Below are 60,948 nucleotides of genomic sequence, written 5' to 3'. Positions count from 1 at the left end.
CACATTGACTGTCATTGAAGGGTTTTACTTTTATTTAATATTGTCCCAGCTAAATATCAGTTTGATTACTTTTAAAATCCAATGTTAAACGTGCGTCACTACACGTATAGTCTTCCTGACTCTGAGAGAAAAAATCTTTAGTAGCTTTACTACCAATGTTTACAGACGACGATACTTTAACCTTTCGTTCAATTGTTTTAGTTACGAATCGCTAGTTTGTTCTTGGCATAGATCACGTAACCTTAACCTTTATTAATCTAAGTTAAATTAATGTTCAAGACTTGTATTATATTTCAAATTAACAAAGTCAGTTTATTGACAAGAATTATTAATAAATAGGTTCACTCATACGATCTCATTCAAAGAAGTTCTTTAATTAGATGTCTAAGTAGGATCTAGCATCAGAGATGTTAGATAATATCCTGTCATTTTCGGTAAATAAGTTATTTCTATTTAATATCCGCAAACTGTCATTAACTATGATCACTAGTCTAGTCGCGTGAAGTTAAAGTTTCCCACTATCACAATTCAAAGTCCGAATCCGGTTAAAATTCTCAATTCAGTAAAGTGTTTAAATATTCAGACGAATTGACATTAAAGCCAAAGAGATTACTATTCATCTTCCCGTTTATCTAATCTGACAAATGTCCAAATTAAAGTCTTGAACTGACAATCCTTAAAAACAATCTCGTCACGATCTATTCTTGATCCCCGTTTAATAAAGTCCCAGTTGTTGTTCTCTAAAGCTGTACGTCCTAAATAACTTCCGAACTAGAACAGATCAGGGACTGGAGTATCGTAATTACAACTTATGGCTATTTATACTTTAATAAACACTATCTTTGGTGTCCCAGACCTACGTTCTATGACTATAATATTGATTTTCTTACGTATTGGAATAACTAATATTTTAATATTTTCTACTGTTTTTCCCCCTTCCCATGTTTCTAAAATTTATAATTAAATTTTCCTTTTCTTTTCTTTTGCTTTCTATACTAGATATTTCCGTCTATTTGTTTTTTATTTATTTTTCGTAATTACTATTTGTGGAGGGACTTGGGTCATTTTGTGAATTGATATTTTAAGGACATGGGAGCTAATTTGGGAGCTATTTTTGTTTTTTCAACACCGACAGGCGCTGTAGGTGTTACACAAGCCAAAAATCTGTTATTGGTAGGGGCTTGAAAGTCGAGCAATGTAACCGATATTTCTCCGAATTTATTCCTACAAAAATTTACAAATTTCCCAAAAGCTTCGAGACATGAACTCTGGTCGCCTTTGATGTCTAGCTGCCTTCCCCATGTCTATACCAAACCCCAGTTCACATACTTCACTCTTTTCCTGAAGCACCATCTAATACAGTATGTAAAGTGGAAAACCCCGACCCAGCACTCCGTATTTACTCTCTTATCCCCAATTTACGAGGTCGTTCTCTGGCAATTTCGGTTGAAAAATGGGGAATTTCTTGTTGGACGTCATGGAATACTCCCGCTGCAGTCCCTATAGTTTTAAGCAGTTCCGACAGAGGGCGGCGCTATACGTACCTTTCAAAATGGCGCCTGTAACGGAGGCGGAAAATAGGAGCATCGCAGATATTCATCGGTGCTTGCAGAGCGTCTACAGAGACCTGGCATCGAACAGAAGCATGGAGAGTCATTGGGTGAGGCGTCTGTCATCATCGCAACAAAGTCGCGCAAACCTCTCTGATCTCCCGTGTGCCGGCACACTGCAGCTGTAACTCCTGCAGTGTTGGAACGTGCGGACACACTAATTCGAGGTGATCGCAATTAAGCACCTTGCTGTTCAACTGGACGTCTCTGTTATTGCTGGCACACTCGTACACCAGTTGGGGTGTGCTCGCTGGGCTGCTAGCCACCTAACAGGAGACCACAAAGGGGAACAAAGGACCATTTGTGCGGAATTGCTTGCGCATTACGAGGCTGATCGTGACAGTTTTTTGTCGAACATCGTCACAGGTGGTAAACACGGGTTCATAACTTCGAACCGGAAACAGAACGGCAATCCATGAAGGGATGCCACACCATCTCTCCTCCATACAAAAAGTTCAGAGCGGCACCCTCAGCTGGTAAAAGTCATGTCGACCATCTCTGAAGGGATTATTGTGTTTGATGTCTTCCTTCATCGTGCAATGATCAACTCTCAAGTGTACTGTGATACCCTTGCGAGGTGCCGGGGCTAGTAGTGTATTTAAGACTAAATTCTTCGAGAATCTTCATATATAAATGATGCTCTAAGCCCCCCCCCCCCCCATTCTAACTCCGACTTTTGTTGTTGCACAGATTGATTAAAAAGATTGATTAAAAAGAAACGCAAACTGTCTGTAATCGACCCTGCAAGTGGGGTAGAAAAGAGTTTGGCACCTGCAATAATTTAATTTGATAGACATTAATTAAATAAAGGAAAGTTTCAGTAATGTACTGAGAAATGAAAGGGTTGCTCTACCTATTAACAGAATGAAAGTTCTGTCCAAAATAACAATTTGATTTATTATGACTAAACTCAAAATCATAAACAAAACACATGAAACATTTACAATACATCAAAATGGATCAAATTGGATACTGAAATAAATGCTGTGAAGGTGAAGTTGTCCATAAACTAGATTGTGACATTTATGACGAAGTGGTATGTGGAGCCAATCCCTTGAAGCTCAAATCTTAAGAGAAAACACACAACCAACCCAACATTAATTGCTGCTACAGTAGTGAGAACTCAGACAATGAACACCCAAGACAGAACAAAGTTAGAAAAAGACGAACAGGCGCGCTCTGCTGAGCTCTGATTATCACAGTGCAAATTCCCTGATCTGCCAGTGCTGTGGAGATACATTACCAAGCTGTCTTCTTAACTGCAAGGACAGGATCTGGCGAACCGGAAGCGATGGCTGGTTGGTTTGACGTCCCGTCGTGGTTATGATAATGTCGCGAGTATAGCCCAAAACAAATTGTCCTGGTCTGGTTGTTCCAGACTAAAGACTTCCTATCAATACAAATGCGCCTCTGAGGGAGACGAAGAAGGGTCGCCACACAATCACTGACGGTACAGTGATTGATTTTAACAAGCGAAGTCACACAGTAACTCCGATACAGTCAACTTTAGCCAAAACAGCCCAAGACAGACAACATAGGCCGCTTGTACGCAGAACGCTCAATTGCCAACTGTACTCGGAATGTTACGTTGAAGTCGAAGCTTCAGCAACTTCGTTAAACAGTTACAATCAAATAAAAGTATATTAGACAGCGAACGGAAGGCAGGCTGTCCAGAGCAGCGAGAGCTCAGTCTTGTAACCTACTCCGACCGAAAGACGAGAGCTGACTACCACAAGAGAACCCGTACAAACCGAACACAGAACATTCCCGCCCCCACGACAGTGGCCGTGGTCAAACGTTCCAATCAGCAACTCGAAAACCGGCGGAAAATTCCACTCTATTGCCGAAGCACTACCATTCCACCAATGGAGATTCTTGGCGCCAATTTCTGCGCCGATTTTGCTACGTCACGGAGCTATGTCCTGAGCAAGTCAAACACAGTTACGATTTGGCAGAAAACGTGGGAAGTTGCCCGTCAAGACTGCCTGGGGGCATAAGCCATTCCCACGCCTCGCTGGTAGCCCGCCAGAAAGTGTTTTCGCTAAGTTTCTGCGAAGTAATGGAATCTCTAGCCCAGCTGCTCCTTCAGGCCCCTGCAGGCGTGTCTCCGCCGCTCTACTGACAATGTCGGCGTCTGGAAAGCATTCACTCGACTCCCTCACACCCGTCGGCTTAACCCTTTCAAGATCAGCATTGCTCGCCTGTCACCGGACCACCCGGGTGATGAGAGACACTACGTGGGAAGTCCGCGTGTGAAGGAATAGCGACTTTTCACCGCATGGAATTAGAGAGGAAAATCGAATTACTCAGAGTAAGACAGAAATATGAGCGGGGGCTTCTGCCACCTCTCGCCCTCAGAAAACTGAAGAAACGAATTCAGCGCGTTTGTCACCGTAGAAGTGCAAACGAACAACTTCATCGGACTGTTCTTCTTCATCTACTCTACAGCCCATATCCCGCACTTTCCATCTGTTTGGCCCAATGAAGGATGCACTCCATAGGAAGCAGTATGTGGATGATGAAGAGGTTATTGGTGCAGCAAGACGCTGACTCCGATGTCGACCAATAGAGTGGTACAAGCTCTCCCAGTAAAGTAGCGTAACGCCGTCGCATTGAACGGAGATTAAATTGAAAAATAGAGTTTTGTCGCCAAAGTAGTGGGGAATAGGCCTAATATGGTGTTTAGGAATTCTGAGTAAAACCATCCTGATTCCAGAAAAAAATGTGTTGCATTACTTATTGAACGTCCCTCGTACAGACGCTGCCATTACAACCATATTATAACTTTCATATTCCCACTCCCGCCGGGAATTCAACCAACTAACACTCTTCGATAGCGAAATCTGTCCCTTATATATACCTTCCTCCTAACCATAGCCCAGATGTATCCTAACGTATATTGTGAATTCAGGATTAGTTAAGAACGTGACACCACGCCGACAGATCGACGACGCCATTAACATGGTAGAGACACGAGACTTAAGAAAAGATTAATGGTTGATGTAACTAACATCACAAAAAAATTAGCAAAATTACATCCGATAAACTGGGCCTCCACTGGACCAGGAATGTGCTTATTATTAGCAACTTCAAGCAAATTAAGAACATGAAAGTAACAGACCAGAGCGGAAAAGTAGGAACACTGATCACGAACGGAAATGTAACTATACTAATCCGCAAGGTACATAAGAAAGGTAGTCGTGCACATTCTTTGGTTTTACCAACTCAAACCAGTCACAAACCAACTAACAGGGCCACGGGCTACACTACACCTCAGCCTTTCTATGCAACCTCATAAAATATACGCTGAAGAGTTCTGCGACACAAACGAAAGTTGGCATGCGTGTTTCTACATCTGAAATATGATGTCTATTCAAATTTCAAAACAGTCGCATAAGGGTGGCGCAAGTAGCGCCACTATGAGGATACGAATGAGGTTTGCTTTAAATACACGTTGTAACGGTCTTGGGTGTTAGTTACTTCTGTGATGGGACACGGTGAGCTGATGTTAGTCGAGAAAGCCTTTAAGGCTACAAAGTCATTATCAACACCTCATTGAGTTTGAACCAGGTTGTGTTACAGGGCTACGAGAAGCTGGATGTTCCTTCTGCGATACTGCAGAAACACTTGGCAGGAATGAAGGGGCTGAACGTGATGGCTAGCGGCGGTGGTCACGAGAATATGCGGTCGCAAGAAGACCGGGGTCGGGACGGCCACGTGGCACTACCGAGAGGAATGACTATCGTGTTCGGTGCGGGTCTCTGGCGCCTCGTACTGAATCCGCAGCAGCGCTTTGAGGAGCAGTTGGCACGACAGTAACAGAACGAACTGTTACACGTCGATTACCTCAAGGACAATGTGGTGTCACCGCCAGATACCACACTTGCTAGGTGGTAGCCTTTAAATCGGCCGCGGTCCATTAGTATACGTCGGACCCGCGTGTCCCCACTATCAGTGATTGCAGACCGAGCGCCGCCACACGGCAGGTCTAGAGAGACTTCCTAGCACTCGCCCCAGTTGTACAGCCGACTTTGCTAGCGATGGTTCACTAACAAAATACGCTCTCATTTGCCGAGACGATAGTTGGCATAGCCTTCAGCTACGTCATTTGCTTCGACCTAGCAAGGCGCCATTATCAGTTACTATTGATATTGTAAATAATGTACAGACAAGAGCTACGTTCAACATTAATGGATTAAAGTTAAGTATTCTACCAGTTACCTCCTTTTTTCTAAGTTCTAATTTCCTTGTCCTGTTCCAGACCTCACGCCAGCCTGATTGAGCTTAAACGCGTGCCTTTCGGCTTCCTCTCAATTTAGTGGGTTGGTCTCCTGCCAATCCACAACAGACAGCTCCAAGCCAGATGCCCTGTAGCATGCATTCCACTGACCCCAAAACACCGCTAGTTGTGACTTCAGTGGTGTCAAGCGAGAGTTCATTGGAGGGCAGGGTGGAGGTCTGTTTTTTTTTTTATGAAAGCTAGTTCTGCCTCGGTGCCAATGATGGCCGTCTGTTTCCCTTTTTGACCCAGTTCCATGCTGCTTGTTCTCTAATCTTTGTGTCGAGTGGACAAAGCCCCATTAGTACTGTTAGTGCTCCCCCCGGAGTTGTTCTATATACCCCTACTGATCTCAGGAGCATATTTCGCTGCACTCTCCTTACAGCCACGGCAGGCATGACCCTCGTGAGCCTGTGAGCCCAGACTCCTGACACGTATCCTAACAGTTGATGTCAAAATACTGTTGTGATATAGTTTTATTAGTTCTGGTGGCAGGTGGAATCGTTTGTGTCCGATCGCTATTAGATTGTTGAGTGTTTCTAAAGATCTTTGTGTTACGATGTCAATGTGTGCTGTATAATTCCACCTCTCATCGACGACTACTTCCAAGTTTCACGCCTCGTGGCGCCAAAGAACTGGTGAGCCGTCTATTCTCACGGTCGGATTTCTAGCTGGTTGTCCCTTCAGTGGTAAGTATGTGGACTTGCTTCGTAAGATCTTCATTTTGGCCGTGTGGCACCGTGTACTCAAGATTGATATGGCCCTCTCAATTTTTGGTTCTAGGTCTTCGCGGCTACGACCGTCAACCAGCAGGAGGAGGTCGTCTGCGTAGGCTATGCCTTCTAGCATTAGAAGGAGGCCGGTTGAGGGCCTGCAACCAACCAGTCTGCTTTCTAGACACACTTTACCTACTTCTGGATTTATGGTTTGAAGTATGATTTGTATGACAGCGGAAGGACTCTCGTGGTTATACCATGCATCCTGACTGCAAATTTGTACGTCAGTTCAGTGATTCGACCTGCTGTGCTGCCATTGATTAACAGCATTCCAGGGGGTGTTTCCTAACAGGATAACGCTCGTCCACATACCGCTATCGTAACACAGCATGCTCTACAGAGTCGATCAACAGATCTGTCTCCGATCGAGTACATATGAGACAGCATCGGACGACAACTCGAGCGTCATGTACAACCAGCATTAAGCGTCCCTGTATTGACCGACCAAGTGTAACAGGCACGTTACTCCATCTCCGGTACCTGTGCAACACAATGCATGCTCTTTTGCATGCTCGCACTCAACAGTCTGGCAGTGACACCGGTTATTAATGTACCAGCATTTCGCATTTGCAATGTCTTATCTCGTGCTTAACCTGTGATCTTGCAATGGTAATCACTCAAATATGTTACCTACACAAATGTATTCCCGAAATTTCACCACTTTAATGATTTTTTGGTGTTGCGATTTTTTTTTCTGTCGGTGCATTTACGTCCAGCAAATAGCACGAGCTATTGTTGCGCTGAAGACAGTTCTTCTATAATCTTCTATAATCCCGGCCAAAGACATGTCTGGAGACCCCCTGGACAGCAGTGAGCTACCAACATGACTGTCACCCGCCATAGGGCCGGGCAACCGGCAGTGGTGGTCTGGGGTGCCATTCCATTTCATAGCAGGACCCCTTTGGTTGTCATTCGCGGCACCCTTACAGCACAGTGATACGTTGAAGATATTCAACGACCTGTTCTGTTGCCTTCATGGCAAGGCATATTGGGTTTACATTGCAGCAAGATAACGACCGCCCGCACAAGGCGAGAATTTCTACCGCTTGTCTTTCGCGCATGCCAAACCCTACCTTGCCCAGCAAGGTCACCGGATGTCTCCCTAATTGAGAACATTTGGAGCATTATGAGCACGGCCCTCCAACTAGCTCGCGATGTTGACGATCTAACGCACCAATCGGTCAGAGTGTATATAAGGGGAAAGGTTATCAGCAAAACTCTCGAGAAGTTCTTCAACAATTTACTTCAGATTTTTACACGATTCTCTAATAAAGTTTCAGATAGCCATAGGCAATATATTTTTAATGTATGTAATATATATCCATGCACATTATAAAAATGTATGTATGTTCCACATTTCGCCCTAAACGATTGGACCGATTTCAACTAAACTTCATACACATGTCGATTACTGCCTGGAAAGAATCTCTGTTGGGGCAGGAATCCTCTACCTATCGAAGGGGTGGGGATGGGGGTAGAGGATGCGTTTCTTACGACGCATGAATACCAGACTTTATTCGTCCAATATTTCAGAATACTGACTGACGTGAAACAAACTTCACACATAATTTGAAACCTTCAAGAATTTTTTCCTCGCTGACAAACCTCACAAAATGATGAAAAGGAAAAAGTTATCGTTTACCATATTTTCGTTGTTCACGCAGAAAAATTCCGTGTCAGGCATGACGTTTAAATTTATTACTTAATCTCCTCGTAACAATTTCACAAAAGTATTCACACACAGCGCTGAATGTTCCGAGAAAATTATATCATTGTACAACACATAATTCAGGAGATACGACATCATAAACATTGAGCTGTGTGAAAACGAAACTGCAGGGCAAAATTTGTTGGCGATATAGGTGAAATATGTGTACAAATACTTGTGAAAATACGAAATTTATGTGAAATATATGTGACATGTGTGTGTGTGGGCAAAGCCCAAAATGAAATCTCCCTGGATCGTTTTTAGCCAAAATTGGTACACATATTACTTACCATCTGGAAAGCAATATAGCGAGGGTAAGAACCAGCAACCTCTTATTGGGATGGGGGTGATAAAGTGGAGAGAAGGAGGAAGATGAGATGCACAGACAGAGTGGGGGAAGAGAATATGGAGACAGATATGGGGGAGGAGGAAATGGACAGAGGAAGGAAAGAGGAGGAAATGGACAGAGAGAGAGAGGGGGGGAGGAGTGAGGAGGAGTTAGAGGAGGCAGAAAGTGTTGAACTAAGAAGGAAGAAGAGGAGATGGGCAGAGGGGGAAGGAGCAGATGGACAGAGGGAGGAGGAGCAGATGAACATAGAAATGGAAGGAAGAGGAGCAGATGGACAGAGAAATGGGGAGTAGGCAGATGGACAGAGAGTGAGGGGGGGGGGGTGGAGAAGATGGACAGAGTGGAGGTGAATGAGGTGGACAGAGACAGGGGGGAGAATGAGATGGACAGAGGAAGAGAAGTAGGGGACAGAGGGAGTGAGGAGGAGTTAGAGGAGGCAGAAAGTGTTGAACTAAGAAGGAAGAGGAGAAGATGGGTAGAAGGGGAAGGAGCAGATGGACAGAGGGAGGAGGAGCAGATGGAAAGAGTGGAGGGTGAAGGAGGTGGACAGAGACAGGGGAGAGAGGGAGATGGACAGAGGAGGAGAAGAAGGAGACAGAGAGAGTGAGGAGGAGTTAGAGAAGGCGGAAAGTGTTGAACTAAGAAGGGGAAGGAGGACATGGAAAGAGGGAGGAGGAGCAGATGGACAGAGGGAATAGGGGCAGGTGGATAGAGAAAGGGGGAGTAGCAGATGGACAGAGAATTGGGGTATGGAAGAGACAAACAAGTGGGGGTGGAGGAGATGGATAGAGAGAGGGGGAAGAAGGATATGGACAGCGAATAGGGTGGGGAGATGGACAGAGAGAGAGCGAAGGAGATGGACTAATAGAATTGGATGTAGGAAGAAAAGAGGAGGAAATGGACAGAGAGGGGAGGAAGAGATGGACAGAGGAGGAGGAGGAGATAGAGGGAGTGAGGAGGAGTTAGAGAAGGCAGAAAGTGTTGAACTAAGAAGGAAGTGGAACCTGGACAATGCTAGTAACATTTAAAGGGAAATGATAGCAAAAATCTCGAGAAGTTCTTGGCCGACTTACTTCAAATTTTAACACGATGCTCTACCAAACATTATATACTTATGGTAGCTGGACATCTTTATGTGTTGTTATTTACATCATACATTAATTTATTGGTCATCTTTCGCAGGACCTTGGTCGTTTGTAGATTGTCTTTTATTTAATTATAATCTCGTATAATGAATCTAACGATTCTTACACGATGTCATTCTTCTGGTTCTAAGGACTCAGCGTAGTCCAGATGGTCTCTTCAAGCAGCTTCTTGCTTCCCTCTCTAATTTTTTCGTGTATTGTTATCATATTAAGTTCATTGCACATGTCTAAGCTGTGTGTCCAGCGTGGTACCTTCTTTAGAACAATCCGTAAGCAACGGGTTTGAATTGTTTGTAGCATTCTTATATTCGTATTACAACCTGTTCCCTATGTGGTGAATCCGTATAACGTTGGTTGTAGTATTGTCATTTTATAAGGTATGAGTTTTGCATGTGTACTCATTCCCGAAGTTGCAGGAAACGGACAATTTTATGAATTAGATTTATCATTTTGTCTTTTTTGTTGGTAATATGATTTTTGTATTTTGGGCACTGCCGAGTATTATTCCGGGGTATTTTTACTTGGTGTGTTCAGTTAATGTTTATGTTACTAACTTGAAATGTGTCTCTTAGTTCGGCCTTTTTCTCCTGAATAGGATGGCTTGAATTTTTCACTATTTAATCTAACTTGGTTTTCAGTGGCCCATTATTCAATGAGATTTAGCTGACATTGCATTCTGGCAATTACAACATTAAGGCGCCTCCTGCAGGTTACGACCGCCGTGTTGTCTGCGAATTGGGCGAGAATTTTCTGCGATAGGACTAGGACATCATTTATGTAGATTATAGACAGTGTTGGCGATGGGACTGAGCTTTGTGTATGCGTTCTTCAAAAGGTTTTTGTGCTTGAACACAGTCTCTGGAACGAAGTATTTTCTGTTGTTTAGGGAGTTATCAGTAAGTTTTGCATAACAATCTGACATTACCTCTAAGTTATGCCCTTTGGCTATAAGACGTTCCTTCCAAACCCTGTTATACCGTTTCTCTACTTCCAAAAATACGACGGTCGTATAATAAGCTCTACCCATGTTATATACAACGTTTTCTGCTAATAGAAGTAACTACATCTCTGCTGACAGTATTGACTGGAATTAGAGCTGTCCTGACCGAATGCTCGCGCTGTTAGTGGTTGCCTTAATCGTTGAACAGTGTTCGGTCAGATACCTCAGATAGTGTTGGCAACAAACTGTTAGGCTTGCGGTTATTTGTCTACTTTAAATCTTTGCCTGGTTTCGAAATAGGGACTATATGCGATGTCTTTCAATATATGGGAAAATATCCTTGCAATAAACGACGGCTTCCAAGGCAAGTTTTTCGTCTCTTCATTTGAGATTGCATTCTGGGAGTGATTGAATGCCCAGATTACTTTCCTCGCTTGTGATGGTGGTGGTAGTTGCGGCAGACTTAAACAATTATCGTCCTATTTCTTTATTGACATGTTGAAAGGGTCCTGTAGCCACCTTTCATTAGTCCGGTAGCCCATTTTCATTACCATTTCTCTTTCTTTTCCTTGTTTCTCTTTTCTCTTTACTCTCATAATGGCGTGATTGAATGAATGCGGTTGTGTGTCACGTTGCTAGACGGTGGCGTAGTCTGCTGCAGAAAGTCTGCGATAGTCGTACAGATTTAGCAGCAGTGGTACGGAATAGCCAACTCTCGTAGTGGTCAAGTCGGCAAAGAGGTTTTCGCTACTTGTGAGAAATCCACCTGCGTTAGGTTGGTGGCGGAAATGGCATCTTTGGGTTTTCTGGGCCACGCGGAGCGTGGAAGAGGCTGGAGAAGCGGGAGGCAATCGGCCGCCGGTACGGGAAGCGTCCACAGCTGTGCTCCAGTCGAAGAAGGGTGAGTTAGACTGACCGCGTGGCGCGTTGTTACTTGGCGAGGGGAGAGCTGTTCGCTTTTGGTCTCGCTTTTCAAATCTAGAAGATTGCTTTGCCTTGTTGCAGCAAGGAATGCAAAACTTTGGCAGATTTTTCTTTTAACAAATTTCTGTAGCAGACTTGGATCCGCCGGAAGAGCGCCACACAAAGGCGTCGATAAGAAGTGAGCACTCGCTTCTGTATGAATGTCTGTTTGCCTTCAGCTGCGCCTGCATAAGCTTTCACCTTTCTAAATATTTAGAGCTTTGCCTTCTCTTAAATTTTCCTTGCTTTATGTGTCTTTCGTCCGTGGGGAGCCAACCACGTGGTAGAACATTATAGTTGTTGGGCTACCGGCATCACTAACTGTCCGATCGCATGTTTGTTTTAGATAATGTTAACAGGATTGTGTGATGTGATATTGTTGGAATTTGGGCACTATACCTAGAAATTGTGTCTCCACAAACCACGTGTTATCAGGAATCATGTACATGCCTCACTTCCTTATCTTAGGAATAAATGATTTTATCTACAATTTTCTCTTGTGTTCCGAGATTACGTTTTTACACCTAAGCCACTCACCTCGTAGCTTTCACCGTTAGCACATCCAATGCGTTTCCTCATGCACAGGTCCAGTGGTTAGTCTCCCCTTGTATTTTATAACAAATGCTTTAGATTAAGTCTTATTTTCAGGTGTGTTGCTGGGAGCTGATCTTCTGCACAGTGTTCTTGCATGTGCTATTTTATTTTAAATGTTTGATTGTCGTGAACAGTGCACGGGGAACACTATTAATTACATCGTATCCCCTATGAGCGACATCACAACGTATGCATTTTTGTGAGTTTTTGGTCTGTGATCAAATTAATTTATTTTCCGACTCGAGCAAATCTTTGATTAGTTGTATGGTTAGAGTCGGTGGCGACCCTACTCTTCTCACGTTAATTTCATAAGCAATAAGTATTTACATTCCCAATAATAAGGAATAACCCGTAGTAACAGGTTAGTTACAATGTTTTTCCAAAATATTCGAAAAAAATGAGGTACTCGAGAGTAGTTGCACACTTAAGCGGAAACAATTTGCTTAGCCTATCACAGTTTGGATTCCAGAAAGGTTTCTCGGCTGAGAATCCTGTTCATACATTCACTCATCAAATAGCACAAACCATAAATAACAATATATCGCATGTCAATATTTTTAGCGGTCTCTCCAAGGCATTCGACTGTGCAGATCACGATACTCTCTTAGAAAAACACAAGCTTTATGGAATTGTTTGTTTTTCACACAGGTGGTCTGAATCATATTTGACAAGAGAAATGCAAAAGATTGTGCTGAATGATTTAGACAAAGTTGGAAAGGTAGAAAGTTTTAGTGAATGGGGTTAAATCACAAAGGGAGTCCCATAGGATTCAATTTTGGATCCACTCCTATACCTTATACGTACAATGGCCTTCCACTTAACATTCAACGAGCAAAATTGCTACTTCTTGCAAACGATGCTAGTGTTAGAATACCTCTCATTAGAGAGAAAGCAACAGAAGAGTCAGTAAATGATATCTTCCAACGAATTGTTAAGTGGTTCCCTGACAATGGACTCTCCCTAAATTTTGAAAAAAAAAAGCGCACTACACAGAGATCTGTACAACAAATAGCGTCATACCAACAATTGATATAACACATAAGTAGGAGTCAGTAAGTAGAATAGAATGCTCCAATTTTTTGGGTTTATGTACTGATGAAAACTTGAACTGGGAGAAGCATATTACTGCGCTTCTCAGACAATTAAGTTCAGTTGCTTTTGGTCATGTAATTGGTAATCTTGGACACAAACATATGAACTTTCTGGCATATTTTGGATACTTCCACTCAAAATTGTCGTACGGAATAATTTTGTGGGGTACCTCATCACTAAAAAAAAGTATTGATTGCACAAAAGCGAGCACTAAGACTGATATGTGGTATTCACCGACGGACGTCATGTAGACACCTCTTCAAGGAGCTAGGCATTTCAACTACGCTGTCACAATACCTGTTTTCGCTAGCAAAAACAATAAAAATAAATGTCGTGTGGCACCACGGCCTGGGGCAAGCAAGTCTTTGAATTGGACGCCACTTCGGCGACTTGCGTGTCCTGAAAACCAGCGACACCTGGTTTCCCACGAACAGTCATCTATTCAGGTACCAGTCGGGCCCAACGTTGCTTAACTTCGGTGACCGTGCGGGAACCGGTGGAACCAACGTGGGAAGGCCGTTGGCAACACTACTGAAATTCGTCATAAGTAATCCATCACAATTTGAGAACAGTGATGTACATACCCCACAACTCCAGAGGAAATAAAATGACCATTATTACCCACTGTTAAAGTTGTCAGCGCCTCAGAAAGGAATTCAATATGTAGCAATAAAAATTTTTGATCATTTCCTCAACAACATAAGAGATCTGACAGGCAGCGAAGCCAGATTTAAGTCTAATTTAAAATCACTTCTCCTGCACAATTCCTCTTACGTTTGATGAATTTCTGCTTCAAAATTGGTAGCCAATAAAAAAAGACATGAGCTACTTTTTAAGTATAGTTGCATGGTTAGGAATAAAAAGAATGAATCGTTGAAATGATCTACGAAACTTGTAACTGACTAGCACATTTAAGCTTATCGTCTCCGTACCTACACGCGTTTTATTGTCTTCGGCTGGTACATCATGTACCATATCTTGAGTCTCGTACGTGTCCGTGACAATCCCTGTCTTGAACAGGGGGTCGTAAGTTAAGCCTTTAGGTCCTCGTCGTTTTCTGCGGTTTGGTTTCTCTAAAATTTCTAACGAGACTCCAGTCTTTCTTTGTTCTTCGTAACAGTTGTTCCACTCTCTCCTCCCATCTTTCGATTCGCCATTTAATTGCTCTGCGGTGTAGTTCACTGGTTAGATGACCCATCTCTCGTTAGTCAGCAGGATTTCTGAAACTTTGCCTTCGTTATCGTGCCCTGTTCTTTAATGTTTTTAAATCCTGTAATAGCGACGATAATTAGCCACAGTAGTAGTTGTTGCTCTCAATGATAACGGAAACACGTTTGAATCCCTTTCTGATTTTAATTGCCAGAGTATTTACAGTTTGACCGTGTTGTACAGAGGCATGGTTGGCCTGATGTTATTATTTAAGTAGCTGCTGTGTTGTCCACAGTTCGTCTGAGTCTTTGTTTGTGGGTTTGGTGGTTCCAGAGCCCTAGATATGACCAGTTTGACCAGGTAATGGTCAGATGTCAAGTCATTTATCGTTTTTAATCTGGGGTCTACTCGGCTGTGTTTAACATGACGTTGCCTAAGCCATTTGGTTGGTGATTTTCGTTGCGTGGCATGCGCGTGGGTTCTAGTGGATCCAACGTTAGTGCTTACAGTCTTCCTTCGAGTTCGTGGCGTCTGAGGTTATTTCGCCTTGAATTGCAGCAGTAATGTTTCGTGGTTATCATACCTAACGGAATATTCTCCAGAGCGTGCGAAAAGCTATGGAACAGTGGTTTTTGTCTTATTGTACATTGGCACTCTGACACACTACAATATACGTGATTTATCCGTGGAGCCGGCCGGAGTGGCCGAGCGGTTCAAGGCGCTACAGTCTGGAACCGCGCGACCTCTACGGTCGCAGGTTCGAACCCTGCCTCGGGCTTGGATGTGTGTGATGTCCTTAGGTTAGTTAGGTTTAAGTAGTTCTACGTTCTAGGGGACTGATGACCTCGGAAGTTAAGTCCCATAGTGCTCAGAGCCATTTGAACCATTTATCCGTGGACCGTACTCGCACATTCCACCACTGCCTCAACACGAGTGTAAGCCGTTCATCTTAAACAACGAATTATAGGTTTTTCTACTAAAACTGACTGCGAATAAGAAAACGCTTGCTGTGCTGTGAAAATTTGCAGTTTCGTTTTCTTGCTCGCAGTCATTTTTAACCACGATAGCAGGACATTTAAATCATGAGATAAATTACATGAAACTTATTCACAGTTCCGAATATTGACAACCATCAACTATGTAATAAAATTACGGTAATGAAAATTTGTGCCAGACCGGGACTCGAACCCTGAACGGTGTACAAGTTCAGGTCGACACATGATTGACAATATATGGAAGTTTGGGTCTGGTCGTGAGGCGTGTGGATGGTAAGACGACCGCTCGCGATAAGAAGGAAATTCGGGTTTGAGGCCCGGTCCAGCACAAAGTTTCATTGACATCATTCAGTTATACAATACAGCTGATGGTTGTCAATGGTTCAAATGGCTCTGAGCACTATGGGACTTAACTTCTGAGGTCATCAGTCCCCTAGAATTTAGAACTACTTAAACCTAACTAACCTAAGGACATCACGCACATCCATACCCGAGGCAGGATTCGAACCTGCGATCGTAGCGGTCGCGCAGTTCCAGACTGTAGCGCCTAGAACCGCTCGGCCACGCCGCCCGGCGATGGTTGTCAATACTCGCAACTGCAAACACGTTTCATATGCTTCATAACGGTGTTGTTTTGCATGCATTTCCGAAGGAACATCACATCCTACCTTTGGAGAACACAGGCACTGCATTATTGTATAGTATTAGATAAATAGTTTCTCCCATATACAGGGTGAAGAAAGAATGCCGCTGGTGGCAGCCGGCAGCTGTCCAGTTCTAGACAAAAGTGTTTCTAACAAAACCTAATCCCGCCATTACTGTAGTAGAAATGCAGTTTAAGAAACGTGCCCCTGGCAATGCTGTAACTGCATGCAGCGTGCCCAAGAATGGTAGCATGAACTCTGCACTGTGCAACATCTGTACAGTTAGTTCAGTAAGACGCGGTAATGCCGCAGAGAACGGATATGCACACTCGCCGAGGTTCGAGTCGCGTATGAGTCATACTTTTTTTTCAGTTAAAGCATAAAATCGTATCCAATTTACACCGTCACAATGCGGTATCTTGTGTATTTCTTTCTGTTACTGTTACCTTTATTGCCGGCCTGGGTGGCCGAGCGGTTCTAGGCACTACAGTCTGGAACCGCGCGACCGCTACGGTCGCAGGTTCGAATCCTGCCTCGGGCATGGGTGTGTCTGACGTCCTTAGGTTAGTTAGGTTTAAGTAGTTCTAAGTTCTAGCGGTCTGATGACCTCAGAAGTTAAGTCCCATAGTGCTCAGAGCCATTTGAACCATTTTTTTGTTACCTTTATTAAAACATTAAGACATACCCGCCAGGTTAGCCGAGAGCGCTAATGCGCTGCTTCCTGGACTCGGGTATGCGCGCCGGCCCCGGATCGAATCCGCCCGCCGGATTAACGACAAAGGCTGGTGTGCTGGCCAGCCTGGATGTGGTTTTTAGGCAGTTTTCCACATCCCTATAGGTGAATACTGGGCTGGTCCCCACGTCCCGCCTCTGTTACACGACTCATAGACATTCGAAACACATCCATGATTACACTAGACGCATACAGATGGGGTACTCTGATTCCATCCCAGGGGGTACGGGGTGGCGGCAGGAAGGGCATCCGGCCACCCCTTCAAATTAACATGCCAAATCCGATTTAACCACGCCAACCCCGCGCACAATGCGGGACAAAGGCGCAAGCGATAGATAGGTAGATTAAAACATTAAGACATAACATGAACTTCTTAAACCGTAAACGAACACTTTGTTTCGTCCATGACACAAATAAAGACAACAGAAAATAATAGTGGATACAGTAACATCGTCTGTATCCAGTGAGGTACAAAAAAACACAGTGGCTAAGCTGCACTAGACTGCGCATTATGCTACGCACAATAATTCCATTTTGTATGTTTGACGTCAGACTTACCTTCACAGAGCCGGTACATACACGTATGAGCAACGTTCACTCCGGAGAAGATGTTCACACCGACCCCTTGAATTTGCAAACATGTCGCTCCTCGCTGGATCATACTTCGCTGAATCCTACGCACCACACCTGCATCCACCATTGCCGAAGCGACATGTACGCGAGCTGTTAGGTCGTGTACATCCATGGCTGCCGTATTATAAATTTGTTCCTCTAAGTGTCCCCAAAAACAAAAATCTAGTGGATTACGGTCCGGAGAATGTGGAGGCCAGAACGTTGGACCTCCTCGACCAATCCTTTTCCCTGGAAATGCTGAATTTGAACAGTTACGCATATTCAATCACCAAGTGTGGTGGTCACCTTCATGCTGAACCCATAGCTGTCGCCGAACACCTAGTGGATCGTTTTCTAATGAGTCAGGCAAAGTAAAGACACGTACGATACATGGACGCATTAAACTTATCTGGCAACAGGTAAGGGCCCAAAAGCACTCCTCCAACAATTGCAGCCCACAGGTTTATGCCAAAGCGTGACTGAAAGCCACTTTCACGGGTCACAGGTTGGTTGTGATCCAACCAATAATGGCTGTTGTGGTGGTTGAAAATACCTTCGCCAGTGAAGCTAGCTTCGTCAGTCCATACCATGTTATATATAAAATGTTCGTTATCTTCCACTTGGTGCAAAAGCCATTCACAAAACCGTACTCGTCGAAAGCGGTCTTCTGACTGTTGGTGTTCAGTTAACATGTAATTATATGGATACAGTTCTTCATCGTGCAATTCTACAACAACCAGTCTTTGAGATTATGTGTAACTGCCTGGCAATATCACTGCTACTTCGTCGAGGTGATGGGTGAAAGGTTTCAAGAATCTCGTCCTCTGTTTATGGAGTGTGTCTAGCCCTTGAACTATCTCTGTGCACCGTTACTTGTGGGCGATGATTAACGGTTTCCCGATGGTGTTGCTCCAGACGACGAAAAACATTCTTATCGGGATAGCGTTTTTGAGGGTATCGTGCAACATACTCACCTTGGTTATCGGGTGCATCCAGCACCAAAAGCATATCGACATACAAATCGTCTGTGTATTCCATCGGGAAGCTACCCTAAATGAACTTGACAGGACCAATTATAGTCGTGCACTGCGTGGTTATAGGCACATGCATACAGTTTAATGGGTCTCACTGTCATATGATAGGCTATTGTCATGCGATAAAATGATGCCCTGCTTCTAAACAACGAGAGTTAGGGAACAGGCGTGTAAATAATAAAAAAACTGAGGAGTATTCGAGCTATAACTTCATGATGAATGAGGGTTTAATGTCACAGCAGTCTACTCAGATAGCTACGAGTGATACACATTCGTCTGCACATGTCGATGCGCTGCACGATGTGTCATTGTTGCCACGTTTCATACGTGTGGTTTCAAAAGGCATACACCTGATTTTCCTAGATAAACTTTTGTTTTGAATCTGTATGACGAATCGCATGCCTATCTCCAAGTGCGGCATTTTTTCTTCGTCCTGTATATTCCTATCTCATTGTACATAATTTTAAACGTAAATTGTATATACAACAATACTATGTTTTGTTTTCTTCCTCGCAGTCGGTTTTACGAGAAAACAGTGAAGCTGAATTTATGGCTTATCGACTTACGATTAGAATACTATTACATAATCTGAATCGTCCGAAACTTAGTATTCCTACCCGTTCGCAGATTAAAACTATACGAAATAATGTCATTGAAGCTACTGTCCTCATAGATTTAGCAGCTGGAAAGGTCTCTCTAATACCCCATTCAAAAATCGTCCCAACCGTTTTACCCATTCGTTTTAAGCGACTTCAATTCCCAATCAACATTTCGTTTGCAGTAACAAGATCAGAGAGAGAGGAGAAGAGGTGATGGGCAGAAAGAAGTAGCAGGAAGAAGAGATGAACAGAGAGAGAGTGAGGACAAGAATATGATTAGGACATATAACCAATGCCCACAAATATTTAGTAATTTCGAAGCATTATCGGGTTCTCTATTTCGACTTAAAAACATAGTTTTCACTTCACTGGAAAACTTGAAAAGCTGTATGAAGTATGGATCGAGGAAATATCATCATCGCTCTGTATGCTATTGAACCCCGGTAAGAAACAGCGTCTGTTATTTCTTAGAAAACAATAACGAAACAGATGAACTGTCCTCCCGCTTTCCAAATACAGAGAAAAATGGTCAAAAATTAGATGACAGATTTCAGCAACAATGCTTAGATCATGCAGACTTAGAAGTAGTTTTAAGGAAGTGAATAAATAAATATTTCTAATACATAACAACGTTACTATGGATGGAACTAATCTGAGTTGTCGTTCCATGTTACTACTTGGACTACCCAAGTGGTGTAGGAACCATTGGTTCCTGGTCTCATAGCTCCTACACCGTTTCAGATTATTGTACACCCTATCTTCATCGATGTGTACTGGAGATTTAGCCATTGACGAAGATACAATTTCAGCACGCCTTTAAAAATGATGATGCCGAATAAATTTTATGTGTTTGATAATTTAAAAGATAAATAATGAACGGCTGAGGAATGTAGGGATATGGATATCGTCCTTTGCTGGAGGAACTAGACTGAAAATATCAAACAGTAGAGTTTATTAAATACGATATATCGTGAATATATTACAGAATTTGAGATATAAAATACATTACGATCCTTATTTACATTTTCATCCAGCAGAAAACACATAATTACTGTCGATGAGGAGATCATAGGAATTAACTGTTTCTTTCTCTCACAGTTGTGCTGTTGCAACATTTCTCTTTTAATATGGTTACTGCTTAAGGTACGTCAAATAATAGTTTCGACTTTGAACCAAGTGTATGTCAACAAGGAAAGCTCGCCTTAATGCAGTTATCTTTGTTCAGGTTTGTTTTTTCTATAAAGGACGGAATTTAAGCTGGTGGATGCAACAACATATGCGTCAGGTGGAAGTAGCTAGAAATTTAACCTAATTTTCTTATGTGAAGACATACAGGCACTGGAGGCTAGAGATATGAAATCCGCCTTCCGTAGCATCTTCAAAACTTAGCTTAACGTAATCCGTTTGATATCACTTGCCTGGGCCTAAACGAAGCTCCACGTTCTGTTGCACGGTTCTGTTTGAATTAAGAGATGCAAATTGTGAGAACAAATTGATTTGCTACCACCACACAAGGATTACTAACTGGTTGCGTTAGAATTTATAAACTCATAAATTCACAAGCAAAAGATAATCTACTTTCTCGAGAGAACGGCTGTGAAATATTTTTAAAAAATCTGCAAAAATTGTTCATCCTTGCTGCAGACTACTTGTACTTCCGCGGGAAATCAGTCTGCTATTGGGCATTTGTAGGAACAAGAACTGTTTAATGTCATGGCGATGATGCCACCACATACTGTCTCATTTTGAGTCACTGAAAATAGTCTCCAGTGCCAAATATCATGGAACCTTCGCTACTAGATACTGACTGAAGTACGTTGTCTGGCACACAAACACAAACCACAGCACCTTGGAAACAAGAGATTTCTTGCAGCGGATAAACATTATGGAACCGCTACGTGGTGCTAAGCACTTGTTGCGTTGCCACGCGCAAGAGAGCTGACAGGTGGTGGCAAAGCACCCGTTGCAGTGTCGGGTGGAGTCGGAAGGTGGCAGTAGCATGACCGCTGGAGGAACCATGAAATTCTCAGACTGTCTTGGTAGTTTTACATAATCTCTCTATTGGTAACAGTTTTCGACGGTTGAAGTATGAAGAAATGTTTGGGTTCTTTCCTTTAAAAGGCAAAATTTTAAGACAAAGGACCAAACAGACCCAAACAGCAAATGTTTTTCGCATGAAAATTTTTTCACTTAGGGCTATGGTATCGGAATACCATATGATACGCACTGAGTTTTTATTTATTTTCGTTGCATTTAGCACCTGAAGAATAGAAATAGAGGAAACCAATAGTTTAGAAAAATACGCAAGGAATCTCAACTGCACCTGAAAATGAGCTGTAATATGGATCTGTTTGTATTTTTATCATTGTGACATGATAGATAAAATCCGGTGTCATTTCTTGGAACAGCATAAAAAAATATTTCACACATATTTTTGAGAAACTGCTTGAAAACTACATGTTTCCAGTCGAACTGATGCTCTGTCTTCCAATCTTGTGGCAGCAGTAACCCAGATGACACAAGTTATTGCAAAACAGGCGAATTCTCTGAAGAAAACGTAATTCTGAAGCTTGTACAAAAATTGCAGGTATGAATGTTTCACATTTCGTTACGCCTTCACCTGGCGGAAACATCACAAAAATATTGGAAACACCGCAGTTATTACTTTAATTGTAGTGTTTCACATATAATACTGATTCAGTAGGTCACTTAGTTGTAAAAATCAATGTTTGGTTTTAGCTAACACGCAGAAAAATAATTGTAACAGTCACCTCCACTTGGCATAGCGCGTAATAACAGTGAGTAGGCTTTAGTTCACCCGTCTCGTGACTTAGATGTTGGTTCCAAACCACAACACAGCACAAAGCGTTCTATATGTGTCTACGATCTAAGGTGACAGTTGTGTGCTCGGTACCCTCTTCTGTGTAACAGTCTTCCTTCTTTGCCACAGGGTGTCGAACTGACAAGGGACAGCGTGAGTCTCCCAGTCTCGGCGTGTCGTTACAGCCCGTACAAGAAGGGCAGCGGGTAGGGCAGCGGGAACTGCAGCGGCACGGCCAGCGGCGGTGCGTGCGTGCGCGCGTGCTTCTTAAGATGGTCCTTGCGACCGAAACGCTTCTCGCAGACGGAGCAGGCGTACGGCCGCACCCCGGAGTGGATGCGCTTGTGGCGAGTCAGCTCCTCGTTGCGCGTGAAGCTCTTGCCGCAGCTGCACCGGAATGGACGCTCGCCTGCAACACAACAGCACTCTCGCAGCAACTGTACATTTACAGCATGTGCTTCGATTCAGCCAGAAACTTCGGATGCACAGGTAATCGATACAGAAGAAATTGTCTACTTACGAGGTGTGATCAAAAAGTAAAGGGAATTTTTAAAATTTCGCCTGCTCTATACACGCGATTTTCAAATATTTTTATCTTCTGATGTATGTTCGCTTTTTCAGCTGTTTTGAATACTTAGTTTATTGCTGACAGTGTACAAGGTTATATGTGTCTTCGAGTGTTCAGCGAATTATTGCTTCCGAAAAAGATCGATCAAAGAATTTGCATTACATTTTGCTTGAAAAACGGAATAAAGTGCAGCACCGCACTCGGAATGTTGACTAGGCGTTCAAGACGACGGCCACCCTGGAAGCCCAAGGACGTCAATTACTGATGACAACGGGGAAGAAGTAATGAAAATGGTTCTGTAAATCACCACCAGAGACGTTGTTGATGATGTTGGCATATCCTTTGGCTCAGGCCAAGCAATTTTTCGAATGTTTTGGGCGTGAAACGCGTAACAGCAAAGTTTGTTCAAAATGGTTCAAATGGCTCTGAGCACTGTGGGACTTAACATCGGAGGTCATCAGTCCCCTAGAACTTAGAACTACTTAAACATAACTAACCTAAGGACATCACACACATCTATGCCCGAGGCAGGATTCGAACCTGCGACCGTAGCAGTCGCGCGGTTCCGGATTGAAACGCCTAGAACCGAAAGTTTGTTCCGAAACTCTTTAATTTCGACCTAAAAGGACGCCGCCTAGACATCCCTCAGGAATTGCTGAGTGAAGTCGACAACGATCCAGAACTTGTAAAGAAGATTGTAATATGGGTATGCGGATATGATGTCGAAACCAAGGCCCAATCGTCCCAATATAGACTACCTGAAGAGACAAGACCGAAAAGTATTCGACAAGTTACATCACATGTGAGGGTTCTCCTCACTATTTTCTTTGATTGCACTTGGATAGTGCATCATAAGCTCCTGCCTTATCGTCGTGGGGCCAATAAGGAGTTTCCGTCAAGCAATCCCAAGAAAACGACAAGAACTGTTACAGAGGAAGACCGCACTGCAGTTCCTTCTCTAAATCCTCGCACAAACGAAAAAATGGCTGACATCGAAATAAGTGTCCAAGGAATAGAAAAGCAACTGGAATCACTCAATAGAGGAAAGTCCACTGGACCTGACGGGATACCAATTCGATTCTACACAGAGTACGCGAAAGAATTTGCCCCCCTTCTAACAGCCGTGTACCGCAAGTCTCTAGAGGAACGGAGGGTTCCAAATGATTGGAAAAGAGCACAGGTAGTCCCAGTCTTCAAGAAGGGTCGTCGAGCAGACGCGCAAAACTATAGACCTATATCTCTTACGTCGATCTCTTGTAGAATTTTAGAACATGTTTTTTGCTCGCGTATCATGTCATTTCTGGAAACCCAGAATCTACTATGTAGGAATCAACATGGATTCCGGAAACAGCGATCGTGTGAGACCCAACTCGCCTTATTTGTTCATGAGACCCAGAAAATATTAGATACAGGCTCCCAGGTAGATGCTATTTTTCTTGACTTCCGGAAGGCGTTCGATACAGTTCCGCACTGTCGCCTGATAAACAAAGTAAGAGCCTACGGAATATCAGACCAGCTGTGTGGCTGGATTGAAGAGTTTTTAGCAAACAGAACACAGCATGTTGTTATCAATGGAGAGACGTCTACAGACGTTAAAGTAACCTCTGGCGTGCCACAGGGGAGTGTTATGGGACCATTGCTTTTCACAATATATATATAAATGACTTAGTAGATAGTGTCGGAAGTTCCATGCGGCTTTTCGCGGATGATGCTGTAGTATACAGAGAAGTTGCAGCATTAGAAAATTGTAGCGAAATGCAGGAAGATCTGCAGCGGATAGGCACTTGGTGCAGGGAGTGGCAACTGACCCTTAACATAGACAAATGTAATGTACTGCGAATACATAGAAAGAAGGATCCTTTATTGTATGATTATATGATAGCGGAACAAACACTGGTAGCAGTTACTTCTGTAAAATATCTGGGAGTATGCGTGCGGAACGATTTGAAGTGGAATGATCATATAAAATTAATTGTTGGTAAGGCGGGTACCAGGTTGAGATTCATTGGGAGAGTGCTTAGAAAATGTAGTCCATCAACAAAGGAGGTGGCTTACAAAACACTCGTTCGACCTATACTTGAGTATTGCTCATCAGTGTGGGATCCGTACCAGATCGGTCTGACGGAGGAGATAGAGAAGATCCAAAGAAGAGCGACGCGTTTCGTCACAGGGTTATTTGGTAACCGTGATAGCGTTACGGAGATGTTTAATAAACTCAAGTGGCAGACTTTGCAAGAGAGGCGCTCTGCATCGCGGTGTAGCTTGCTCGCCAGGTTTAGAGAGGGTGCGTTTCTGGATGAGGTATCGAATATATTGCTTCCTCCTACTTATACCTCCCGAGGAGATCACGAATGTAAAATTAGAGAGATTAGAGCGCGCACGGAGGCTTTCAGACAGTCGTTCTTCCCGCGAACCATACGCGACTGGAACAGGAAAGGGAGGTAATGACAGTGGCACGTAAAGTGCCCTCCGCCACACACCGTTGGGTGGCTTGCGGAGTATCAATGTAGATGTAGATGTAGATGTAAAACCACTGCTGGAAATTGTATCATAATAATGCTCCCGCTCACATCGCAACTCTTGTTCGTGATTTTTTAGCAAAAACAAAACTGTTATGTAGCCTCACTTACCGAACATGGCCCCTGCAACTTCTTTCTTTTCCGAGGCTGAAGAAAACCATGAAAGCACGTCGTTTTACCACTATTAATGAGAGAAAAACAGAACCACTGAAGGAGATGAACACTGTAACGTAAAGTGAGTTCCAGAAGAGCTTCCAAGATTGGAAAAAGCGCTGTCACAAGTGTATTGTATCTGAGGGAGATTACTTTGAAGGGAATAAAGTTGTTTTTGTTGGTAAATAAATAAAGATTCTTTAAGAAAAACAAAAATTCATATCAGCGCACACTCCGCTAAAGAGTGAAAATATCATTCTGGAAACATCGCTCAGGCTGTGGCTAAGTCACGTCTCCACAATATCCTTTCTTCCAGGAGTGCTAGGTCTGCAAGGTATGCAGGAGAGCTTCTGCGAAGTTTGGAAGGTAAGAGACGAGGTACTGGCGGAATTAAAGCTGTGAGGACGGGGCGTGACTCGTGCTTGGGTAGCTCAGTTGGTAGAGCACTTGCCCGCCAAAGGCAAAGGTCCCGAGTTCCAGTCTCGTTCCGGCACACAGTTTTAATCTGCCATGAAGTTTCATATCCGCGCACACTCGGCTGCAGAGTGAAAATCTCATTCTAAAAATTCCCCTTACTTTTTGACCACACCTCGTATACGCTGTATACAAACTTCACAGAAGCCAAATAACTACCGGTCGGTGCCTCTCAAGCCAGCTTGAAAATAGGTGATGCCGTTGTCAAGGCTTGTATACAGTAGAATAGACTACACTTACTTTAAAGTAAAGCTAAACGAGTGGAGGTTGATGTAAAGCAGAACTGACAACCTGAAAAAAAAATCCAAGCCAGATTCACTTTTCTCGTAAAAGAAGATACACAAACAGGAAAAGAAAAATAAGGCTCATGCAGCAAAAGTTCTACTAAGGGTGATAAATAACAAACGACTTCACGGGAGACTGGAAAAAGTATTGCAGAGGAACAGTATGGATTTAGAAGAGGGGAAGGTATAAGAGATGCAATTGGACTGCTGAGACTTATAGGTCAGACATACACTGAAAGAGGAAGAGAAGTTTATACTGTTTTCATTGACTTCAGTGCAGGGGAATAAAGTAATGGACATTCTAAGGAAGAATGGTATCAATTGGAGGGATAGGAGTGGCCGAGCGGCTCTAGGCGCTTCAGTCTGGAACCGCGCGACCGCTACGGTCGCAGGTTCGAATCCTGCCGCGGGCATGGATGTGTGTGTGATGTCCTGAGGGTTAGTTAGGTTTAAGTAGTTCTAAGTTCTAGGGGACTGATGACCTCAGATGTTAAGTCCCATAGTGCTCAGAGCCATTTGAAATGAAAGTGTGTTTATATCTCTTAATTTACGCCTTTTAGAACTCTGTGTTTACTTGGATTTTTTTATCCATAATATCACGTCTAAAAATTATGAGAAAACGAAGAAAGTAGCGGATGACAGGACTGCAAGGTGAGCTACTTTTGAAGATCTGCCCTACGACAGAACACAGCTCATGATAAGAGTTCAACATTCTGCGGACTAAGACGCCATCTGAGACAAAGCCCAAGGAGGGAGAACGGAATCAGCCGAGTCTTTCTCAAAGGAACCATCTCCGAATTTACCTTAATCGATTAGAGGAAGCTGCGAAAACTTAAATGTAGATTTCCGGAAGAATATTTGAACCACCGTCCCTCTGAGTAAGAGTCCTGTGCGCCAGTCGTTAGACCACCTCATCCGGCTGAGAAAGATAAATATCTAACAAATAACTGTTGTCGGTAGCCATCTAAATTTAAACCAATAAAGGTAAGGACAAACTTAACCCAGTACTCAGAATAGAAAAAACAGACAGAAAAAGAAAGACAACATCATGAAAATTCACAAACATTTAGTTCTATACTTAACGGTCCATCGTCATCATCAAGAAAGTCTATCATGACAAATAATAATAATAAAAACAAATGTCAATAAGTATATGCTATACCCCATCAGTCCAAAAAGTTTCGAGAATGGATTAATAAGAAACAGAGAAGACTTGTGATGGTGGTAATTCTTCAGGTGTCATACATAATTTCCTCCCCATCTCCTATTTGAGTGCAACGCACAGAGCGTTCATACAACATTGTGCAATTTTCAGAAAAATCCTGGTTCAGCTCGCGCGTCACATTGGCTTGAATGTTGATTATGTCGTCAGAGCGTGGAACCTTCATGTCAGTTTCCGCACTTGTTGTTTTTGTGGTAAGTACGTATTGATAACGCCAAATCTCCTCACTTGTGATGATTTTTTACAGGTAAGAATTGTCCATGTTTTACATTTCAGTCAGTCAGTGGCAGGTGCACACGCGTCGTCGCGTTTGTTCTGAGGTCAAGGTGTTCGGGAGAAACTTGGCACAAACTTTTCTCTTCTTCAAAACATACTGGGGAAGCTCTTGAACAGTTGATTTAGGGATGTTGCTCCATTGTGATTGTCGCGCGGAGTGGCTGCGCGGTTTGAGGCGACATGTCACGGATTGCGCGGCACCTCCCGCCGCAGGTTCGAGTCCTCCCTCGGGCATGGGTGTGCGTGTTGTTCTTAACATAAGCTGGTTTAAGTAGTGTGTAAGTCTAGGGACCGATGACCTCAGCAATTTGGTCCTTTAGGAATTCACACACATTTGAACATTTCCCGTTATGATTCGTGACACAGCAACCTTGACACATTACGACCACACATCCGCTACTTAACATTGCCTGCTCGTACCTGGCTGATCGGAAATTCATTTAAAAAATTAGAATGAAATGGGCTAATTCCTATTAACACACACGTTATTTTTACTTTCACGTGGACACACAAACTATGCATTATTGTCACACAAATTTTAAACAGATATAAAAAAACAATAAATAATCAGTAACTTTCTTTTGAGCCAGGTTCGATATCATTAACATGCAGGATTGTCACGCATGCGTTTCGCCGGCATTATTTCGGTCGAAATGGCATTCCAAACGCACCATTATTTTGTTCAGTGGTGTCGTTGCCCTTGTATCATAGTATAGTCAGCTAACCAATCACTACTATCGTCACTGTCTGCAAACGAACAAATGGCGATAATTTCGTTAGCAGAAATCATCATTTTGAAATAAAAAAAAATAACCCTTCAATTACTTTCCAGTTATTCTTCCAATCCGACAACTTTGAAGTTCGAACTCTAAATTCAGTAGTAATGTTTTTGAACTATTCCCCTTAATCAAAAAAAATGTTATAACATTTTTGTCCATGGACATTGCAATATTCTTTCTCTTTGATGTCGTTTTACGCTCGCAGCAAATGGGGGTAGTGCAGTACTCTTCGACGGAATGTCAATTTGTCAATTAACACTGTGTCACTACAGACTAGCTCACGGATCATATTCACAATTTGTCTTGAAAGCATCGCTTCCCTCTGTCTGTACGCGATGAAAGATGCATTCTCAATGTCGCACTGCAACTCGTTAGCCTCGTATAGCGTAATCAACGTTTCTCAGGCGTCTCGGTCAGTACGAAGTACAGCTCCTGCCTCACACTGAACGCGTCAAAGATAGTGTAGACTGGTTTCACATTTGATACGTATTTTTCATAAGAATTATTGTTTATGCTGTAGCTCTTCTATAAAGTAATTACAGGGAATTTGCATATGGCGAATGTCTGCTATCATTGCAAATGAGCGAACTACCAAGGCGGCGCATAAAATTTTCAAACAAAGCGAATGACTGTGTGCATTTCCAGATGGCCATTCTTTATAATCTGGGGATACTAAACGGCGTCGTTGATTCAGAATAAACCCACGCGAAAATGAGGTAATCCGTCTTCATTACTATGAGGCAACTACGGAGCACAGCGCGACTTAACTGCAGACAACATATTTAACTTATTCCTCGTTCAAAATATAATAAGATATAGAACAACGAAAGTGGAATACAAGCATGAAAACATTTGTGACACGTGTGCGTCAGACTGAAAAGGGGAGCATCAGGTAGAGCTGTATTATACTCTTTAACAAATATGCTAAACTATCATTGTTGCAACAAATTATTCTCTTCATTGGACAAGAATCATTTGAGTATGTTTACTACATGTTATACAATATTCTGTTTCAGCACTTGTTATGGCTGCTTGGTTTAGTAACACTTTCTTGAAAATCTTGATCACCGTACACGATGTCACTTGATATTTTTTTCTGCTTTGGATAGATGAGGTAACTGATCCTTTCCACTTTCTATCCACTCTCTTTCTTTCTCTCTCTCTCTCTCTCTCTCTCTCTCTCTCTCTCTCTCTCTCTCTTTCTCCAGTTCAGGAAGTGCTTTGTTTCCCATACCCGCGACGTCTAAGAGACGATAAACTGTTATAGGTTTTTTCGTTTTTTTCCTTTCTTTTACGAAAATGTAATCGACATATTGAACATTATTTTGGAAATGTTGCAGGTGTGGAAAACGTATGGCGAGCTTCTGAGGTACCAGAGCGTATATAGTCGTCTATGGTCGCGTCACGTTAGCGTATGTGAGTCAACAACGTGCGAAATCTGTATTAAAACAATTCGTACTTAAGTGTAGTGAAGAAGAAAGGGTAAAGTTAATCTCCTGTCGGAACAGAGCTTTAGTTCGTATTATTAAGGATGCGTAAAAAAAAGTATCCATCTCGACTTTCGTCGGAATTAATTTTCAGAAATTACTGGAAAGCTCAAATATGGATGGTTGAAGGTCACTTAACTATGCGGCAACAGCCACGGTGACAATGTATTGTACGGTTCAATATATTCGTGATGCTCGATGGGTATTTGTGCACTTTTTTTCATCGGCCAGTTCTTGCCTTGTATTGTTTCATTCTTGCTTGTATAAAAACAGATACGTGAAAATTTGATTAATGGTGCAGTTGATATATTTTCCTTGTTATCCTTGAGTAACAATCAAGGTATAATACACTACTGGCCATTAAAATTGCTACACCAAGAAGAAATGCAGATGATAAACGGGTGCCGGCCGGAGTGGCCGTGCGGTTCTGGGCGCTGCAGTCTGGAGCCGAGCGACCGCTACGGTCGCAGGTTCGAATCCTGCCTCGGGCGTGGATGTGTGTGATGTCCTTAGGTTAGTTGGGTTTGATTAGTTCTAAGTTCTAGGCAACTGATGACCCCAGAAGTTAAGTCGCATAGTGCTCAGAGCCATTTGAACCATTTGATAAACGGATATTCATTGGACAAATATGTTATCCTAGAACAGACATGTGATTACATTTTCACGCAATTTGGGTGCATAGATCCTGAGAAATCAGTACCCAGAACAACCACCTCTGGCCGTAATAACGGCCTTAACACTTTCGCTGCGGCTGACGCTTATAAGCGTCACAAGAAGCCACGAGCCAGTGCGGCTGACGCTTATAAGCGTCCGCGCTCACTGTCGGATTACGCAGTCTAGTTGCAGCTTCTAAGCTAGCATAAAAGCGTGTACACCTTCGTGTGGTCAGTTATCGAACAAATATTGTTCGTAATGGAAACTAATGAACAGACACCTGGACCTTTAATGTGACAAGGAGCAGGAAATGTATTAAATTGACAGAGGAACAGTTACTTAGTGAACTAGACGACAGTTATTTTCTGTGTAGTGAGGACGAGGCATACCACGGAGATTATCATTTAGAGGCTGCAGAAGAATTGCACAGCTTTCGAATCTGTTTTATGACAGTTTCAGAGTGTTACCGGCCCGCACTCGTACATTGCGGAGAGTAGCGCCTGCACCGATGCCGCAGCCAAAGTGTTAATACGCCTGGGCATTGAGTCAAACTGAGCTTGGATGGCGTGTACAGGTACAGCTGCCCATGCAGCATCAACACGATACCACAGTTCATCAAGAGTAGTGACTGGCGTATTGTGACGAGCGAGTTGCTCGGCCACCATTGTGCAGACGTTTTCAGTTTGTGAGAGATCTGGAGAATGTGCTGGCCAGGGCAGCAGTCGAACATTTTCGGTATCCAGAAAGGCCCGTACACGACCTGCAACATGCGGGCGTGCATTATCCTGCTGAAATGTAGGATTTCGCAGGGACCGATTGGAGGGTAAGGCCACGGGTTGTAACACATCTGAAATGTAACGTCCACAGTTCAAAATGCCGTCAATGCGAACAAGCGGTGACCGAGACGTGTAACCAATGACACCCCATACCATCACGCAGGGTGATACGCCAGTATGGCGATGACGAATACACGCTTCCGATGTGCGTTCACCGTGATGTCGCCAAACACGGATGCGTCCATCATGATGCTGTAAACAGAACCTGGATTCATCCGAAAAAATGGCGTTTTGCTATTCGTGCACCCAGGTTCGTCGTTGAGTACACCATCGCAGGCGCTCCTGTCTGTGATGCAGCGTCAAGGGTAATCGCAGCCATGGTCTCCGAGCTGATAGTCCATGCTGCTGCAAACGTCGTCGAACTGTTCGAGAAGATGGTTGTTATCTTGCAAACGTCCCCATCTGCTGACTCAGGGATCGAGACGTGGCTGCACGATCCGTTACAGCTATGCGGATAAGATGCCTGACATATCGATCGCTAGTGATTCGAGGCAGTTGGGATCCAGCACGGCGTTCCGTATTACTCTCCTGAACCCACCGATTCCACATTCTGCTAACAGTCATTGGGTCTCGACCAATGTGAGCAGCAATGTCGCGATACGATAAACCGCAATCGCGATAGGCTACAATCCGACCTTTATCAAAGTCGTAAACGTGATGGTACGCATTTCTCCTCCTTACACAAGGCATCACAACAACGTTTCACGAAGCAACGCCGGTCAACTGCTGTTTGTGCATGAGAAATCGGTTGGAAACTTTTGTCATGTCAGCACGTTGTAGGTGTCGCCGCCGGCGCCAGCCTTGTGTGAATGCTCTGAAAAGCCAATCATTTGCATATCACAGCATCTTCTTCCTGTCGGATGAATTTCGCGTCTGTAGCACGTCATCTTCGTGGTGTAGCAAATTTAATGGCCAGTAGTGTACATAACTTAGCATTAAAGCAACCGACGTTAGTTTAATTGTTTTCCTGACTTTTCGAAGCACGCATAGCTGGCCTTTTCAAAAATTCACTCTCCATTACTGGCGACGGCGCCTCTAACGTTTGAGGGGGCGGTCCCCTAGTCATTATCGTTACTGATCCTTCCTTGTTACCTGCGATGATCGCTCGCTGCCTCAAGTGAGTCGAGGATCCATTTACGTTGAGGCTTACTTCTTTCTTGTTAAAATTATTGTCATGTTTATGAATTTCAATGGCTTCCCTGAACAAACGGGTGGGATATCTCTTCTCTGCAGCGAGAACCTGTGTGTCGGCTGATTTTATGTCGTGCAGGTAGAAGAAGAACAACTACCACCTTGGGCGATAGTGTGTATCCGAAACTTAACACAAGGACCAATACTTGCACAAATTTTCAAATCATCATCTCAGCCCGAAAAACGATATGATTAATACCCTCGTATCGCGCGCGAGATAAATGTGTTAGTTTCTGCATTTCATGGGCGAGATGCAACACATGAGATGCATTCTGGTGTACAGTGGGTAGTCCACCAGTGATACAGAGTGGGGCAAATAAAAGTAACCCGGGCAAGTGGGTACCATTTGTGGCAGCATTAACGGAGGAGGAAAAGACCTACAGTTACTTCCAACAGGGTGGAGCAACTGCTCATACAGCCGGCCGAAACTTGGAGGACTATTACAAAATCTTCACATCTGATAGAGTTGTTAGCAGAGATCAGGCTGGATGCATAGTCTTCAAGGCCCGCAGCAGAATATTTCGGATGAGATCGCAGCAATGCTAGCAGTCCAGCCTCGATCTGCCTTCAGCAACTTGCTGACCAGGGGCTAAGAGTGCCAAAAGATGAATAGTGGTCACGTTCAACATCTGCTATAGTCAGGTTAGTATTGTCTTCCCTGTCCTCTGCTGTGTTTCTTTGTACCCTGGAACTCTGTTGTGCGGGCCTCTTTTATTTGCACCACCCTGTATAAGAAGCGTCACGAAACTTACGTCTACCATATATCCCCAGTCTGTCGGACAGAATCGGTCGTAAAGACTGTATATAAACAGGCGAAGAAGTGCAGAAAGTATCTCAGACCGACAAAGGACAAAAGGGACCCACTCGAAATGTCTGAGGTATAAGCATGCCGTATACACGCGGAGATAGTCTTTGTTGTAATAACAGGTCGATCCTCAGTACTAGGATCATCGAACATAAATTGTGTCGTAGGTCGGGACAGATGGAGAAATCGGCCATGGTGGAGCACGGCCTGTGTTAGACCAAGTAGAAAAATTCACCAAGCTGCAGGTTCTCACTGCAGAGAAGAGTTACCACGCCCATTTGTTCAGCGGAGTCATTGAAATTAGTAAACGTGAACGTCATTAAATAAATATCGACTGAAAATTGCGAGACTAGAGTCAATAGGCAGTACATAAACAAGTGGCCACGAATGCCTCAACAAGTTTATAGTTAACTAACCACCTACATTACAGGCACAGTCTTTTACGAACTTTCTCTAAAATTATGTCTGCAGAGTTTACTTAACATTGCGTTCCATACTCAAAAAGTTGCCGCATGGCAATCAGATTTTTTTTAATTTTTGTAATTTTTCATTTATATGGTACGTGAATTTCAGAACTCTCTCAAATATCAATCTACCGAAGCTGTTCGATGCAACGCTCGAAAACTCTCCAGAAAACCGACTTTGAACGCTTCCTTTATGCACTAAAGCAGGGTTGTCTTTCGACAGGCTGCGTGGCTCTGTGGTAGAGTGCTCGTCTGCCCTGTGGGGGACCAGAGTTCGTTTTTCGGCGTATTCAAATTTTTAAACAAAGAAATGTGTTATACGAGCATTTCAGAGAAGCGGAAGATACATAAAGATGGAGACTGGCAATCGTAGTATCAAGTCTCATTTCGGTCATTTTTTTATCGTTATTTCCGTTCAGTGCGAATATCTACGTGTTTTAAATATAACATTCATAAAATATAAGCTAATTAAGGCATATCTGTCATTTTTAATGGAAAACGCATGTTTTCTACCTTCTAATTTCATATTGCACACAGAAGTCCAGTTTTCAAAGCAAGAATAAATTCTTGATAGCAATGTGTTTTAAATGCTCGTACAATATACACCTCTGTCGAACAATTCGATTCCACCAGGTATCAACCCCGCCAGGAATCAAACCCCCACACCAAATGACAGGCGAACACTTTGCCACAGAACCAAGTTGCTTGTCGGATGTCGGATGGAAGTCATTACTCTAGCGTAACGAAATGTGGTGCTACAGAAGAATGCTGAAGATTAGATGGGTAGATCACATAACTAATGAGGAGGTATTGAATACAATTGGGGAGAAGAGGAGCTTGTGGCACAACTTGACTAGAAGAAGGGATCGGTTGGTAGGACATGTTCTGAGACATCGAGGGATCACCAATTTAGTATTGGAGGGCAGCGCGGAGGGTAAAAATCGTAGAGGGAGACCAAGAGATGAATACACTAAGCAGGTTCAGAAGGATGTAGGCTGCAGTAGGTACTGGGAGATGAAGAAACTTGCACAGCATAGAGTAGCATGGAGAGCTGCATCAAATCAGTCTAAGGACAGAAGACCACAACAACAACAACATTAAGGATTGTCGGAAATTTTCAAAGTCGATTTTCTCGTGAATTCTAGATAGTTGCTTCTTACAGTTTTGGATGATTGATATTATTGATATTTGAGTTGAGAACTTCACATACCATAAATACAAAAAAAAAAAAAAAAATACAAAAATCGACTGCCATGCGATCTCCTTGTTAGTTTCCGGACGCGAGTGAATGTTGAGCTTCGCCGCGCGTATAGCCTAATCAACAGGACTACGTGTGTCAGGAAGCCTGCGCGTATCCTGATCTGCTTAGGTTCCCCAGCTTCCGTTTTCATCTCTGTGGTATCTTCCACACCCTTGCGTCATTTCGATTGCCGGCGGCTGCTGGTCCAGTTTCCGCTGGCCAGTGGCTGGCAGAGGGTGGTAAGCCCCTCCCCGTTTCATGCAGCCATCTCGTGACTCACCCCTGCTCTCCCCTCCTGCACTCCACCATGTAGGGTTGACCATCACGTCGGACCCACGAGAACAACGCAGCTATCCGCAAAGAACCATGCTTTGGGATGTCAGCTTTTAGCTTGTCCGACACGAATACAAACATTATTCTTCTTCTTTGTACTTTTTGCGGCACATTTTATTCTTCCTCGCACAGATCTTTCGCAGTAGATTTTGTTTTACATTTAAGGAACGTTTTGTTTTACATTTAAGGGTGTTTGACCTCATTGATACCAACACCCTAAATGAGTTCTTCCGAAATTTCTCGCTTCGTTCACCCATCTACAGACACGTGGAAAATTACATCTCTGATTCCTTTTGTCGCAAATTGCTAAGATTCTGATCGTTTAAAGGAATTACCTCTCTGCCTTCTGACTTGCTAATTTGGTGTTAAGAATCCAAGTTTATTTCATTGGATTTTGATTTTCAGATATAGCGAAATATTTGATTTGCGGTTTCTTCTCATAATTAGCCTGTTTACATTCAACATGAGTGTTCCAAATGTAACGAAGGGATGAATAAATGGCAGCTTGTGACAAAAGTGCCATTTTTTTTAAAGGCGTTAAGGAAATTTCACTGGAACCTCACTGGAGATTAACATTTTCTTTTTTCCCTCTTCTGTAAGTTATTCTTTACTAATCTTTTACATAAATTCAGAAAATGTCACAATTTTGAATTGCTATCCCAGTGTACCGTGAAAAGTAAATCCGTAAAAGAAGTTAAAAACTTTAGTCTATTAAACTAACACGGTGTGGTGTTGAAAGATTTTATAAATAAAATTGTTAAATTAGGAGACATCATTGAATAAAAGATGTAGACAGAGACAGCTCTACCCCGAACACAAAACTTGTTTCCACTTGAGATAAGCTATTCTCTAATAGAGTTTGGAAACGTAGCTCCATTCTCATCAGCATCGTGGTGTACCATACAGCCCGTTTCCTTCGAGCAGAAATTCATAGTCTTCGTCTGAGCTCTTCTACGGGCATGCAACAGCTCTTTGATACGTCGTTTTGTGCAACAATGCCTGTCTCGCAGGCCTTTTGTTTTAAATTCGTGAGAGGTGCTCGTAAGAGCTGCATTTTTGTTCTTTCATATTTTCATTTATATGAAAAAGTTTCATTCCAGAATTTTTCATTCTAGACTGATGTTTCCCTTTCTAAAAAATATGCATCTTTTATGGATGTGGAACACTGCGAATGTGATGAACAAAGGTTTCCAGAAATAACTGTAACCAGTCATCAGCTGTGATTCTTCAATTTTTATTTATCAAGACCGGTTTCGGATCGCTCAGCGATTCGTCATCAAATTGTGCACACTAGTAAATGTTCTGAGCATTGTAGGGGTCGAGTAGACTTATTAGCATCCGTTGGTTTATTTCTGGAGGATGCATTACTCTGACAAACATAACATATGTTTTCCAGCAGCCGGCCGTTGTGGCCGAGCGGTTCTAGGCGCTACAGTCTGGAACCGCGCGACCGCTACGGTCGCAGGTTCGAATCCTGCCTCGGGTATGGATGTGTGTGATGTCCTTAGGTTAGTTAGGTTTAAGTAGTTCTAAGTTCTAGGAAACTCATACCCTCAGAAGTTGAGTCCCATAGTGCTCAGAGCCATTTGAACCATTTTTGTTTTCCTGCAAACTTAAATGGTTCAAATGGCTCTGAACATTATGGGACGTAACATCTATGGTCATCAGTCCCCTAGAACTTAGAACTACTTAAACCTAACTAACCTAAGGACAGCACACAACACCCAGCCATCACGAGGCAGAGAAAATCCCTGACCCCGCCGGGAATCGAACCCGGGAACCCGGGCGTGCAAACTTAAATCTATAGCACTACAAAAACTTTGCTTCAGGCAGCGACTGGGAGTTTAACGTTTGTAATAAGTCTTCGTGCGCCTGGAGAAATAAAAGTCAAGTAAATCTTTTGTTTACTGTGTTAACTTGTTCGCTTATCATTCATGCATCTGTCTAGCTTTCCCACGGTGACAGTTGCCGCACCACACTGTAGCCCACATCTCCTTATCGGTGTGCACACAATAAATTTTGTCACTGCAACCGTTCATAACTGTCCCCTTTTGCTCAGTTTGAACAAAACGTTTCCAAATGTTAAAAGTCTTTAACTTAAAATGATCATCCCAGAGGCATCCCATATTCTTAGCTTGAACGAAAATCGCAGCACTATATGGGAAGGAATATTGACAAAACTGTAACGCAGGGACGAAAAAAAGCAAAAAATAAATAAATAAATAAATAAATAAATAAAACACCGCGAGGAATAGTCACAATTACGTCGAATGAATGATCCATTTAGTTGTAATTACGACGGTGCTTACACCAACTTGTAGGCGGGTGAGGTACATCTCTCGTGCAAACTATGAAACGTTTGTGACACGGAGGTAGCTTAGTTTCTTGTAAATAATACAGATTGGCTACTGCTCACCATGTTACCCTAGATGGAGGACTCAGTGAGGTGGCGCAATGGTTAGCACATTGGACTCGCAATCGGGAGGACGACGGTTCAAACCAGCGTCCTGCCGTCCTGATCTAGGTTTTCCGTGATTCCCTTAAAGCGCTCCAGGCAAATGCCAGTATGGTTCCTTTGAAAGGGCACGGCCGATTTCCTTCCCCATCCTTCCCTAACCGAGCTCGTGCTCCGTCTCTAATGACCTCATTGTCAACAGGACGCTTAACGCTAATCTTCCCCTCCGCCTCCTAGATGAAGGACTGACTTTATTTTCTTCGCAATTTTAATATTAAACAGTCATTATCCATTAATTATAGACAGAAGAGGCATATTTATAGATTACAGTGTGTCAATCAGTCAGTAGTTGCTAGCAGACAGTGTAAAGTAGCGGACGTGCGGCCGTAGCGTGTCAGCGTTACTGTGTCACAGGTCGCGATGGAGCAACATCTCAAAATCAAACGTCAAGACGTTTGAAGTGGAAAAAAGTGTATGCAGACTTCATTCCGCACACTTTGACTCTCAATGTGTGGACGCTTACCGCAACTTGATTGAAATGCAAAGCGTAAAAAATCTTCACAGTGACAGGGAATGGAGTTATCAGTACCAACGTAACACAAAACGACACAATGCAGACATTCCCATAAAGGGTCAACGCTTTAGCGACATAACCGACATTCAAGCCAACATGAGGCACGAGTTGAACAACACAAGGACATTTCAGACAGCTCACACGATTGTAACGAACGTACTGTATGTTGTACTCAAATGGGAGCAGAGTATGTAGAGCATCTGAAGCATTAAAACTATCGTCTTAACTTTTCTCTTTTTTTTATAATTCATTCTACAACCTTTTTGGAGTGACGGAGTAAAAGGTATTTCCCTTATTTCATGCTAAATTGTCATTTTTTGAAATGAAACATAATTAATATTTATTGTTCTGCGTTTTGAAAATCAGTGACCCAAGTTCATACCTCAATATCCGAATAGTCTTAAAATGTGAAAGACTGTAAGCGCTCACAGACCGACAATTACGTTCATAAAGCACGTGCCCAAATCGTTTAGGATTGCAAATCGTATAACACTGATGTGATGTACGCTACGTAGACATCAGTGGTGTTATCAGTAGCAGAGGGAGCGCATGGGAAAAGGATAAAAATTTATGCTCCCTTTCAACTTCCCAGAAGATTAGTGTTCATGAGGCATCACCTATTCGTAGAAAGCAGCAACCATCGGTAGGTCAACTGAGTAAATCAGATAGCACTGATATCTCTTGAAGCAGAAAAGGTTAGCTTGTTCGCCAAATGATTGGGGTAAATTTTGTGTGTATCTTCGATAGAAGTAAAAGTCCAATTGAGTGAAAGAACGATGAAAAATAAGCCTCTGATCATTATAGAATGACAGAATGGATGAGGCTTTACAGAGCACCCCTGTAGCCCCATGTCTACTATCATAGGCTGTGGACACGGACACAACTGTTACAGAGGATATACCGATATGACTTACACTTAATAAACTACAGAGATGTATCCATGTAAAGATGTGGCCTCACGTTATAACAAACGTATACTTTGTTCCATTTAAGCTCTTGTGTCACTATGTAAATTCCCAAAGATATACTTTTGTCTCTTTTTTTGGTATAGATACTGGAATACTGTATGTAACAGGACCATAATTTTCCGCACATTATCAGTGAAAGGATTCCATTCTTCTTGCAGCAGCGCAACTTTTTTTTACGCTATCAAAATGGCAAACGAGACAAATTTTTGTCACCTGCGTTTTATATTTATTTTTACCCGCATAATCTTTCTTTCTTTCCGCTGATTTTCCGTCATGCAAATAGCAACTATTTTATAGAAATTTTCTTGCGTTATTTCCGTTATGGACGCACTGAGTGACGGTTCATCTTTCTAGAATACAATGCAAGTCCATGTTTTGATCCAGCATCATCCAGCGACTCAGCACATTATTGCCTGAAAATTGTAGTTATTACTTTTGTGTGCGCAGCACCATAATTTGACAATTAGCTGTAGTACTCCGTTTGTATATAAAAAAGCATTATCATTGAACATAATATAGTTTATAATATTTGTGCACTATGAGCGAACTTGCACATTATTTTGATTTACTTAACTCCGGGTTTTTGGTGAAACACTGTAATTTTATATACTTTGCACTACACTGTTTAGAAATTCATCGCAAATACCCCACAGATGTCGAAATTCCGCATTCAGTATAGAGAAGACAGATAATATCAGGGCTTGAAACATCAGAATTTTTTAAAAATATCTGAAGAGCGTGCTTTCTCACCAGTTCCAGATATTCCCAAAACAGTTAAAGGATACACGAACCTGCTTGATCTCTCCCTCCAACATCCACCCTGTGCAGCTCAGCTACATTACTTGTACCAAAATTCCATAATTAACTGCTATGAGAATTACTAATGACTCGCTATTGTATAGTAACTAGTACCCCGCTGTCAATATGACATACAGAGGAACCACATATTTAAACTGTAATCTAAGTCTCGTATTACATCACCAGTGTCAGTCTCCCACCATCATTCAATTTCATTGTTGTATGTGTCAGATTTCAATGTAGTTCGCATTATCGTTTAATTTCTTTGCCAGTTATAAGCTATTTGTTTCACAGTACACCGAAAGGCATGGACCACATATTCTAAACAGTAACGCTACAAAATAGACGTGGTACCCTAAACCTGGGTCTCATAAAATAAAAATTTATATAACACAGGCAGAAAACTGTGTTTTCTTGTGTGAGAGCCGGCCGGAGTGGCCGAGCGGTTCTAGGCGCTACAGTCTGGAACCGCGCGACTGCTACGGTCGCAAGTTCGAATCCTGCCTGGGGCATGGATGTGTGTGATGTCCTTAAGTTAGTTAGGTTTAAGTAGTTCTAAGTTCTAGGGGACTGATGACCTCAGCACTTCAGTCCCATAGTGCTCAGAGCCATTTTCTTGTGTGAGATTTTGTACATGTCAGGCAGTCTCTCGAAGACTCTTGCCAAGCGTATCTTTCCTAGCATTCCGATTTTTAAATAACTATGCAATATTCTTTGTCACTTGCATGTCACAAACTTCGAGCGATCTTCTTTTAAAAATTCGTATTTCTTATCAGTTGTCATGCAATCATCGATTGTGTTCGGATTAAGTGGTGTAAACAAACTGCAAGTTGTATTCGGTTTCCTCGTAGGGCTAAGCTACTCTACAACACTGCGAAGAGATCTATTGTTTGTCGAACTGGGCTAAAAATTACTTTGCTTGGCGAATAATATGTGCATTATTAGCGAGAATTCTTACTTACAACATTTGCTGAGTTCGTGTTGCAATCATTCGTGTATGTATACCTGTTTTAATCCTGAAATGGTATTCAACATCGTGAAATAGTTTTGAGAAATAGAACTTACTGCAGTGTCAAACCATTTACTCAATGAACGCGCGCAATTACAAGTGAGGTACTAGCTTTTTCTCTTGAAGTGGCATGTAATATCCACAATGTATATTGCGCTCTATAGCAGAGTGTACGCTGTTTCGAAACTTCGTGTCAGATTAAAACTGTGTGGGAGACCAGGGCTCGAACCCGGTACCTTGCCTTCCACAGACTGTGTCCTTACAGAATGAGCTAACCACGCATGAGAGACGACCCACCCTCACAGTTTTAATTCTGCAAGTACCTCTCCTACTTACAAACTTCACAGAAGTTTTCCTGCATCTATGCACGTATTCTGAGTGTAATATTTCTATCTTTGGCAAGAAATTTAATACCTGTTGAATCGTTTGATGGCAGACTCTGAGCGGTAGGCACAGCTGACGAACTGTAAATTATTGCTGTCTTGGAGAACAGTGACATCTTTCCTTCGTGCAATCCGAACGTCGTATCTTAAAATTTAGCTTTTTTGATGTGGGTAACCACAGTGAGTGCCCTTAGAGTGTAACTTCGACTGTTTTGCAGTTTGCAATGAGAGGGAAAACAAAGGCTAAAACGTATTCCCAGCATACACAACGTCTACTTTGCGCATTGTCAAACTATGACAATGAATCGTTCTTCCACCACTGGCACAAACTATCTCAGCGTGGAGTGTCACTGCCGTAGCTTGCGTTTGCAGTCTTGGACAAGCAGACGGATTCTTTCTGTTCTTGTGATGAGTATGGAATTACAAGAAGGTAGATGACGTAACCTAGTGCGGACCTATTGCTTACCCCTTTACAGTGACAACAACGTGGACGCTACAAAGTCTTCGTCCTACTGACGGACCAACAGAAATAATTACTGCATGTTTCCATGAAACGCTGTAGAGAAAGTTATGAATATAAGCCGTGACAAATGGACCGCAGTCTGATGATCACGAAACGATACTTTCTCAGTAATCTGCTAGTCTATAGGCCTAAATAAGTACAAAAATTTCTTTCGTCATAGGATTCGAAGAGGTTATCCCCAGTCGGTCGTTATAATATTTGTGCAATTTAAAGACCTCGATCACGAAAATGACTGATGTCAGCTTATTAGAACTGAAATATCAACCAGTACTAGCAAGAACTGCGGGTTATATATCTACATTTTGCAGAAAGAAGCTAAATGGTGCGTAAATGTGAAACATTGAAGCAATGAAGACATGTCCCGGTCAATAACGATATTGTGATGGGCACAACATTATTTTCAGTTGGATACACGTGAGCAATAAAATCAGGGAGTGTGTGAAGAGAGAACGACCTACAGTGGGCACAAGGCATGTTTCATAAACGGAAGAATGTTCCAACAATGAATTATGCTGATTTTGGGGTAAGTATCGTGCTGTGTGTATAGCAGTTGTGAAGTTTGTACCTGTGAAGATACTGAAACATGACCAAGGCACCTGAAGTGTTTGGTGTTTCTAGAGGCACCGTATCGCATATTTATACCGCATACAGTGAAAGCGGAAAAACATATCCGTTAAATCACAATGCAGACGAAAATGTGTGGTGAGTAACCGTGACAGACAGTCCTCGACGAGGATTGTGACGAAAAAGAAGAGGACGACAGCTGCAAAAGTCACTGCAGAACTGAATGTCGCACTCGCGAAGTTTTCTCGTTTTCATTTGCCAAAAATACTAAAAGATGTGGAAGAGATATCAAGAAGCCATAATAACCTATCCACAAGGTCATAATATGACATCATCTTTATACTTTTGACAAAATTAGCTGCAAATTACTTATTTCTTGTTGATTACATAAGTTCACGACAAGGTTGTTTCGGCAAATGTGCCATTACTAAGTGTTCCTGTTAACATTACATTTATACATCATTTTATTCTACGTCTGTGTAACAGCTCTACGAGATTTTACCTTTCATCGTACTTACGTTTAGTTGGAGTGACGTCCTTAAATCATCTTAGAACTTAATTCCTTTCCTGTACTTTGTTGTCAACATAGATCACATACTTACCTTCTACAGAAATTGAGTGTTTTTTTTTTGACAGCTGCAAAATAACATATTTTTCCAATGATGCTTTATGTTTAAAAGTAAATTTATCTTAGACGGTCATAGAGATATTTTTACAGAGATATAATTTACTAGTGAATATAATTCATCATTGGAACGATCTGTCGTTTTACAACTGTCGAAAAATAACACGAAATTTCTATAGAATGTAAATACGTGATCTATATTAACAACATAGTACATAAAAGGGCTTACTTTAAGATGATTTGTAGACGCCGTTCCGTCTAGACGTAAGTATAAGATAAAACAAAATCTCATAGTAGGCCTACTATTACATAGACATAGCATAAAATGATATGTAAGTCTCATGTCCACAAGAACCCATGATAATGGCATATATACTGAAACAAGCTTGAAATCAACAAGAATCAAACAATTTGCGGCTAATTTTGTGGGAAGTAGAAAGAAGATGTCATATTATGACCCGATACAAGCTGCGGGCCCAGCAGAGAAGCAATCCCACACGGCTCGGATCTGGCCCACTATAAAACAATGCGTGTCAAATTTGATATATGTGATCGTTTCTTGCCTGACTACATATGTTTTTCCGATGTTACGATTTAGGTCTAATGTTAGGCTAGGGACATTATCTGGCCATAGCTCTGTTGAAAGTGACACGCTGAATTTATCGTGTATATGTAGCTGAAATTTACCGTAATTTACCAGAAAGGCTCGAAACAGCTCTCAAATATTTGGTGTTTCCTTACTGCGCCATGTAAAGGAGAGAGAGAGAGAGAGAGAGAGAGAGAGAGAGAGACAGAGTTTCCAAAAGGAATAGGCAGGAAAATATAGATAGCAACACTGCGAGCTGAATAAAATTTCAATCGAGAATAGAAAGAGAATATTGTCATTAATGTGTTCAGTCTATGTCGCAAATATATATAGGACATATTTTGACTGTTGCCCACCCTCAAGTCATCACAACGTCACAAATATAATATAATGTACGTTGTACAGCATAGTTGAGTGTAACAACCTGTAACCTTGGTGAAGAGATACATTGCGTCAGATGTTTTATGTCGTGATGGTCTGATCATACCCGACGACAAAAACAAGTCGTGTGTGAAACACAAAAAAATTAAAAACATATTTTTTTAGGAAGCTTTGTTTCATTGTCATGCCACGGTTACAAGGGAAACTTCTAAACAAAATATTACATGTAAAGCACATGTCTGAGATTGAAACTGTCAGGAAGAACATTACGTAATGTTTGCGTGCCACAGTTGATTCTGTAATAACACATGTGCGTGCTGTTTACACTTAAGCAACTTATGCTTACTCCTCGAAATACACAAGGATAAAGACGAGACAAAACACTGTTCACAGGAGCAACTGAGCAGACGACATACTACTGATGATTGTGTTACTGTACTGAAACATGGCGGTAAAATGAAGGTTTCTGAAAGTTCTTGTGCCTGTTTGCGTTCTCCATCAAGAATCCTTAATTGAATAACGGCTAAGAAGTTCAACAAGATCCGTCATGGACAGAATAACAATAAAAAAGATTTGCGACTTAGACTGAACTTATTAATAAGTGCGATCAGTACGTCGCTCACCTGAAGATAACTGTGTCTGTAAATGGGAACTGTATTGCATTCGTCAGATAAGTCATCGCAACATCTGTTGCAGACATGAAGGAACCTTGAGGCTGACCATCTTGACGGACGCTAAATTGCCCAATTTGACGTATGTGATGCTGCGTTCTCCATCAAAAAGTTTGAGGAGACAATGTCCCCAATCCTAGACATCGTGTGGTAATGTTCAGGAAGTTGTACAGGTGTTAAAATTACGAGCAAAATATGTTCGTAGTGTACAGGAATTAAAAGCACCAGATAAGAGAAAAGTGTCTAGCCTAGTGTACATGGTTTCAGCCATTTGTTGACGTCGATGAAATCGCAGAACAGGACGATGTTTTCTTCACATTAGCAGATACGTGAATTTTCAGACATAACATTCTGATCAACCGCAAAATCCAAATGTCTTTGATGAAAATACCTTGCAGTGTCAAAAAATTGGAGTGTGGTGTGCGACATCGCGTCGTTGAATAGTGGACTCTATTTTCGTTGAAAATACGGGCAACAGTGTTGTGCATCAGGACATTATTACACAGATTATTTCGCTTCTTGAGGCAGATGAACGTTATTGTTGGTTTTAGGATGCGGTAATACTTGTCACACGTCTAACGAAAAACGTTCAAATGTGTGCGAATTCCTAAGGGCCGCGCAGTCCGTGACGTGGCGCCTCTATCCGCGGGTCCACTCCGGGCGGCACACGTCTAACGAAACAAATCAATTCTTACGTAAAGTTCTTGGTGATCGAACAATCTCTAAAGGTATATATGAAGATAATGGTATATGAAGGTAATGGTATATATGAAGGTAATGAGTATAATGGGCGGGGGCGCTACGAATATAGTGCGGAACTATAAGTTGGGAATATGGGTCTCACGGGAGGCGTGCCAGACAAAAGTCCCTGCAGTAGCACTATCCTCTGCGTCCACGGTGGCTCAGATGGACTTGCCGGCACGGTAGCTCAGCGTGCTCGGTCAGAGGGTTAGCTACCCTTTAATAATAAAATAACAGAGTGAACGGATAAACAAAGAACCTGGACGGCTGTCATCGGACGTCCGCCACGAACAAATTCATCGACCAATATAGAGCAAAATGAGATAGATTTAAAAAAAAATTAAAAAAAGATGGATAGAGCGCTTGCCATGTAAGCAGGAGACCCCGGGTTAGAGTCCCGGTCGGGGTACACATTTTCAACTATCCCCGTTGACTTACATCAACTCCTTTATGCAGCTAGGGGCATTCATTTCATTGTAATTTCATCTCTAAAGGATTATAGCCCCACATTCACCCGATTTGACGTCTCAAGACTTCTTTCCGAGGGGCTACCATTAGGAATGGTCTATAAATATAATCGGCACACGCTGGTAGAATCAAAATATTAAAAATTAACGAAACAACTGAAATTAACAGCAGTGTCAACAACTTTGATATGCGCGGCTTTTCGATTACTCTGTATAAATGCCGAAATGACCTACGTTGACTTTGCTCTTCTTTTAACGAGAGGAAACATTTTACGTAAATTGAAGGTGAAGGTGAAGCGGGCAGAAACGAAAGTGAAGCAACTAATGATATCAGCTGCATCGGGACTTAATGCGGAATCGGCGGTGACGAGTGAAAATGTATCAAATCAAATTTGTGTGAAATCTTACGGGACTTACCTGCTAAGGTCATCAGTCCCTAAGCTTACACACTACTTAGCCTAAATTATCCTAAGGACAAACACACACATCCATGCCCGAGGGAGGACTCGAACCTCCGCCGGGACCAGCCGCACAGTCCATGACTGCAGCGCCTAAGACCGCTCGGCTAATCCCGCGCGGCTGAAAATGTATGCCGGCATGGATTCGAACCCGCGATCTCCTGCTTACTACGTAGTTGCGTTAACCACTGCGTCACCCGGACGCAGTGTTTATCGGAAATGTTCGGACTATCTGGGCACGCTTCCACCTACAGCCATCTATTCGAAGTCCCCGCCATGTCCTCCGTGCTCGCTAGTTTTAGATTCCCTCTGGAGGCCGAATGTAGAAGAGCATCCGTCACAATGCCACAATGTGTGTGCTTGCGAGGCGAGTCAGCTATATGAATGTGTGGTGTCTGTTGTTTTGGACATGTGCGAAGGAACAGAGATCACGCATTATACACTACTGGCCATTAAAATTGCTACATCAAGAAGAAATGCAGATGATAAACGGGTATTCATTGGACAAATACACTACTGGCCATTAAAATTGCTACACCACGAGGATGACGTGCTACAGACGCGAAATTTAAACGACAGGAAGAAGATGATGTGATATGGGAATGATTGGCTTTTCATAGCATTCACACAAGGTTGGCGCCGGTGGCGACACCTACAACGTGCTGACATGAAGAAAGTTTCAACCGATTTCTCATACACAAACAGCAGTTGACCGGCATTGCCTGGTGAAACGTTGTTGTGGTGCCTCGTGTAACGAGGAGAAATGCGTACCATCACGTTTCCGACGTTTGCAGGAACATGGACTATCAGCTCGGAGACCATGGCTGCGGTTACACTTGACGCTGCATCACAGACAGGAGCGCCTGCGATAGTGTACTCAACGACGAACCTTGGTGGACGAATGGCAAAACGTCATTTTTTCGGATGAGTCCAGGTTCTGTTTACAGCATCAAATGGTTCAAATGGCTCTGAGCACTATGGGACTCAACTGCTGAGGTCATTAGTACCCTAGAACTGAGAACTAGTTAAACCTAACTAACCTAAGGACATCACAAACATCCATGCCCGAGGCAGGATTCGAACCTGCGACCGTAGCGGTCTTGCGGTTCCAGACTGCAGCGCCTTTAACCGCACGGCCACTTCGGCCGGCTACCCTTCATTCGATTCCTGCGAAACCCTACATTTCAGCAGGATAATGCACAACCGCATGTTGCAGGTCCTGTACGGGCCGTTCTGGATACAGAAAATGTTCGACTACTGCCCTGGCCAGCACATTCTCCAGATCTCTCACCAATTGAAAACGTCAGATCAATGGTGGCCGACCAACTGGCTCGTCACAATACGCCAGTCATTACTCCTGACGAAGCTGCATGGGCAGCTGCACCTGTACACGGCATCCAAGCTCTGTTTGACTCAATGTCCAGGCGTATCAAGGCCGTTATTACGGCCAGGGGTGGTTGTTCTGGGTACTGATTTTTCAGGATCTATGGACCCAAATTGCGTGAAAATGTAATCACATGTCAGTTCTAGCATAATATATTAGTCTAATTAATACCCGTTTATCATCTGCATTTCTTCGTGGTGTAGCAATTTTAATGGCCAGCAGTGTACAACTGAGAGAGAACATTTGCTTACCTGTGTGGATGCGCACGTGGCCCCGCAGCTGACCATTGTTGCTGAAGGCGACGTGGCAGTGCGGGCAGCGGTGCTTCTTGGGCCTCAGCTTGCGCTGCTGCTGCTGCTGCTGCTGTAGATGCGCCTCCGGGCTCGGCGCCGGCAAGTGCGCGCCGGCCGGGTACGGCGCCAGCAGCGGGCCGTAGCCGCAGCTGTACGCCAGGTACAGCTCCGACAGGTAGTCCACTGCCGGGGGCGGCGGTGGGGGCGGCGGAGGTGGTGGTGGCGGCGGCGGGGGCGGCGGCGGGGGCGGAGCGGGCCCCTGCGCGGCGCTCGGCCCGTTCGCGTGTCGGCTGTCGCGTCGCGTGGTTCCCGGCGGCCCAGCTGGCGGTTCGGCGCCCTCCGGCGCTGCGGCCGAGCCCTGGCAGCTCGTCCGGAGAGGCGACGCGGGAGGCGACGGCTGCTGGCCGGCGTCCGCGGCCGACGAGATGATGGATGACAGCCGCGACTCGTAGGACACGGGCAGCAGCGCCGACAGCTTCTCCTGCGACAGCGGGCGGGGCTCCGCCTCGGCGTCGGCGCCGACGTCCGACGTCCACGGCCGGAAGAGCGCCACGGGCGTCATGGCGGCGGTCGCCCTCTGTCCTTTCGACGCACTTCTCACACTTACCCTCGGGACCATTTAAACCCGATGGTGCATAGCCGCGCCGCTACACTTCTCACTGACGTTCCTTGCGAAACTCAATGTGTCGATACGCCGGAACCCAATTTTACGCCACTACCAGTGAATTCACGCTGTCAACCGCCTATGCAGACAATTCTGTATATCGAGTCATAAAGTGCCACGCGTAATACGCGTCTGTTTGGAGGATGAGAATTTGAGTTTACCGTCAGTGGAGGCTCTTGTCTATCTTGTGGGTCATCATTGGCGCTGGTCACTGGAGGGTGATAGTAACATTAACTGCCTAAACTTCTGTAACGCAGCTCGCTAGTACTGCGGGCACATGACGTAGAGACGGCCTCCAGTTCAGTGACAGCGCACACTCGGCCAAGCAGTCCCAGCGTGCGGCGCGCGGTGCATCCACCTGACCGCCAGCCGGGGTAAACACGACTGAGGCAGAGCTCTCCTGGAGAGTGGCGGCCGCCCACTGAGCCCCTAATCCGGCTGTCAGCCCTCGAGTGCTCCCCCTCCCCTAGCCGGCGTTACGTGTCCCCGTCCCTGTGGGGTGGGGTGGATCGCTCGACCCCTGCTACTGCTACTGTTCCCGTTTAGCGAGGCCGCCGCCAGGGCTGTGAAAGGAGCAGTCACAATCGGCCATTGTCCGGCCCCCAGCCACCGTAGAAGTCGCCGGGCCGACTCCCCGTTTGACTTCCCGGCCTCTGAAGTGAGCCGCCCGCACGGTCCTCCTCACTCTTCTCCGTTCCACGGGTAAGCTGAGACCGAATCTACATCTACGTGATTACTCTGCTATTCACAATAAAGTGCCTGGCAGAGGGTTCAATGAACCACCTTCATGCTGTCTCTCTACCGTTCCACTCTCGAACAGCACGCGGGAAAAACGAGCACTTAAATTTTTCAGTTCAAAAATGGTTCAGATGGCTATGAGCACTGTGGGACTTAAGTTCTGAGCTCATCAGTCCCCCAGAACTTAGAACTACTTAAACCTAACTAACCTAAGGACAGCACACACATCCATGCCAGAGGCAGGATTCGAACCTGCGACCGTAGCGGTCGTGCAGTTCCAGACTGTAGCGCCTGGAACCGCTCGGCCACATAATTTTTCCCTGCGAGCCCTGATTTCTCTTATTTTATCGTGACAGTCATTTCTCCCTGTGTAGGTGGGTGCCAACAGAATGTTTTCGCAATCTGAGGAGAAAACTGGTGATTGAAATTTCATGAGAAGATCCCGTCGCAACGAAAAAGGCCTTTGTTTTAATGATTGCCACTCCAATTCACGTATCATGCCTACGACACTATCTCCCCTATTTCGCGATAATACAAAACGAGCTGCCCTTCTTAGTACTTTTTCGATGTCATCCGTCAGTCCCACCTGATGCGGATCCCACACCGCACAGCAGTACTCCAGGATAGGGTGGACAAGCGTGGCGTAAGCCGTCTCTTTGGTAGACCTGTTGCACCTTCTAAGTGTTCCGTCAATGAATCGCAGTCTTTGGTTTGTTCTACCCACAATATTATCTATGTGATCGTTCCAGTTTAGGTTATTCTCCAGTATCTGCCTTTCATCTCCTTCATTATCGTTATTCGAGCGTCTACGCTTGTCTGCACTAACGCTCGCGAATGGAGGTGACTAGTCCCTTGCGCTTTCGTTTTTATGTAATCGTTATTAGACACACTTCCATGTAATGCACGCCGTCATCAATGTAGATCACTGCAACGCAGTAGAGGACGAAAAGCAGGAAATCGTTCTCTATAAAAAATGGGCTACCACAAAGATCACTGTTTGCTTCTATTTAATCACTATACTTCTGACATGTATGTGACGACCTTGCAAAAATACTGCTCCATTGACGCCATGGCAAAATCGATCCAAATAAAACATCTAGACGCAGAGGTTCCATTAGCTCCGGAACGGTTGAATTATATAATGAGAGGTAATGATTGTGCCCAAATCCTTAAAAACGAAATAGGCGTTCCATCTCCGTAATTATCTTACAGACCAGAATGAACCAGATATTATTGCGGAAGCCAAGACAAGGAGGCTGAGAAGGCCTGGTACATCTACTGAAGAGAGGAGTGATCAAGTCTGAGAGAAATGTCGGAGAAGAAACCCGAAGAGCGAAGATCTTTAGGCAGACCGAAAACAAGTGTCCAAGGATCTCCAGATATTTGGAACGAGGGAAGAAGATTGCACGGACAGAACGCTGCAGAGGAGGCTACATGACGAGGTGAAATACTGATTGTGGTTTGTAGGGCGAGGAGATTAAGAGTAAGTAGTCTACCAAATTTGTAATTTCGTACTTGTAGATCTTAGTTTGTCACGTGACAAAAAATACCGAAAAAGTGAACTAAATATCTAGGGTGAACCTGAACTCCCTCGACAAAATTTTGAAGGTTGTTCAGGAAATTTTTTGAGCGTTTTATTGTAAGGGCCCCTCGGTTTCTGTTGGCTCGCTACATAGTACCTGCTTTTCGCTTGATTCCTTACATCCGTTTATCTTTATATTTATTTTGTGTTGAAAATTTCTGCACAGTAGTGTAAATGTGGACGGTATGTGTTGCGTGTCTTGTTCAGAAACATACTAGTTCCATCCACTCTCGGTGTACGCTGTTGAGAACAGTATTGCCCACTTCACTCTTCGGCCTCGAGTTTACATGCATTACCGTTCCTTTCCATCTCAAGTTTGTGTTTCCAGCCGTATTTGTTGTACATTAACAGTGATACATAGCACTAAAGAGAGTTTTATTTGTGGAGAGCTGGATGATGCGGCGCTGATGCACGGAGTTCACTGAATGCAATGGAGGAGCAGCACCACGACGCTGCTCTCAGCTGTTCTCTCCCGCAGTGACCGAGGACACAACACTCAACTACGCTCATGTACCTGGGAGAAACCGGATTCTTCCGCGTTTTACAGGCTTCAGAAATTAAGAAAATCAGCGTTCAGTTGCAAGGTAAAATTTTACTAGTTTACCTAGGTTTCGATGCCAATAATGGTATCTTCTGCAGAACTTATAAATTAACCCATACGGACATATGTTACGCGTCGAAATACATCATCAATCTAATGATTTCATATTAAAGAAAATCGTGGTACTTACAAAAATTAAATTATTTTTAGCGCCAGACGTTGGCCATGTCACAGAATAAAATTAACACAGAATATCGACGCATAGTCATAAGATTATGTCTGTCAAAACTAGAAACATTAAGACAAACACTAGAGACAAGCTGTCTCAAAATTACTTGGAGCAAACGTAAATTGTAAACAAATTGTGACGGGAAGCAGTCCTACAAATGGACAAACCTATCTATTGGTACAGTACATTAAACAATTTACCTGAGAACTAGCTACAAAGTCAGGGCATGAAGGTTAACATTCAAATATTATAACAAGAGGGCAAAGCCCCACAACAGTTTCTAGCGCTTGCGCATGCGCTTGGCCGCTGGCCGAGCCTCGCCGCGGAACTGCTCGCGACGGCTAGTTTCCTTGTTGCTTACGTGTGACTTATTCCTGGCCGGCGTAGCTCCGTCTTACTGTTTTTAGTTTTGACAGACGTAATCTTATGACTATGCGTCTTTATTCTGTTTTAATTTTATTCTGTGACATGGCCAACGTTTGGCGCTCAAAATAATTTAATTTTTGTAAGTACCACGATTTTCTTTATTATGAAATTATTAGATTGATAATGTATTTCGATGTGTAACACATGTCCGTATGGGTTAATTTATAGGTTCTGCAGAAGATACCATTATTGGCATCGAAACCTAGGTAAACTAATAAAATTTTACCTTGCAACTGAAGGCTGATTTTCTTAATTTCTGAACAATTTACACTTGCTGAAGAGCTGCACTATGTTAAAGATTTTACAGACTTCTCCATTGTTGTGACGGCATTTTACAGAAGCATAGTTAAGTGGTAGCAATGTCGTGTGACTAGGGCCTCCCGTCGGGTAGACCGTTCACCGGGTGCAAGTCTTTCGATTTGACGCCACTTCGACGACTTGCACGTCGATGGGGATGAAATGATGATGATTAGGACAACACAACACCCAGTCCCTGAGCGGAGAAAATCTCCGACCCAGCCGGGAGTCGAACCCGGGCCTTTAGGACTGACATTCTGTCGCGCTGACCACTTAGATACCGGGGTCGGACAAGTTAAGTGGTGTAACATTTGGAATAAATCGTAATTACGTTGTTACTCCCTTATGAGCCATCGTTGACCACGAGTCTGATACCAAAATACCCAGAAAATACATCTCAACGACCTCAGAAATTTTGTCGTGGCATTTCGATTTACTGCTGGATGCAGAGCTATGCATAAATACTTCTGGCGTTTCAGAACACAATTGTGTGTTAGTTGCCAAAGAGCCAACAAAAAGATCTATACAGCCGATAGAGGATCTCTCGACAGTTTCAGTTTATTATTTCCGTTGTGGCGTAGTTACAGAGTGCACCTCCAAGACGAAGTAATATCTGGAAAAGGCGAGCTACAGGTACATGGGAGCCATGCTTAAGATTTGCGTCCTTGAATTTTGTAACTGGGATTCATTTGTGACAGTTCAGGGGGATTTCGTACCAGACACTAGCAAAAGTTCCAGAAAAGGAGAAACAAAATTTATCAGTTGTACAAAAAATTCGGTGAGAATATGTCCTTTGCGAGGTCACCAGGAAAGGTAAAGTGTGCAACAGTGGCTTAGTTCACATTACTATAAGAAAGACGTGACGTTGTTGTGTTTTATGATACTTTTAACTCCAATTTCATTCAGACTTCCGAGATCATCGTAATCTCCTACTTGCGCAGCACGCTAAATGGACATTCTTCCCATCAAACTTTTCTCTTCGCAAGTGGGTTCCTTGGTCACCCTACCTAATTACATGCGACTTTTTCTAATGATTAAATTCATAAGATCGTGTATACTCGCACGCAGTACCAAGTGATTTGTCGTAACAGCGAGCAACTAACGTGACAAAATTGTTGATGAGTCATGTTAAGTTTGGGTCTGCTGAACACATATATACTGAGGTGACAAGAAGTCATCGGATGGCGATATGCACATAAACAGATGGTGGTAGTGTCGCGTACACAAGATATGAAAGGACAGTGCATTGACGGATCTGTCATCTACTCAGGTGATTCGCGTGAAAAAATGTATGACGTGGTTATGCCCAAACGACGAGAATTAACAGACCTTGAATGAGGAATGGTGGTTGGAGCTAGACTTACGGGACATTTCATTTCGGAAATCGTTAGGGAAGTCAATATTGCGAAATCCACAATGTCAAGAGTGTGCCGAGAATGCCATAATATTTCAGGCATTACCTCTCATCACTGACAACGCAGTGACCGACAGCCTTCACTAAACGACCGAGAGCAGCGTCAGTGCTAATAAACAAGCAACACTGCGTGAAGTAACCGCAGAAATCAATGTGGGACACAACAAACGTAAGCGTTAGGACAGTGGGGTACAATCTGGTGTTACTGGCTGCGGCAGCAGACGAGGGACAAAAGTGACCTTACTGACGGCACATGGTGTGCTGCCCCTCTCCTGTGTCAGTTGGGTTCTAGTCGACTGGAAAACCATGTCCTTGTCAGGTGAGTCCCGATTTCAGTTGATAAGAGCTGATGGTAGGGCTCGACTCTGGCGCACACCCCGCGAAGTCATGTACCCTAATTGTCAACAAGGTACAGTGCAAGCTGGTCTTGGCTCCATAATGGTGGGGCCTGTATTTACGTGGACTGGCCAAATTGACCGGTCATTGACTGGAAATGGTTACGTTTGGCTATCTGGAGACCACTCCAGTTGGAGCTATTCATGGACTTCTTGTTCTAAACCGAGGGAATTTTTATGGATGACAATACGCGATGTCACCGGTTTGAAGAGCATTCTGGACAGTTCGAGAGAATAATTTGGTCACCAAGGTCGTCCGACACGAATCGTGCAGAATATAATGCACCGACAACACTTTTACAATAATGGACGATTATAGTGGCAGCATGGCTCTTTATTTCTACAGGGGACTTCCAACGACTTGTTGAGTCCATGGCACATCGAGTTGCTTCATTACGCAGGACAGAAGGAGGTCCGACAGGATATTAGGATGTATCCCAGGACTTGTGTCATCTCAGTGTAAAGCAGTAATTACGTCCTTTGCGTCACAAAGGGTCGCAACAGAGAACACCTGTGTGATGCGAGGTGGAGAAGATTTATGCCGAACGAGAAAATGCTGTCTCTCCCCCATTGCTGTGTAGTTGCAGTGTGGAATGCCAGAGGTGCCTCAGGTCGCCTCTGCTGGAACCTTAATGTTGTGTCCTGCCTACTCGTCGAATATGTGGCGCCTAGGCAACCTGCTTTCTCGGATCGCTAGACAACAATTCAAGCAAATCGTATTAATGAATTTTATTTACAGAAAATAAATGATAATACTTTGAGAAATTTACAGTGTTGTGTCGCAAGCAAAGGGTGATATGCGACATAAGCAATCTCTTCAGTATATACAATTCGTAATGCAAAAGAAATAATACAGTTCGTAAGTCGCTGCTATACGAGTGTCTATTCTTGATGTCGTTGTGGAAGTCGTAAAAGTGCTAGTCTTCAGCTGGGCCGCGGCCAGTCGGGTGCAGCGCTTATGTTCTCTTCGCGTTGAGTGCATTGCCGTCCAGTTTACGCCCCAGAGAGTGGTCGGTCCGCGTGCAGTTGGCTGACGTCTTCTTCAGAGCCCTCTCTGCCCTAACGTTCCCTATCGGCGTGCCGGCGCTTCACTTTACGCCGATACAATTAAAAATACCATTTCCTGGGTTCAACAGATGGACTGTATAGACCTCTCTCCAAACGAAGCGTAGTATCTTGTCACAGCATTGTTAATTATACATACATTGAGTAGTTAACCCAATCGGAAACAAACTTTTTGCTGCTAACATATAATAACCGGTTTGACAGCAGTGAACTCAGCGGGCAGTTGCTCACTTACATTTTTGCCTCCTACACTTCCCTCCAGAACAAAGTAACTATCTATTTTTTGAAGCCACAGGATCTGTCCTATCAACTTATCACATCTTTTAATCAAATTACACCATCTCCGTAACGTTAACTTGCCAACTAAACGATCCCGTCACGAAACGCGCTGTTCTTCATTATATCTTCTCTTTCTTTTCTATCGGACCTACCTGGTGCGAATCCCAGACAGATGAATAACACTCAAGACTCAATCGAACAAGTCCCTTAAACACCAATTCCTTCGTGGATGAGTTGCATTTCCATAAGATTCTTCCTATGAATCAGAGTCTGGCATCTACATTTCTCACTATTTGTTTTATGTGTTGATTCCATTTAAGGTCGCTCTGGACAGTTCATCCTAGATATTCCACGATACATTGTTTCCAGCGGTTTGTCTTCAGTAGTGCACTTGTAAGCTCTTGGATTCCTTTTCCTATGTTACGCAACACGTTAGTCTTATTTACGTTCAGAGTCAAGTGCCAGAATTCATGAATTCAGTGAAGGTCATTCTGTAAATCGTTAGAATCTTCTAGCGTTGCTACTTTGTTATAGACAACCGTATCATCTGGAAACAGCCTTAAACAACATCCGAAGCTTTCTAGTATCTCATTTATATATATTGTAAACAGTTACGGTCCTACTACACTTCTTTGGGATACTCCGGAAATTACCTTTATATCTGTAGATTTTGTTCCATTAAGAGCGACGTGTTGAGTTCTATCAGCAAGGGTGTTGAACCCAGTCGCAAATCTGCTCCGATACTCGATAAGCTCTGTTTTTTTTTTTTTTTTTTTTTTTTTTTTTACTAAACGGCAGTGTGGGAGGGCGTGAAATGTCTTCCTGAAGTCAAGCAACAGGCCGTCAACCGGAGCACCTTGTCTGCAGCGCTGTGCATCTCATGAAGAAACAAAGCGAACAGAGTTTCGGAGGATCTCTGTCTGCGAAATCCTTGTTTATTTTTATAGAGGAGATTTTTCATCCTCCCAAAACACCATAATTCTTGAGCATAAAACATGTTCCATAATTTTACAACAGATTGACGTCAACGATATAGATCTATAATTGTGTGGATCTGTCCTACGACCCTTCTTAAAAACGGGAATGACCTGCGCTTTCTTCAAGTCGCTAGGTACCCTTCGTTACTCAATCGATCTACGATAAATTACTGCTAGAAGGGAAGCAAGCTGTTTCGCACAATCCGTGTAGAATATTATAGGTATCTCAACTGGTCCTGGCGGCTTTCCGGTATGAAGCGATTGTAGTTGTTTTTCTATTCCGCGATAGGTTTTCTCAGTATTTGCAATTTAGACGTTCGTAAGACGATCGAAAGGAGCGATCTTCCGCGGTGAAACAATTTCTGAAGAGCGAATTCAGTATTTCGGCCATCTCTCTGTTATCTTTCATTTCTGTGCAAGTATGATCACTGAGTGAATGAATGGTCATTTTTACCCACTTACTGATTTTGATTGTTTACTCAGATCAGTAGACAAGGTTTTACTTTCAAAGTCGTTGAACGCTTCTATCATTGCTCTCCCTAGGTTAATTATAAACAAATACTTTCAGAAAAGATTTCCTAACACTTTAACTCACATTCAATGTTAACAAAATTTCTCTTTTTTGGAAAAGGTTTGTTGTTATTGATAGTCCGCAGCTTACGTCCTCTTTACTTCAACTACTTTCACTTATCTTTCTCCCCAAATAGCAAAACTCATCTACTATATTTAGTGTCTCATTTCCCAATACAACTTCCTTAGTAGCGCCTCAGTTCGTTGATATTCATTTTATAACCTCTTTTCAAAGACGTCTACTCCGCTCATCTGGTCCGTCAAGACATTTGCCATCTCTGCCAGAATTACAATTTCAGCAGCAAAATCTGATTCATTTTCTCCTGGCTTTCTTCACTTCTTACTGGTTGTACGGGTTCAATAACTTGAGGAGTGATTTGCACCCATGTCTCACTCCTCAGATACTGCCTTTATTTTATGTCCTTCAGCTCTTACAGTTGTAGTCTGGTTTCTCTATGAATAGTAAACAGTCTTTCACTTACTGTACGTTTTCCCTGACAACTTCATAATTTTGAAAAGTGTACACCACTCAATATTATCATAAGCTTTTCCTAAATCTAGGAATACTATAAATATAAGTTTGTCTTTTAGCATTCCATTATCTATTGCCTCGCGTGTTTCTGCATTTCTTTGGAGTCCAAGTTGATCTTCGCCCAGGTCGGCTTTACCACTCACTCCATTCTTCATTCGTATTGGTATTATATTTTCCAAGCACGAGTTATTAAATTGACGGTTTGATAACACACACAGCTTGTTATAACACTGAAACACCCCACTTTGCTCATGAAAGTGAAATAAAAAGTAAATTTTAAATAACGAAGAAAACGATAATTTAAAACCGATACTGTCCACCACTAAATTCAATAGATTGAACAGATATACTGACAGGCAAAGGAAGGAAACGTAGAGCTGATTTATCAGTAACCAATAATAATAATCCTGCTTTGATTTCTATTAGAATCTTCCAACAAAGGTGAATGTTATAAATCGGAAACAGAAGATTTACTTTTTTTTAACGGATACTAACAACTTCATATGAACAAAGCGAGTCCTGTAAAAGGGTGGCGTATGTTGACGACGTGTGACGATATTACTTTTTATGAGATATATTTTTCGGATTCCGTTCGTCTTTGCCAAAGACCAATAATACGGCTTTCAGCAGCACTCTCCAGTGTTTTAAGTGTGGACCATTCCAAACCGCACGGAGTATATATCTGCTTAATAGTTTCCGAAACGGGACTTTGAGGCTACCTGATGTAGCAATGAGATACGAGCATTATTGATTTGCTTTCATTTACCGACATTTTAACGACAGGTAGGAAAACAACGTAATAAAAACTGAGTAGTGTTCCCATCACTAGCCAAAAACAAAGCGAGTGGAAGAAAGCTCAACTTTTCTGTTAGTTAATTCTGCCTTATCAGAATTTAACACTACGAAGCATTGAACATATTATTATAGTCCAAACCGGCATACACAAACTTATGACAGAAATTAAGAAACTAAATCAGTCCATTTTCAACACACGCTAATATTAACCAGTTGATTATTTGGCCCAATTTAAGTGGTAAAAAATTAAAACATGAATTTAATTACCCTTTGAAAATAGCAATTAAGGAGATTAGACAAAAACTGAAACTGACATCACTGAAATGTTAATTAATTTTGATACTGATACTGGAAACATCAGTTAACCACGTCAGCGTAACTTGTGCGTACAAGAAAAATTAATTTCTCCGACAATTCAATTCTTAACTGCACTTCGGATACATGTTAACAACAGAACTACAACAACGCTGACACAATGCAGGGTAGAAAACGCGTGAGAAACAGAAGTAGCCAACACCGCACTTATAACACTAACTGAAAAGCATTTCATATTTCATTCTTCTTTGGCGAGACCGTAATGTCAGTGCCAAGACCTTTTAAACTGTTTGTTTCTGTTTACAATTAAAAATGAAATATTGACGAGGAAAAAAAATCTTTGAAAAACGGGTACTGTCCAGTATTCACTCAAAACCGCATTAAGGGATCTCTTGAATGTTATACATTATTATCATTCATTTATACGTTTGACTGTTTCAATATATGATTCTAAATCTTTGTCAATTTTATGATACCGTGGAGCATGAGTATTACATGGAGAAGGAGCATATCCCACGCAACGTGAAACGGTAAAACCTTGGCTACTCGACGTAAAAATCACTTTCGATATCTTGTTGTTGTTGTGGTCTTCAGTCCTGAGACTGGTTTGATGCAGCTCTCCATGCTACTCTATCCTGTGCAAGCTTCTTCATCTCCCAGTACCTACTGAAACCTACATACTTCTGAATCTGCTTAGTGTATTCATCTCTTGGTCTCCCTCTACGATTTTTACCCTCCACGCTGCCCTCCAATGCTAAATTTGTGATCCCTTGATGCCTCAACACATGTCCTACCAACCGATCCCTTCTTCTAGTCAAGTTGTGCCACAAGTTCCTCTTCTCCCCAATTCTATTAAGTACCTCCTCATTAGTTGTGTGATCTGCCCATCTAATCTTCAGCATTCTTCTGTAGCACCACATTTCGAAAGCTTCTATTCTCTTCTTGTCTAAGCTATTTATCGTCCACGTTTCACTTCCATACATGGCTACACTCCATACAAATACTTTCAGAAACGACTGCCTGACATTTAAATCTATACTCGATGTTACAAATTTTTCTTCTTCAGAAACGCTTTCCTTGCCATTGCCAGTCTACATTTTATATCCTCTCTACTTCGAACATAATTAGTTATTTTGCTCCCCAAATAGCAAAACTCCTTTACTACTTTAAGTGTCTCATTTCCTAATCTAATTCCCTCTGCATCACCCGACTTAATTCGACTACATTCCATTATCCTAGTTTTCCTTTTGTTGACGTTCATCTTATCCTTTCAAGACACTGTCCATTCCGTTCAACTGCTCTTCCAAGTCCTTTGCTGTCTCTGACAGAATTACAATATCATCGGCGAACCTCAAAGTTTTTGTTTGTTCTCCATGGATTTTACTACCTACTCCGAACTTTTCTTTTGTTTCCTTTATTGCTTGCTCAATATACAGATTGAATAACATCGGGGATAGGCTACAACCCTGTCTCACTCCCTTCCCAACCACTGCTTCCCTTTCATACTCCTCGACTCGTATGACTGCCATCTGCTTTCTGTACAAATTGTAAATAGCCTTTCGCTCCCTGTATTTTACCCCTGCCACCTTCAGAATTTGAAAGAGAGTATTCCAATCAACGTTGTCAAAAGCTTTCTCTAAGTCTACAAATGCTAGAAACGCAGGTTTGCCTTTCCTTAATCTTTCTTCTAAGATAAGCCGTAAGGTCAGTATTGCCTCTCGTGTTGCAACATTTCTACGGAATCCAAACTGATCTTCCCCGAGGTCTTTCCATTCGTCTGTAAAGAATTCGCGTTAGTATTTTGCAGCTGTGACTTATTAAACTTATTAAACTTTCGATATACTCAGTTTTAAAAAAGCTAGTACTAATCAATGCATTTACAGTGCTGTGGAATACTATGTCTAGAGCCGGTGCGGAACTG

At 43.0% G+C, this 60,948-nt stretch overlaps 1 protein-coding gene and 1 pseudogene across 1 annotated transcript; both read right to left on the bottom strand.

The window, feature by feature from the left end:
- Positions 1 to 13,860: 13,860 nt before the first annotated feature.
- On the bottom strand, positions 13,861 to 13,980 carry LOC124790338 (annotated as a pseudogene).
- An 8,242-nt stretch (positions 13,981 to 22,222) lies between these two features.
- LOC124789024 (Krueppel-like factor 13) lies at positions 22,223 to 48,770 on the bottom strand. Its single transcript, XM_047256311.1, has 3 exons — positions 48,448 to 48,770; positions 48,167 to 48,357; positions 22,223 to 22,452 (listed from the first exon to the last, which is right to left on the bottom strand). The coding sequence occupies exons 1-3, from the start codon at positions 48,768 to 48,770 to the stop codon at positions 22,223 to 22,225; spliced, it is 744 nt and encodes a 247-aa protein (XP_047112267.1).
- Positions 48,771 to 60,948: the final 12,178 nt, after the last annotated feature.

This window comes from Schistocerca piceifrons, chromosome 3 (assembly GCF_021461385.2).
Source record: "Schistocerca piceifrons isolate TAMUIC-IGC-003096 chromosome 3, iqSchPice1.1, whole genome shotgun sequence".
Taxonomy (NCBI): Eukaryota; Metazoa; Arthropoda; class Insecta; order Orthoptera; family Acrididae; genus Schistocerca; species Schistocerca piceifrons.
This window is presented reverse-complemented; position numbering and strand designations above follow the sequence as displayed.

Bases quoted from the DNA above. Each gene is read 5' to 3' on its own strand.
- LOC124789024 (XM_047256311.1), bottom strand. From the start codon at position 48,770: ATGACGCCCGTGGCGCTCTTCCGGCCGTGGACGTCGGACGTCGGCGCC. The intron at 48,358-48,447 runs GCCGCCCCCGCC...CCTGGCGTACAG, and splicing joins GGGCCCGCTCCGCCCCCGCC to CTGCGGCTACGGCCCGCTGC. The intron at 22,453-48,166 runs GTAAGCAAATGT...GTTGTGTTGCAG, and splicing joins CCACGTGCGCATCCACACAG to GCGAGCGTCCATTCCGGTGC.